General features: G+C 49.2%; 1 protein-coding gene across 1 annotated transcript; it reads right to left on the bottom strand.

The window, feature by feature from the left end:
* Positions 1-17,748: 17,748 nt before the first annotated feature.
* Positions 17,749-59,310, bottom strand: LOC135567659 (lysine-specific demethylase phf2-like; the record flags this gene model as incomplete). Its single annotated transcript, XM_065014961.1, has 5 exons — positions 17,749-17,816; positions 18,485-18,660; positions 18,732-18,850; positions 58,473-58,589; positions 58,945-59,310. Coding segments are annotated over 5 exons (846 nt in total), but the record flags the coding sequence as incomplete, so codon positions are not given.
* Positions 59,311-66,122: the final 6,812 nt, after the last annotated feature.

The raw sequence follows: 66,122 nt of genomic DNA, 5'->3' as shown, positions 1-66,122 counted from the left end.
CTGAATGGGACAGTAGAGAGGTGACAGGACTGAATGGGACAGTAGAGAGGTGACAGGACTGAATGGGACAGTAGAGAGGTGACAGGACTGAATGGGACAGTAGAGAGGTGACAGGACTGAATGGGACAGTAGAGAGGTGACAAGACTGAACAGGACAGTAGGAGGTGGGATAGGCTGATAAGACAGGCAGGAGGTCGCATCCGCGCATGCCGGTCTGCAGGTTGTATAACTTTTTCATTACATTTCATTATAGTACAACGGTCTGATTTGTCTAATCTTTAGCAATTTCTTCTTAGCTAGCTACATAGTCGCCGTTGTATCAAAGATAATTGCGTAATTATCGTATTTCGTCGTGCCTCCCATCTGCCCAACACGTTCACCGTCTACCGTAGCACTGTAGTAACTATCACACTCAACTGAACGACTTGATTAGTGTAGTGTTAGCTAGCTACATAGTTGTCTTTGCTGTCTTCGCATCCAAGATAATTGTGTAGTTAGAGTGTGTAGTCTTAGAGTGATTATCTTAATTTACCGAGGTTAGCTAGCCAGCTATTTTGTCGTCCTTAACGTAGGAGACACTCCTAGCTAGCCAATAGCCAGCCAACGTCTACTGAATAGAACTTTCGCATTCGTCGATTCCGCTTCGCTCCACAGGTAGTATCATATTTTCATTTCATTTCATTACAGTCCCAACGGTGTGATTTGTTTGATCGTAGCTAGCTACATAGCTAGCTACATAGCCTTCTTTGTTTCAAAGATAATTGTGTAGTCTAGAGCGATTTTCTAGGTTAGCTAGCCAGCTATTGTCGTTCTCCTAACGCAACGTAACGTAACCAACACTGCTAGCTAGCCAGCTTGCCCCCGGTGCCGATTGTAGAAACTTCACACTCAACGGAACGACTTGATTAGGTAGTGTCAACAACGCAGCTAGCCTACCTCAGCAGTACTGTATCATTTTAATCATTTTAGTCAATTAGATTCTTGCTACGTAAGTTTAACTTTCTGAACATTCGAGACGTGTAGTCCACTTGCCATTCCAATCTCCTCTGCATTAGCGTAGCCTCTTCTCTAGCCTGTCAACTATGTGTCTGTCTATCCCTGTTCTCTCCTCTCTGCACAGACCATACAAACGCTCCCACACCGCATGGCCGCTGCCACCCTAATCTGGTGGTCCCAGCGCACGACCCACGTGGAGTTCCAGGTCTCCGGTAGCCTCTGGAACTGCCGATCTGCAGCCAACAAGGCAGAGTTCATCTCAGCCTATGCCTCCCTCCAGTCCCTCGACTTCTTGGCTCTGACGGAAAACATGGATCACCACAGACAACACCGCCACTCCTACTGCTCTCTTCGTCTGCCCACGTGCTCTCGCACACCCGAGAGCTTCTGGTCAGCGGGTGGTGGCACCGGGATCCTCATCTCTCCCAAGTGGTCATTCTCTCTTTCTCCCTTACCCATCTGTCTATTGCCTCCTTTGAATTCCATGCTGTCACAGTTACCAGCCCTTTCAAGCTTAACATCCTTATCATTTATCGCCCTCCAGGTTCCTCGAGAGTTCATCAATGAGCTTGATGCCTTGATAAGCTCCTTTTTCCTGAGGACGGCTCACCTCTCACAGTTCTGGGCGACTTTAACCTCCCACGTCTACCTTTGACTCATTCCTCTCTGCCTCCTTTCTTTCCACTCCTCTCCTCTTTTGACCTCACCCTCTCACCTTCCCCCCCTACTCACAAGGCAGGCAATACGCTCGACCTCATCTTTACTAGATGCTGTTCCTCCACTAACCTCATTGCAACTCCCCTCCAAGTCTCCGACCACTACCTTACCTTGTATCCTTTTCCCTCTCGCTCTCATCCAACACTTCCCACACTGCCCCTACTCGGATGGTATCGCGCCGTCCCAACCTTCGCTCTCTCTCCCGCTACTCTCTCCTCTTCCATCCTATCATCTCTTCCCTCTGCTCAAACCTTCTCCAACCTATCTCCTGATTCTGCCTCCTCAACCCTCCTCTCCCCCTTTCTGCATCCTTTGACTCTCTATGTCCCCTATCCTCCAGGCCGGCTCGGTCCTCCCCTCCCGCCTCCGTGGCTCGACGACTCATTGCGAGCTCACAGAACAGGGCTCCGGGCAGCCGAGCGGAAATGGAGGAAAACTCGCCTCCCTGCGGACCTGGCATCCTTTCACTCCCTCCTCTCTACATTTTCCTCCTCTGTCTCTGCTGCTAAAGCCACTTTCTACCACTCTAAATTCCAAGCATCTGCCTCTAACCCTAGGGAAGCTCTTTGCCACCTTCTCCTCCCTCTTGAATCCTCCCCCTCCCCCCCTCCTCCCTCTCTGCAGATGACTTCGTCAACCATTTTGAAAAAGAAGGTCGACGGCATCCGATCCTCGTTTGCTAAGTCAAACGACACCGCTGGTTCTGCTCACACTGCCCTACCCTGTGCTCTGACCTCTTCTCCCTCTCTCTCCAGATGACATCTCGCGTCTTGTGACGGCCGGCCGCCCAACAACCTGCCCGCTTGACCCTATCCCCTCCTCCAGACCATCTCCGGTGACCTTCTCCTTACCTCACCTCGCTCATCAACTCATCCCTGACCGCTGGCTACGTCCCTCCCGTCTTCAAGAGAGCGAGAGTTGCACCCTTCTGAAAAAACCTACACTCCGATCCCTCCGATGTCAACAACTACAGACCAGTATCCCTTCTTTCTTTTTCTCTCCAAAACTCTTGAACGTGCCGTCCTTGGCCAGCTCTCCCGCTATCTCTCAGAATGACCTTCTTGATCCAAATCAGTCAGGTTTCAAGACTAGTCATTCAACTGAGACTGCTCTTCTCTGTATCACGGAGGCGCTCCGCACTGCTAAAGCTAACTCTCTCCTCTGCTCTCATCCTTCTAGACCTATCGGCTGCCTTCGATACTGTGAACCATCAGATCCTCCTCTCCACCCTCTCCGAGTTGGGCATCTCGGCGCGCCCACGCTTGATTGCGCCCTACCTGACAGGTCGCTCCTACCAGGTGGCGTGGCGAGAATCCGTCTCCTCACCACGTGCTCTCACCACTGGTGTCCCCAGGGCTCTGTTCTAGGCCCTCTCCTATTCTCGCTATACACCAAGTCACTTGGCTCTGTCATAACCTCACATGGTCTCTCCTATCATTGCTATGCAGACGACACACAATTAATCTTCTCCTTTCCCCCTTCTGACGACCAGGTGGCGAATCGCATCTCTGCATGTCTGGCAGACATATCAGTGTGGATGACGGATCATCACCTCAAGCTGAACCTCGGCAAGACGGAGCTGCTCTTCCTCCCGGGGAAGGACTGCCCGTTCCATGATCTCGCCATCACGGTTGACAACTCCATTGTGTCCTCGTCCCAGAGCGCTAAGAACCTTGGCGTGATCCTGGACAACACCCTGTCGTTCTCAAATAACATCAAGGCGGTGGCCCGTTCCTGTAGGTTCATGCTCTACAACATCCGCAGAGTACGACCCTGCCTCACACAGGAAGTGGCGCAGGTCCTAATCCAGGCACTTGTCATCTCCCGTCTGGATTACTGCAACTCGCTGTTGGCTGGGCTCCTGCCTGTGCCATTAAACCCCTACAACTCATCCAGAACGCCGCAGCCCGTCTGGTGTTCAACCTTCCCAAGTTCTCTCACGTCACCCCGCTCCTCCGCTCTCTCCACTGGCTTCCAGTTGAAGCTCGCATCCGCTACAAGTCCATGGTGCTTGCCACGGAGCTGTGAGGGGAACGTGCACCTCAGTACCTCCAGGCTCTGATCAGGCCCTACACCCAAACAAGGGCACTGCGTTCATCCACCTCTGGCCTGCTCGCCTCCCTACCACTGAGGAAGTACAGTTCCGCTCAGCCCAGTCAAAACTGTTCGCTGCTCTGGCCCCCAATGGTGGAACAAACTCCCTCACGACGCCAGGACAGCGGAGTCAATCACCACCTTCCGGAGACACCTGAAACCCCACCTCTTTAAGGAATACCTAGGATAGGATAAAGTAATCCTTCTCACCCCCTCCCCCTTAAAAGACCTAGATGCACTATTGTAAAGTGGCTGTTCCACTGGATGTCATAAGGTGAAAGCACCAATTTGTAAGTCGCTCTGGATAAGAGCGTCTGCTAAATGACTTAAATGTAATGTAAATGCAGTAGGGAGGTGACAGGACTGAATGGGACAGTAGAGAGGTGACAGGACTGAATGGGACAGTAGAGAGGTGACAGAACTGAATGGGACAGTAGGGAGGTGACAGGACTGAATGGGACAGTAGGGAGGTGACAGGACTGAATGGGACAGTAGGGAGGTGACAGGACTGAACAGTAGAGAGTAGACAGGACTGAATGGGACAGTAGGGAGGTGACAGGACTGAATGGGACAGTAGGGAGGTGACAGGACTGAATGGGACAGTAGGGAGGTGACAGGACTGAACAGTAGGGAGGTGACAGGACTGAACAGTAGGGAGGTGACAGGACTGAATGGGACAGTAGGGAGATGACAGGACTGAACAGTAGAGGTGACAGGACTGAATGGGACAGTAGAGAGGTGACAGGACTGAACAGTAGAGGTGACAGGACTGAATGGGACAGTAGAGAGGTGACAGGACTGAACGGGACAGTAGAGAGGTGACAGGACTGAACAGGACAGTAGGGAGGTGACAGGACTGAACAGGACAGTAGAGAGGTGACAGGACTGAATGGGACAGTAGAGAGGTGACAGGGCTGGACAGTAGGGAGGTGACAGGACTGAATGGGACAGTAGAGGTGACAGGACTGAATGGGACAGTAGAGGTGACAGCCCTACTGCCCTCTCCTAACAGGCCAAGGTCACTCCCTGCCCTCCCCTAACAGGCCAAGGTCACTCCCTGCCCTCTCCTAACAGGCCAAGGTCACCCCCTGCCCTCTCCTAACAGGCCAAGGTCACCCCCTGCCCTCTCCTAACAGGCCAAGGTCACCCCCTGCCCTCTCCTAACAGGCCAGGGTCACCCCTGCCCTCCCTAACCTCTCAGCTATACAAGAAACCATCTCTACATCTGACCAAGCTCTGCAGCTCTCTCCGCCTCTCTCTCTACCTCTCGCTGCCTGCCTGCCTCTCCTTTCTCTCTCTGCCTGCCTCTACCTTTCTCTCTGCCTGCCTCTACCTTTCTCTCTCTGCCTGCCTCTACCTTTCTCTCTCTGCCTGCCTCTCCTTTCTCTCTCTGCCTGCCCCTCCCTTTCTCTCTCTGCCTGCCCCTCCCTTTCTCTCTCTGCCTGCCCCTCCCTTTTCTCTCTCTGCCTGCCTCTCTCTCTCTCTCTCTGCCTGCCTCTCTCTCTCTCTGCCTGCCTCTCTCTCTCTCTGCCTGCCTCTCTCTCTCTCTCTCTGCCTGCCTCTCTCTCTCTCTCTCTCTCTCTGCCTGCCTCTCTCTCTCTCTCTCTGCCTGCCTCTCTCTCTCTCTCTCTGCCTGCCTCTCTCTCTCTGCCTGCCTCTCTCTCTCTCTGCCTGCCTCTCTCTCTCTCTCTGCCTCTCTCTCTCTCTCTCCTCTCTCTCTCTCTGCCTCTCTCTCTCTCTCTCTCTCTCTGCCTGCCTCTCTCTCTCTCTCTCTCTCTCTGCCTCTCTCTCTCTCTCTGCCTCTCTCTCTCTGCCTGCCTCTCTCTCTCTGCCTGCCTCTCTCTCTCTCTCTCTCTGCCTGCCTCTCTCTCTCTCTCTGCCTGCCTCTCTCTCTCTCTCTGCCTGCCTCTCTCTCTCTGCCTGCTCTCTCTCTCTGCCTGCTCTCTCTCTCTCTGCCTGCTCTCTCTGCCTGCCTCTCTCTCTCTCTCTCTCTCTGCCTGCCTCTCTGCCTGCCTCTCTCTCTCTCTCTCTCTGCCTGCCTCTCTCTCTCTGCCTGCCTCTCTCTCTCTCTCTGCCTGCCTCTCTCTCTCTCTCTGCCTGCCTCTCTCTCTCTCTCTGCCTGCTCTCTCTCTCTCTCTCTGCCTGCCTCTCTCTCTCTCTCTGCCTGCCTCTCTCTTTCTCTGCCTGCCTCTCTCTCTCTCTGCCTGCCTCTTTCTCTCTCTGCCTGCCCCTCCCTTTCTCTCTCTCTCTGCCTGCCCCTCCCTTTCTTTCTCTCTCTCTCTGCCTGCCTCTCCCTTTCTCTCTCTCTCTGCCTGCCTCTCCCTTTCTCTCTCTCTGCCTGCCTCTCCCTTTCTCTCTCTCTGCCTGCCTCTCCCTTTCTCTCTCTCTTCTCTGCCTGCCTCTCCCTTTCTCTCTCTTCTCTCTCTCTCTCTGCCTGCCTCTCCTTTCTCTCTCTCCCTCTACCTGCCTCTCCCTTTCTCTCTCTCTCTGCCTGCCTCTCCATTTCTCTCTCTCTCTCTGCCTGCCTCTCTCTCTCTGCCTGCCTCTCTCTCTCTGCCTGCCTCTCTCTCTCTCTCTGCCTGCCTCTCTCTCTCTCTGCCTGCCTCTCTCTCTCTCTCTGCCTGCCTCTCTCTCTCTCTCTGCCTGCCTCTCTCTCTCTCTCTCTCTGCCTGCCTCTTTCTCTCTCTGCCTGCCCCTCCATTTCTCTCTCTGCCTGCCCCTCCCTTTCTCTCTCTCTCTGCCTGCCCCTCCCTTTCTTTCTCTCTCTCTGCCTGCCTCTCCCTTTCTCTCTCTCTCTGCCTGCCTCTCCCTTTCTCTCTCTCTCTCTGCCTGCCTCTCCCTTTCTCTCTCTCTCTGCCTGCCTCTCCCTTTCTCTCTCTCTCTGCCTGCCTCTCCCTTTCTCTCTCTCTGCCTGCCTCTCCCTTTTCTCTCTCTCTCTTCTCTGCCTGCCCCTCCCTTTCTCTCTCTGCCTGCCTCTCTCTCTCTCTCTGCCTGCCTCTCTCTCTCTCTCTGCCTGCCTCTCTCTCTCTCTGCCTGCCTCTCTCTCTCTGCCTGCCTCTCTCTCTCTCTGCCTGCCTCTCTCTCTCTCTGCCTGCCTCTCTGCCTCTCTCTCTCTCTCTCTCTCTCTGCCTGCCTCTCTCTCTCTCTCTCTGCCTGCCTCTCTCTCTCTGCCTCTCTCTCTCTCTGCCTGCCTCTCTCCTCTCTCTGCCTCTCTCTCTCTCTGCCTGCCCTCTCTCTCTCTCTCTCTCTTCTCTGCCTGCCTGCCTCTCTCTTTCTCTGCCTGCCTCTCTCTCTCTCTGCCTGCCTCTTTCTCTCTCTGCCTGCCCCTCCCTTTCTCTCTCTGCCTGCCCCTCCCTTTCTCTCTCTCTCTGCCTGCCCCTCCCTTTCTTTCTCTCTCTCTCTGCCTGCCTCTCCCTTTCTCTCTCTCTCTGCCTGCCTCTCCCTTTCTCTCTCTCTCTGCCTGCCTCTCCCTTTCTCTCTCTCTGCCTGCCTCTCCCTTTCTCTCTCTCTCTCTTCTCTGCCTACCTCTCCCCTTTCTCTCTCTTTCTCTCTCTCTGCCTGCCTCTCCATTTCTCTCTCCTCTCTGCCTCTCCCTTTCTCTCTCTCTCTGCCTGCCCTCTCTTTCTCTCTCCCTCTGCCTGCCTCTCTCTTTCTCTCTCTCTCTGCCTGCCTCTCCATTTCTCTCTCTCCCTCTGCCTGCCTCTCCCTTTCTCTCTCTGCCTGCCTCTCCATTTCTCTCTCTCCCTCTACCTGCCTCTCCCTTTTCTCTCTCTGCCTGCCTCTCCCCTCTCTCTCCCTACCTGCCTCTCCCTTTTCTCTCTGCCTGCCTGTCTCTCCCTTTCTCTCTCTCTCTGCCTGCCTCTCCCTTTCTCTCTCCCTCTACCTGCCTCTCCCTTTCTCTCTCTCTCTGCCTGCCTCTCCCTTTCTCTCTCTCCCTCTACCTGCCTCTCCCTTTCTCTCTCTCTCTGCCTGTCTCTCCCTTTCTCTCTCTCTCTGCCTGCCTCTCCCTTTCTCTCTCTCTCTGCCTGCCCCTCCCTTTCTCTCTCTCTCTGCCTGCCCCTCCCTTTCTTTCTCTCTCTCTCTGCCTGCCTCTCCCTTTCTCTCTCTCTCTGCCTGCCTCTCCCTTTCTCTCTCTCTCTGCCTGCCTCTCCCTTTCTCTCTCTCTGCCTGCCTCTCCCTTTCTCTCTCTCTCTCTTCTCTGCCTGCCTCTCCCTTTCTCTCTCTTTCTCTCTCTCTCTGCCTGCCCCTCCCTTTCTCTCTCTCTCTGCCTGCCCCTCCCTTTCTTTCTCTCTCTCTCTGCCTGCCTCTCCCTTTCTCTCTCCCTCTGCCTGCCTCTCTCTTTCTCTCTCTCTCTGCCTGCCTCTCTCTTTCTCTGCCTGCCTCTCTCTCTCTCTGCCTGCCTCTTTCTCTCTCTGCCTGCCCCTCCCTTTCTCTCTCTGCCTGCCCCTCCCTTTCTTTCTCTCTCTCTCTGCCTGCCTCTCCTTTCTCTCTCTCTCTGCCTGCCTCTCCCTTTCTCTCTCTCTCTGCCTGCCTCTCCCTTTCTCTCTCTCTGCCTGCCTCTCCCTTTCTCTCTCTCTCTCTTCTCTGCCTACCTCTCCCTTTCTCTCTCTCTCTGCCTGCCTCTCCATTTCTCTCTCTCCCTCTACCTGCCTCTCCCTTTCTCTCTCTCTCTGCCTGCCTCTCTCTTTCTCTCTCCCTCTGCCTGCCTCTCTCTTTCTCTCTCTCTCTGCCTGCCTCTCCATTTCTCTCTCTCCCTCTACCTGCCTCTCCCTTTCTCTCTCTGCCTGCCTCTCCATTTCTCTCTCTCCCTCTACCTGCCTCTCCCTTTCTCTCTCTCTGCCTGCCTCTCCCTTTCTCTCTCTCCCTCTACCTGCCTCTCCCTTTCTCTCTCTCTCTGCCTGTCTCTCCCTTTCTCTCTCTCTCTGCCTGCCTCTCCCTTTCTCTCTCCCTCTACCTGCCTCTCCCTTTCTCTCTCTCTCTGCCTGCCTCTCCCTTTCTCTCTCTCCCTCTACCTGCCTCTCCCTTTCTCTCTCTCTCTGCCTGTCTCTCCCTTTCTCTCTCTCTCTGCCTGCCTCTCCCTTTCTCTCTCTCTCTGCCTGCCCCTCCCTTTCTCTCTCTCTCTGCCTGCCCCTCCCTTTCTTTCTCTCTCTCTCTGCCTGCCTGCCTCTCCCTTTCTCTCTCTCTCTGCCTGCCTCTCCCTTTCTCTCTCTCTCTGCCTGCCTCTCCTTTCTCTCTCTCTGCCTGCCTCTCCCTTTCTCCCTTTCTCTCTTCTCTGCCTGCCTCTCCCTTTCTCTCTTTCTCTCTCTCTACCTGCCCCTCCCTTTCTCTCTCTCTCTGCCTGCCCCTCCCTTTCTTTCTCTCTCTCTCTGCCTGCCTCTCCCTTTCTCTCTCCCTCTGCCTGCCTCTCTCTTTCTCTCTCTCTCTGCCTGCCTCTCCATTTCTCTCTCTCCCTCTACCTGCCTCTCCCTTTCTCTCTCTCTCTGCCTGCCTCTCCATTTCTCTCTCTCCCTCTACCTGCCTCTCCCTTTCTCTCTCTCTCTGCCTGCCTCTCCCTTTCTCTCTCTCCTCTACCTGCCTCTCCCTTTCTTCTCTCTCTGCCTGTCTCTCCCTTTCTCTCTCTCTGCCTGCCTCTCCCTTTCTCTCTCTCTCTGCCTGCCTCTCCCTTTCTCTCTCTCCCTCTACCTGCCTCTCCCTTTCTCTCTCTCTCTGCCTGCCTCTCCCTTTCTCTCTCTCTCTCTGCCTGCCTCTCCCTTTCTCTCTCTCTCTGCCTGCCTCTCCCAGAGCTAAGGATGATGTTAAAGAGTTTTAGTATAGCCAATTGGAATTTGTTGTCTATATATTTGATCATTTCATTAAGGATACCATCAACACCACAGTCCTTTTTGGGTTGGAGGGTTTTTATTATGTCCTGTAGTTCATTCAATGTAATTGGAGAATCCAGTGGGTTCTGGAATCTAGTGGGTTCTGGAATCCAGTGGGTTCTGGAATCCAGTGGGTTCTGGAATCCAGTGGGTTCTGGTCGTCTTTAATAGTTGATTCTAAGATCTGTATTTGATCATGTATATGTTTTTGCTCTTTATCCTTTGTTATAGAGCCAATCAGATTGGAGAAGTGGTTTACCCAGACATCTCCATTTTGGATAGATAACATGTTGTTTGTTATAGAGCCAATCAGATTGGAGAAGTGGTTTACCCAGACATCTCCATTTTGGATAGATAACATGTTGTTTGTTATAGAGCCAATCAGATTGGAGAAGTGGTTTACCCAGACATCTCCATTTTGGATAGATAACATGTTGTTTGTTTAGTGTTTCCCAGAAGTGGTTAGAGTCTATGGATTCTTCAATTACATTGAGCTGATTTCTAACGTGATTTCTAACGATTTGTCATTGTTGTTCATTTCCTTCGGTTTTCTATTTGAGATTTTTAGATTTGATAGGGAAGATTTTCTACTGCCAAGTTTACACGCGTTTTGTCCAGGAAGTTGTCTAAAAGGGATTAAATTTTGTTTGTTTTTTTAAATTGTTTTTTTTTGGTTTACACATTTTTCTCTGTTATTTATTAATATATTAATATAATTCAGTTCCTTTTTCCTTTTCCTTTTCCTTTTTCCTTTTCCTTTGATGCCTCGTGATTTGACTATTGCTCTGTTTAAGTAGACTGTGATTTTGCTGTGGTCTGATAGGGGTGTCTGTGGGCTGACTGTGAACGCTCTGAGAGACTCTGGGTTGAGGTCAGTGATAAAGTAGTCTACAGTACTACTGCAAAGAGATGAGCTATAGGTGTACCTACCATAGGAGTCCCCTCGAAGCCTACCATTGACTATGTACATACCCAGCGTGCGACAGAGCTTTGCTGACCAACTGGCAGTCTTCACTGACATTTTCAACATGTCCCTGATTGAGTCTGTAATGACAACATGTTTCAAGCAGACCACCATAGTCCCTGTGCCCAAGAACACTAAGGTGACCTGCCTAAATGACTAGCGACCCGTAGCACTCACGTCTGTAGCCAAGAAGTGCTTTGAAAGGTTGGTCATGGCTCACATCAACACCATCATCCCAGAAACCCTAGACTCACTCCAATTTGCATACCGCCCCAACAGATCCACAGATGATGCAGTCTCTATTGCACTCCACACTGCCCTTTCCCACCTGGACAAAAGAAACACCTGTGTGAGAATGCTTGAGAATGCTGTTCATAAACTACAGCTCAGCGTTCAACACCATAGTCCCCTCAAAGCTCATCAATAAGCTAAGGACCCTGGGACTAAACACCTCCCTCTGCAACTGGATCCTGGACTTCCTGACGGGCCGCCCCCAGGTGGTAAGGGTAGGTAACAACACATCCTCCACGCTGATCATAAACATGGGGGCCCCTCAGGGGTGCGTTCTCAGCCCCCTCCTGTACTCCCTGTTCACTCATGACTGCACGGCCAGGCACGACTCCAACACCATCATTAAGGTTGCCAATGACACAACAGTGGTAGGCCTGATCAACGACAATGATGAGACAGCCTATAGGGAGGAGGTCAGAGACCTGGCCAGGTGGTTCCAGGACAACAACCTCTCCCTCAACGTAGCCAAGACTAAGGAGATGTTTGTGGACTACAGGAAAAGGAGGACCGAGCACGTCCCCATTCTCATCGACGGGGCTTTAGTGGAGCAAGTTGAGAGCATCAAGTTCCTTGGTGTCCACATCAACAACAAACTAACATGGTCCAAACACACCAAGACAGTCGTGAAGAGGGCACGACAAAGCCTATTTCCCCCTCAGGAGACTAAAAATATTTGGTATGGGTCCTGAGATCCTCAAAAGGTTCTACAGCTGCAACATTGAGAGCATCCTGACTGGTTGTATCACTGCCTGGTATGACAATTGCTCGGCTTCTGACCACAAGGCACTACAGATGGTAGTGCGAACGGCCCAGTACATCACTGGGGCTAAGCTACCTGCCATCCAGGACCTCTACACCAGGCGGTGTCAGAGGAAGGACTTAAAAATGGTCAAAGACCCCAGCCACCCCAGTCATAGACTGTTCTCTCTACTACCGCATGGCAAGCGGTACCGGAGCGCCAAGTCTAGGACAAAAAGGATTCTAAACAGCTTCTACCCCCAAGCCATAACACTCCTGAACAGCCAATCAAATGACTACCCAGACTATTTGCATTGTGTGTAAAATATTGTGTGATATAGCTTGGAAAATAAATCAACGTGACTCTGGATGACAACATAATGATGTTTGTTTCCAACATTACGGCTGTTTTCCTAAAGACATGGGAGTCCACTTCATGTTCTGTTTCCTTGGCTTCCTTACTTCCTAATATGAAGACACTGGTATCACGGCAACACTACACACACACAGCCATATGTGATCTCTATTGCTACTTGACTGCTTTTTAAACCATCACATGGAATTCATTAACGACCTCATGGAAGGAAGGAGTGGATATTCCAGAATGTTCTACTCTTAGAACTCCTCATTAGGTTGTTCTCTCCACGGAATGTAGAAATGGAAATATCAGAGTGTAATTCAAGTATTTAGTTCTGGGATGTTAGCTGGCTAATAGGACAGCTGAGTTGGAACTATTAGCATTACTTCCCAAATGGAATCTTCTTCCTTATGCACTACCTTTAACTAGGGTGATATTTGGGACTTTGTCTTGGGAATGGGATCTAGACACTCCATGGACATAACTGTGATACCCACCTGACACAATTGCGCTGACCTGACCCCAACCATAATGAGCTCAGATATTTTCTAGCCACATGGTCCTTCGTATATTATTGGTGACTTAAGGAGAGGAGAAAACATACCCTGGGAAGAGAGGGGAGGTGGTAACATACCCTGGGAAGAGAGGGGAGGAGGTAACATACCCTGGGAAGAGAGGGGAGGAGGTAACATACCCTGGGAAGAGAGGGGAGGAGGTAACATACCCTGGGAAGAGAGGGGAGGAGGTAACATACCCTGGGAAGAGAGGGGAGGAGGTAACATACCCTGGGAAGAGGTAACATACCCTGGGAAGAGAGGGGAGGAGGTAACATACCCTGGGAAGAGGTAACATACCCTGGGAAGAGAGGGGAGGAGGTAACATACCCTGGGAAGAGAGGGGAGGAGGTAACATACCCTGGGAGGAGAGGGGAGGAGGTAACATACCCTGGGAAGAGAGGGGAGGAGGTAACATACCCTGGGAAGAGAGGGGAGGAGGTAACATACCCTGGGAAGAGAGGGGAGGAGGTAACATACCCTGGGAAGAGAGGGGGGAGGAGGTAACATACCCTGGGAAGAGAGGGGAGTAGGTAACATACCCTGGGAAGAGAGGGGAGGAGGTAACATACCCTGGGAAGAGAGGGGAAGAGGTAACACACCCTGGGAAGAGAGGGGAGGAGGTAACATACCCTGGGAAGAGAGGGGAGGAGGTAACATACCCTGGGAGGAGGGGGGAGGAGGTAACATACCCTGGGAAGAGAGGGGAGGAGGTAACATACCCTGGGAAGAGAGGGGAGGAGGTAACATACCCTGGGAAGAGGGGGGAGGAGGTAACATACCCTGGGAGGAGGTAACATACCCTGGGAAGAGGTAACATACCCTGGGAAGAGGTAACATACCCTGGGAGGAGGTAACATACCCTGGGAGGAGGTAACATACCCTGGGAGGAGGTAACATACCCTGGGAAGAGGTAACATACCCTGGGAGGAGGTAACATACCCTGGGAAGAGAGGGGAGGAGGTAACATACCCTGGGAAGAGAGGGGAGGAGGTAACATACCCTGGGAAGAGAGGGGAGGAGGTAACATACCCTGGGAAGAGAGGGGGGAGGAGGTAACATACCCTGGGAAGAGAGGGGAGTAGGTAACATACCCTGGGAAGAGAGGGGAGTAGGTAACATACCCTGGGAAGAGAGGGGAGGAGGTAACATACCCTGGGAAGAGAGGGGAAGAGGTAACATACCCTGGGAGGAGGGGAGAGGAGGTAACATACCCTGGGAAGAGAGGGGAGGAGGTAACATACCCTGGGAGGAGGTAACATACCCTGGGAAGAGGTAACATACCCTGGGAAGAGGTAACATACCCTGGGAGGAGGTAACATACCCTGGGAAGAGAGGGGAGGAGGTAACATACCCTGGGAAGAGAGGGGAAGAGGTAACATACCCTGGGAAGAGAGGGGAGGAGGTAACATACCCTGGGAGGAGGTAACATACCCTGGGAAGAGGTAACATACCCTGGGAAGAGGTAACATACCCTGGGAAGAGGTAACATACCCTGGGAGGAGGTAACATACCCTGGGAAGAGAGGGGAAGAGGTAACATACCCTGGGAAGAGAGGGGAGGAGGTAACATACCCTGGGAGGAGGTAACATACCCTGGGAAGAGAGGGGAGGAGGTAACATACCCTGGGAAGAGAGGGGAGGAGGTAACATACCCTGGGAAGAGAGGGGAGGTGGTAACATACCCTGGGAAGAGAGGGGAGGTGGTAACATACCCTGGGCAGAGAGGGGAGGAGGTAACATACCCTGGGAAGAGAGGGGAGGAGGTAACATACCCTGGGAAGAGAGGGGAGGAGGTAACATACCCTGGGAAGAGAGGGGAAGAGGTAACATACCCTGGGAAGAGGTAACATACCCTGGGAGGAGGTAACATACCCTGGGAAGAGAGGGGAGGAGGTAACATACCCTGGGAGGAGAGGGGAGGAGGTAACATACCCTGGGAGAGGTAACATACCCTGGGAGGAGGTAACATACCCTGGGAGGAGGTAACATACCCTGGGAAGAGAGGGGAGGAGGTAACATACCCTGGGAAGAGAGGGGAGGAGGTAACATACCCTGGGAAGAGAGGGGAGGAGGTAACATACCCTGGGAAGAGGTAACATACCCTGGGAAGAGAGGGGAGGAGGTAACATACCCTGGGAAGAGAGGGGAGGAGGTAACATACCCTGGGAAGAGAGGGGAGGTGGTAACATACCCTGGGGGGAGGTAACATACCCTGGGAAGAGAGGGGAGGAGGTAACATACCCTGGGAAGAGGTAACATACCCTGGGAAGAGAGGGGAGGAGGTAACATACCCTGGGAAGAGGTAACATACCCTGGGAAGAGAGGGGAGGAGGTAACATACCCTGGGAAGAGAGGGGAGGTGGTAACATACCCTGGGAAGAGAGGGGAGGAGGTAACATACCCTGGGAGGAGGTAACATACCCTGGGAGGAGGTAACATACCCTGGGAGGAGGTAACATACCCTGGGAAGAGAGGGGAGGAGGTAACATACCCTGGGAGGAGAGGGGAGGAGGTAACATACCCTGGGAAGAGAGGGGAGGAGGTAACATACCCTGGGAAGAGAGGGGGGAGGAGGTAACATACCCTGGGAAGAGAGGGGGGAGGAGGTAACATACCCTGGGAAGAGAGGGGAGGAGGTAACATACCCTGGGAAGAGAGCGGAGGAGGTAACATACCCTGGGAAGAGGTAACATACCCTGGGAAGAGGTAACATACCCTGGGAAGAGGTAACATACCCTGGGAGGAGGTAACATACCCTGGGAAGGGGTAACATACCCTGGGAAGAGGTAACATACCCTGGGAAGAGAGGGGAGGAGGTAACATACCCTGGGAAGAGAGGGGAGGAGGTAACATACCCTGGGAAGAGAGGGGAGGAGGTAACATACCCTGGGAAGAGAGGGGAGGAGGTAACATACCCTGGGAAGAGAGGGGAGGAGGTAACATACCATGGGAAGAGAGGGGAGGAGGTAACATACCCTGGGAAGAGAGGGGAGGAGGTAACATACCCTGGGAAGAGAGGGGAGGAGGTAACATACCCTGGGAGGAGGTAACATACCCTGGGAGGAGGTAACATACCCTGGGAGGAGGTAACATACCCTGGGAAGAGAGGGGAGGAGGTAACATACCCTGGGAAGAGAGGGGAGGTGGTAACATACCCTGGGAAGAGAGGGGAGGTGGTAACATACCCTGGGAGGAGGTAACATACCCTGGGAGGAGGTAACATACCCTGGGAAGAGAGGGGAGGAGATAACATACCCTGGGAGGAGAGGGGAGGAGGTAACATACCCTGGGAAGAGAGGGGAGGAGGTAACATACCCTGGGAAGAGAGGGGAGGAGGTAACATACCCTGGGAGGGGGGAGGTAACATACCCTGGGAAGAGAGGGGAGGAGGTAACATACCCTGGGAAGAGGTAACATACCCTGGGAAGAGGTAACATACCCTGGGAAGAGGTAACATACCCTGGGAAGAGAGGGGAGGAGGTAACATACCCTGGGAGGAGAGGGGAGGAGGTAACATACCCTGGGAAGAGAGGGGAGGAGGTAACATACCCTGGGAAGAGAGGGGAGGAGGTAACATACCCTGGGAGGAGGTAACATACCCTGGGAAGAGAGGGGAGGAGGTAACATACCCTGGGAGGAGAGGGGAGGAGGTAACATACCCTGGGAAGAGAGGGGAGGAGGTAACATACCCTGGGAAGAGAGGGGAGGAGGTAACATACCCTGGGAAGAGGTAACATACCCTGGGAAGAGGTAACATACCCTGGGAAGAGGTAACATACCCTGAGAAGAGGTAACATACCCTGGGAAGAGAGGGGAAGAGGTAACATACCCTGGGAAGAGGTAACATACCCTGGGAAGAGAGGGGAGGAGGTAACATAGCCTGGGAGGAGGGGGGAGGAGGTAACATACCCTGGGAAGAGAGGGGAGGAGGTAACATACCCTGGGAGGAGGGGGGAGGAGGTAACATACCCTGGGAGGAGGGGGAGGAGGTAACATACCCTGGGAGGAGGGGGGAGGAGGTAACATACCCTGGGAGGAGAGGGGAGGAGGTAACATACCCTGGGAGGAGGGGGGAGGAGGTAACATACCCTGGGAAGAGAGGGGAGGAGGTAACATACCCTGGGAAGAGAGGGGAGGAGGTAACATACCCTGGGAAGAGAGGGGAGGAGGTAACATACCCTGGGAAGAGAGGGGAGGAGGTAACATACCCTGGGAAGAGAGGGGAGGAGGTAACATACCCTGGGAAGAGGGGAGGAGGTAACATACCCTGGGAAGAGGGGAGGAGGTAACATACCCTGGGAAGAGAGGGGAGGAGGTAACATACCCTGGGAAGAGAGGGGAGGAGGTAACATACCCTGGGAAGAGAGGGGAGGAGGTAACATACCCTGGGAAGAGGTAACATACCCTGGGAAGAGGTAACATACCCTGGGAAGAGAGGGGAAGAGGTAACATACCCTGGGAAGAGGTAACATACCCTGGGAAGAGAGGGGAGGAGGTAACATACCCTGGGAGGAGGGGGGAGGAGGTAACATACCCTGGGAAGAGAGGGGAGGAGGTAACATACCCTGGGAGGAGGGGGAGGAGGTAACATACCCTGGGAGGAGGGGGAGGAGGTAACATACCCTGGGAGGAGAGGGGAGGAGGTAACATACCCTGGGAGAGGAGGTAACATACCCTGGGAAGAGAGGGGAGGAGGTAACATACCCTGGGAAGAGAGGGGAGGAGGTAACATACCCTGGGAAGAGAGGGGAGGAGGTAACATACCCTGGGAAGAGAGGGGAGGAGGTAACATACCCTGGGAAGAGAGGGGAGGAGGTAACATACCCTGGGAAGAGAGGGGAGGAGGTAACATACCCTGGGAAGAGAGGGAGGAGGTAACATACCCTGGGAAGAGAGGGGAGGAGGTAACATACCCTGGGAAGAGGTAACATACCCTGGGAAGAGAGGGGAGGAGGTAACATACCCTGGGAAGAGAGGGGAGGAGGTAACATACCCTGGGAAGAGAGGGGAGGAGGTAACATACCCTGGGAAGAGAGGGGAGGAGGTAACATACCCTGGGAAGAGAGGGGAGGAGGTAACATACCCTGGGAAGAGAGGGGAGGAGGTAACATACCCTGGGAAGAGAGGGGAGGAGGTAACATACCCTGGGAAGAGAGGGGAGGAGGTAACATACCTTGACAGCAGAGGGGAGGAGCTTTGGCTTCTTGGATGGGTGGATTGGGTCTTTGATGTTTGACAGGACTGGAACAGGAAGAGAAGAGACAGTCAATCAACAACTAGTAAATCAGAAGAGACAGTCAATACACAACTAGTAAATCAGAAGAGACAGTCAATACACAACTAGTAAATCAGAAGAGACAGTCAATACACAACTAGTAAATCAGTAGAATTAATTATTAAGTAAATACATCATTGTATACAGTATACTTTTTCCTATCTAGTCTCTGTCTCAGTGTCTCTGTCTCAGTGTCTCTGACCTCAGTGTCTCTGTCTCTCAGTGTCTCTGTCTCTCAGTGTCTCTGTCTCTCAGTGTCTCTGTCTCTCAGTCTCTCAGTCTCTCTGTCTCAGTGTCTCTGTCTCAGTGTCTCTGTCTCAGTGTCTCTGTCTCTCAGTGTCTCTGTCTCTCAGTGTCTCAGTCTCTCAGTGTCTCTGTCTCTCAGTGTCTCTGTCTCTCTGTCTCAGTGTCTCTGTCTCTCAGTGTCTCTGTCTCTCAGTGTCTCTGTCTCTCAGTGTCTCTGTCTCTCAGTGTCTCTGTCTCTCAGTGTCTCTGTCTCTCAGTGTCTCTGTCTCTCAGTGTCTCTGTCTCTCAGTGTCTCTGTCTCTCAGTGTCTCTGTCTCTGTCTCAGTAGTCACAGGACCATTTTCTCTCCAGTAGTAGTTTGTCATCTTTATGTGTCAGTAGTACTCACAGGATAAGTCCCTCTTGACGGCGTTCTTTTTCCTCCTGATGGGGAACTCATCAATCTTCAACTCTCCTTCGTCTGACACGTACTCGTACTCGTCTCTCACCGGCTTGGTCTTGTCCTCCTTTAGGTTTTGTAACGAGCTGAACACACTGGAGTTGGTCTGGGGCTTCAGCTTAGAACTGGGGGGGGGGACACAGGACAGTAAGGAACAGTCACAGACAGACACAACACATGTACACAGTATACATACCCTAGTAACTTCTTGTGTGTCAATGAGAATGAAAACTTGTCTTTGTTGCCTGATAGTGGCGTTCTCTCAAACTTGTGCTCTTCAGTTTCCATCTTCAGTAAGGAATCTGGTTTGCTGTTCTGTAACGGATATGAACAACAACGAGAACGTAATGTTACGTTTTAGAGGAAGAAGGACATACAACATGTTTATAACAAGGGAGAAAAGAAAAAGCCATATCTCAGACTGGCCAATAAAAATAAAAGATTAAGATGGACAACAGAACACAGACACTGGACAGAGGAACTCTGCCTAGAAGGCCAGCATCCCGGAGTCGCCTCTTCACTGTTGATGTTGGGACTGGACAGAGGAACTCTGCCTAGAAGGGCAGCATCCCGGAGTCACGTCTTTACTGTTGACGTTGTGACTGGACAGAGGAACTCTGCCTAGAAGGCCAGCATCCCGGAGTCGCCTCTTCACTGTTGACGTTGTGACTGGACAGAGGAACTCTGCCTAGAAGGCCAGCATCCCAGAGTCACCTCTTCACTGTTGATGTTGGGACTGGACAGAGGAACTCTGCCTAGAAGGGCAGCATCCCAGAGTCACCTCTTCACTGTTGACGTTGTGACTGGACAGAGGAACTCTGCCTAGAAGGCCAGCATCCCAGAGTCACCTCTTCACTGTTGACGTTGTGACTAGTGTTTTGTGGGTATTATTTAATGAAGCTGCCAGTTGAGGACTTGTGAGGCGTCTGTTTCTCAAACTAGACACACTAATGTACTTGTCCTCGTGCTCAGTTGTGCACCGCGGCCTCCCACTCCTCTTTCTATTCTGGTTGGAGACCGTTTGTGCTGTTCTGTGAAGGGAGTAGTACACAGCGTTGAACCAGATCTTCAGTTTCTTGCCAATTTCTCACATGGAATAGCCTTCGTTTCTCAGAACAAGAATAGACTGACGAGTTTCAGGAAAAAGTTATTTGTTTCGGGCCATTTTGAGCCTGTAATCGAACCAACAAATGCTGATGCTCCAGATACTCAACTAGTCTAAAGAAGGCCAGTTTTACTGCTTCTTTAATCAGGACAACAGTTAACAGCTGTGCTAACATAATTGCAAAATGGTTTTCTAATGATCAATTAGCCTTTTAAAATGATAAACTTGTATAAGTTAACACAACGTGCCATTGGAACACAGGAGTGATGGTTGTTGATAATGGGCCTCTGTACGCCTATGTAGATATTCCATTGGAACACAGGACTGATGGTTGCTGATAATGGGCCTCTGTACGCCTATGTAGATATTCCATTGGAACACAGGAGTGATGGTTGCTGATAATGGGCCTCTGTACGCCTATGTAGATATTCCATTCAAAATAAGCCGTTTCCAGCTACAATAGTCATTTACAACATTAACAATGTCTACACTGTATTTCTGGTCAATTCTGTTATTTTAAATGGACAAAAAATGTGCTTTTCTTTCAAAAACAAAGACATTTCTAAGTGACCCTAAACTTTTAAATGGTAGTATCTATCTACCAGGGTCTCCAGAAGAAGTGGTCTACCCTACTCTGATAAATATATATCTACCAGGGTCTCCAGAAGAAGTGGTCTACCCTACTCTGATAAATATATATCTACCAGGGTCTCCAGTCCATCAGAGAAACAGAGGTGGTCTGTGATTATCCATCTACCAGGTCCTATAGAAGATGTGGTCTGTGATTATCCATCTACCAGGTCCTATAGAAGATGTGGTCTGTGATTATCCATCTACCAGGTCCTATAGAAGATGTGGTCTGTGATTATCCATCTACCAGGTCCTATAGAAGATGTGGTCTGTGATTATCCATCTACCAGGTCCTATAGAAGATGTGGTCTGTGATTATCCATCTACCAGGTCCTATAGAAGATGTGGTCTGTGATTATCCATCTACCAGGTCCTATAGAAGATGTGGTCTGTGATTATCCATCTACCAGGTCCTATAGAAGATGTGGTCTGTGATTATCCATCTACCAGGTCCTATAGAAGATGTGGTCTGTGATTATCCATCTACCAGGTCCTATAGAAGATGTGGTCTGTGATTATCCATCTACCAGGTCCTATAGAAGATGTGGTCTGTGATTATCCATCTACCAGGTCCTATAGAAGATGTGGTCTGTGATTATCCATCTACCAGGTCCTATAGAAGATGTGGTCTGTGATTATCCATCTACCAGGTCCTATAGAAGATGTGGTCTGTGATTATCCATCTACCAGGTCCTATAGAAGATGTGGTCATGTGGTCTGTGATTATCCATCTACCAGGTCCTATAGAAGATGTGGTCTGTGATTATCCATCTACCAGGTCCTATAGAAGATGTGGTCTGTGATTATCCATCTACCAGGTCCTATAGAAGATGTGGTCTGTGATTATCCATCTACCAGGTCCTATAGAAGATGTGGTCTGTGATTATCCATCTACCAGGTCCTATAGAAGATGTGGTCTGTGATTATCCATCTACCAGGTCCTATAGAAGATGTGGTCTGTGATTATCCATCTACCAGGTCCTATAGAAGATGTGGTCTGTGATTATCCATCTACCAGGTCCTATAGAAGATGTGGTCTGTGATTATCCATCTACCAGGTCCTATAGAAGATGTGGTCTGTGATTATCCATCTACCAGGTCCTATAGAAGATGTGGTCTGTGATTATCCATCTACCAGGTCCTATAGAAGATGTGGTCTGTGATTATCCATCTACCAGGTCCTATAGAAGATGTGGTCTGTGATTATCCATCTACCAGGTCCTATAGAAGATGTGGTCTGATCTGCCCTTAGTAGCTCTGACCGGTCTGCATCTCCATCTACCAGTCCATGTGTTAGTGTTTGAGCTGCAGCTAGTCCCACTCTTTAGAGGGACCAGGACCCTTGGAATGACTACAGACATTACAACCGGAACACTTTGGCGTACAAGTTTCCACGAAACTAAAGCCGACTAATGTCTTCCGTTCGCTCCAACTAAGCTGTCCTCCAGAACCCACCCCCCATGTTATCCAGCTATAATGACACAACAGCCTCCTGAGAGCAGGACCGCATCCTACATGGAGCCCTATACGCTGTAGCCAACTACTTTGGACCAAGAGTCCTCTACACCTTATAGGGGAATAGGGTAGCATTTGGGAGCCCCTTCCACCAGCAGGACCCCGGGGCAGATGTGAATGCTTATGGGTGGAATGTTGTGGATATGACATAGTTGTGAGGACTGAGACGGTTGGCTGGGCCTGGGTTCTAGAAGCTTTGAACAGTTCCAGCACTCTAATTGTGAGTAAAAACCGCAGTGTTAGTTTAGCTGATTACTATGATCGATAGTGTGTTAATCACTTTACCATTATACCACGGTTTTCTGCTGGACTTCTCAGCTTCTCGAGCTTTAATAGAACAGAACCATTTGTATCTTCTTTGAAACAGCATCCAGCTTGAATTGGGTTCATTGTTCCGTTTACTTTGTTCCATGTGTTTTTAAAGCAGGCCAAGACAGCCTTGACTCAATCTATTCTGGGATGTTACCTTTCATTTTCAAATCAAACTATTATATATCTTAACTAAATTAACTACTCTATCTTACCTAAACTAACTTAACTACTCTGTATATAACTTAACTAACTACTCTGTATGTCACCTAACTTAACTAACTATATCTTACCTAACTTAACTAACTATATCTTACCTAACTTAATTATTCTATATCTTACCTAACTTAACTAACTATATCTTACCTAACTTAATTATTCTATATCTTACCTAACTTAACTAACTACTCTGTATCTAACTTAACTAACTACTCTGTATGTCACCTAACTTAACTAACTATATCTTACCTAACTTAACTAACTATATCTTACCTAACTTAACTATTCTATATCTTACCTAACTTAACTATTCTATATCTTACCTAACTTAACTAACTACTCTGTATCTAACTAACTACTCTGTATCTAACTTAACTAACTACTCTGTATCTACCTTAACTAACTACTCTATATCTAACTTAACTAACTACTCTATATCTAACTTAACTAACTATTCTATATATAACTTAACTAACTATTCTATATCTAACTTAACTAACTACTCTATATCTAACTTAACTAACTACTCTATATCTAACTTAACTAACTATTCTATATCTAACTTAACTAACTACTCTGTATCTAACTAACTACTCTATATCTAACTTAACTAACTACTCTATATCTAACTTAACTAACTACTCTATACCTAACTTAACTAACTACTCTGTATCTAACTTAACTAACTACTCTATACCTAACTTAACTAACTACTCTATATCTAACTTAACTAACTACTCTATATCTAACTTAACTAACTACTCTGTATCTAACTTAACTACTCTGTATCTAACTTAACTATTCTATATCTTACCTAACTTAACTAACTATTCTATATCTAACTTAACTAACTACTCTGTATCTAACTAACTACTCTGTACCTAACTTAACTAACTACTCTATATCTAACTTAACTAACTACTCTGTATCTAACTTAACTAACTACTCTATATCTAACTTAACTAACTACTCTATATCTAACTAACTACTCTGTATCTAACTAACTACTCTGTATCTAACTAACTACTCTGTATCTAACTTAACTAACTACTCTATATCTAACTTAACTAACTACTCTATATCTAACTAACTACTCTGTATCTAACTAACTACTCTGTATCTAACTTAACTAACTACTCTATATCTAACTTAACTACTCTGTATCTAACTTAACTATTCTATATCTTACCTAACTTAACTAACTACTCTGTATCTAACTAACTACTCTGTATCTAACTTAACTAACTACTCTATATCTAACTTAACTAACTATTCTATATCTTACCTAACTAACTATTCTATATCTTACCTAACTTAACTAACTACTCTGTATCTAACTAACTACTCTGTATCTAACTTAACTAACTACTCTATATCTAACTTAACTAACTATTCTATATCTTACCTAACTAACTATTCTATATCTTACCTAACTTAACTAACTACTCTGTATCTAACTAACTACTCTGTATCTAACTTAACTAACTACTCTATACCTAACTTAACTAACTATTCTATATCTTACCTAACTAACTATTCTATATCTTACCTAACTTAACTAACTACTCTGTATCTAACTAACTACTCTGTATCTAACTTAACTAACTACTCTATATCTAACTTAACTAACTACTCTATATCTAACTAACTACTCTGTATCTAACTAACTACTCTGTATCTAACTTAACTAACTACTCTATATCTAACTTAACTAACTACTCTATATCTAACTAACTACTCTGTATCTAACTAACTACTCTGTATCTAACTAACTACTCTGTATCTAACTTAACTAACTACTCTATATCTAACTTAACTAACTACTCTATATCTAACTAACTACTCTGTATCTAACTAACTACTCTGTATCTAACTAACTACTCTGTATCTTACCTAACTTAACTAACTACTCTATATCTAACTTAACTAACTACTCTGTATCTAACTTAACTAACTACTCTGTACCTAACTTAACTAACTACTCTATATCTAACTTAACTAACTACTCTGTATCTAACTTAACTAACTACTCTGTACCTAACTTAACTAACTACTCTATATCTAACTTAACTAACTACTCTGTATCTAACTTAACTACTCTGTATCTAACTTAACTATTCTATATCTTACCTAACTTAACTATTTTATATCTTACCTAACTTAACTAACTATTCTATATCTAACTTAACTAACTACTCTGTATCTAACTAACTACTCTGTATCTAACTTAACTTAACTAACTACTCTGTACCTAACTTAACTAACTACTCTATATCTAACTTAACTAACTACTCTGTATCTAACTTAACTAACTACTCTATATCTAACTTAACTAACTACTCTATATCTAACTTAACTAACTACTCTATATCTAACTAACTACTCTGTATCTAACTAACTACTCTGTATCTAACTAACTACTCTGTATCTAACTTAACTAACTACTCTATATCTAACTTAACTAACTACTCTATATCTAACTAACTACTCTGTATCTAACTAACTACTCTGTATCTAACTTAACTAACTACTCTATATCTAACTAACTACTCTGTATCTAACTAACTACTCTGTATCTAACTTAACTAACTACTCTATATCTAACTTAACTAACTACTCTATATCTAACTTAACTAACTACTCTATATCTAACTAACTACTCTATATCTAACTAACTACTCTGTATCTAACTAACTACTCTGTATCTAACTTAACTAACTACTCTATATCTAACTTAACTAACTACTCTATATCTAACTAACTACTCTGTATCTAACTAACTACTCTGTATCTAACTAACTACTCTGTATCTAACTAACTACTCTATATCTAACTTAACTAACTACTCTATATCTAACTTAACTAACTACTCTGTCTCTAACTAGTCTGTATTTTCCATAACTTTAACTACATTTTCTAACAACCTAATTTTGACCCAAATTAACCAGAGAGATTAGTGCTTAGGGTTGAATGTTTCCACGCTATACGGAGGGAGCTCTAGCCAACAGACAGCAGAGGGTTAAATGTTTCCACGCTATACGGAGGGAGCTCTAGCCAACAGACAGCAGAGGGGTAAATGTTTCCGCGCTATACGGAGGGAGCTCTAGCCAACAGACAGCAGAGGGTTAAATGTTTCTACGCTATACGGAGTGAGCTCTAGCCAACAGACAGCAGAGGGTTAAATGTTTCCGCGCTATACGGAGGGAGCTCTAGCCAACAGGCAGCAGAGGGTAAAATGTTTCCGCGCTATACGGAGGGAGCTCTAGCCAACAGAGACAGCAGAGGGTTAAATGTTTCCCGCTATACGGAGGGAGCTCTAGCCAACAGACAGCAGAGGGTTAAATGTTTCCGCGCTATACGGAGGGAGCTCTAGCCAACAGACAGCAGAGGGTAAAATGTTTCCGCGCTATACGGAGGGAGCTCTAGCCAACAGAGACAGCAGAGGGTTAAATGTTTCCGCGCTATACGGAGGGAGCTCTAGCCAACAGACAGCAGAGGGTTAAATGTTTCCGCGCTATACGGAGGGAGCTCTAGCCAACAGACAGCAGAGGGTTGAATGTTTCCGCGCTATACGGAGGGAGCTCTAGCCAACAGACAGCAGAGGGTTAAATGTTTCCGCGCTATACGGAGGGAGCTCTAGCCAACAGACAGCAGAGGGTTAAATGTTTCCACGCTATACGGAGGGAGCTCTAGCCAACAGACAGCAGAGGGTTAAATGTTTCCGCGCTATACGGAGGGAGCTCTAGGCAACAGACAGCAGAGGGTTAAATGTTTCCGCGCTATACGGAGGGAGCTCTAGCCAACAGACAGCAGAGGGTTAAATGTTTCGCTATACGGAGGGAGCTCTAGCCAACAGACAGCAGAGGGTTAAATGTTTCCGCTATACGGAGGGAGCTCTAGCCAACAGACAGCAGAGGGTTAAATGTTTCCACGCTATACGGAGGGAGCTCTAGCCAACAGACAGCAGAGGGTTAAATGTTTCCGCGCTATACGGAGGGAGCTCTACCCAACAGACAGCAGAGGGTTAAATGTTTCCACGCTATACGGAGGGAGCTCTAGCCAACAGACAGCAGAGGGTTAAATGTTTCCACGCTATACGGAGGGAGCTCTAGCCAACAGACAGCAGAGGGTTAAATGTTTCCGCGCTATACGGAGGGAGCTCTAGCCAACAGGCAGCAGAGGGTAAAATGTTTCCACGCTATACGGAGGGAGCTCTAGCCAACAGAGACAGCAGAGGGTTAAATGTTTCCGCGCTATACGGAGGGAGCTCTAGCCAACAGACAGCAGAGGGTTAAATGTTTCGCTATACGGAGGGAGCTCTAGCCAACAGACAGCAGAGGGTTAAATGTTTCCGCTATACGGAGGGAGCTCTAGCCAACAGACAGCAGAGGGTTAAATGTTTCCGCGCTATACGGAGGGAGCTCTAGCCAACAGAGACAGCAGAGGGTTAAATGTTTCCGCGCTATACGGAGGGAGCTCTAGCCAACAGAGACAGCAGAGGGTTAAATGTTTTCACGCTATACGGAGGGAGCTCTAGCCAACAGAGACAGCAGAGGGTTAAATGTTTCCACGCTATACGGAGGGAGCTCTAGCCAACAGACAGCAGAGGGTTAAATGTTTCCGCGCTATACGGAGGGAGCTCTAGCCAACAGAGACAGCAGAGGGTTAAATGTTTCCGCGCTATACGGAGGGAGCTCTAGCCAACAGAGACAGCAGAGGGTTAAATGTTTCCACGCTATACGGAGGGAGCTCTAGCCAACAGAGACAGCAGAGGGTTAAATGTTTCCGCTATACGGAGGGAGCTCTAGCCAACAGAGACAGCAGAGGGTTAAATGTTTCCACGCTATACGGAGGGAGCTCTAGCCAACAGAGACAGCAGAGGGTTAAATGTTTCCGCGCTATACGGAGGGAGCTCTAGCCAACAGAGACAGCAGAGGGTTAAATGTTTCCGCGCTATACGGAGGGAGCTCTAGCCAACAGAGATAGCAGAGGGTTAAATGTTTCCACGCTATACGGAGGGAGCTCTAGCCAACAGACAGCAGAGGGTTAAATGTTTCCGCGCTATACGGAGGGAGCTCTAGCCAACAGAGACAGCAGAGGGTTAAATGTTTCCACGCTATACGGAGGGAGCTCTAGCCAACAGACAGCAGAGGGTTAAATGTTTCCACGCTATACGGAGGGAGCTCTAGCCAACAGACAGCAGAGGGTTAAATGTTTCCGCGCTATACGGAGGGAGCTCTAGCCAACAGACAGCAGAGGGTTAAATGTTTCCGCGCTATACGGAGGGAGCTCTAGCCAACAGGCAGCAGAGGGTAAAATGTTTCCACGCTATACGGAGGGAGCTCTAGCCAACAGAGACAGCAGAGGGTTAAATGTTTCCGCGCTATACGGAGGGAGCTCTAGCCAACAGACAGCAGAGGGTTAAATGTTTCCACGCTATACGGAGGGAGCTCTAGCCAACAGACAGCAGAGGGTTAAATGTTTCCACGCTATACGGAGGGAGCTCTAGCCAACAGACAGCAGAGGGTTAAATGTTTCCGCGCTATACGGAGGGAGCTCTAGCCAACAGACAGCAGAGGGTTAAATGTTTCCGCGCTATACGGAGGGAGCTCTAGCCAACAGGCAGCAGAGGGTAAAATGTTTCCACGCTATACGGAGGGAGCTCTAGCCAACAGAGACAGCAGAGGGTTAAATGTTTCCGCGCTATACGGAGGGAGCTCTAGCCAACAGACAGCAGAGGGTTAAATGTTTCCGCGCTATACGGAGGGAGCTCTAGCCAACAGACAGCAGAGGGTTAAATGTTTCCGCGCTATACGGAGGGAGCTCTAGCCAACAGACAGCAGAGGGTTAAATGTTTCCGCGCTATACGGAGGGAGCTCTAGCCAACAGAGACAGCAGAGGGTTAAATGTTTCCGCGCTATACGGAGGGAGCTCTAGCCAACAGAGACAGCAGAGGGTTAAATGTTTCCACGCTATACGGAGGGAGCTCTAGCCAACAGAGACAGCAGAGGGTTAAATGTTTCCACGCTATACGGAGGGAGCTCTAGCCAACATACAGCAGAGGGTTAAATGTTTCCGCGCTATACGGAGGGAGCTCTAGGCAACAGACAGCAGAGGGTTAAATGTTTCCGCGTTATACGGAGGGAGCTCTAGCCAACAGAGACAGCAGAGGGTTAAATGTTTCCGCGCTATACGGAGGGAGCTCTAGCCAACAGAGACAGCAGAGGGTTAAATGTTTCCACGCTATACGGAGGGAGCTCTAGCCAACAGAGACAGCAGATGGTTAAATGTTTCCGCGCTATACGGAGGGAGCTCTAGCCAACAGACAGCAGAGGGTTAAATGTTTCCACGCTATACGGAGGGAGCTCTAGCCAACAGACAGCAGAGGGTTAAATGTTTCCACGCTATACGGAGGGAGCTCTAGCCAACAGACAGCAGAGGGTTAAATGTTTCCGCGCTATACGGAGGGGAGCTCTAGCCAACAGAGACAGCAGAGGGTTAAATGTTTCCGCTATACGGAGGGAGCTCTAGCCAACAGAGACAGCAGAGGGTTAAATGTTTCCACGCTATACGGAGGGAGCTCTAGCCAACAGAGACAGCAGATGGTTAAATGTTTCCACGCTATACGGAGGGAGCTCTAGCCAACAGAGACAGCAGATGGTTAAATGTTTCCGCGCTATACGGAGGGAGCTCTAGCCAACAGACAGCAGAGGGTTAAATGTTTCCACGCTATACGGAGGGAGCTCTAGCCAACAGACAGCAGAGGGTTAAATGTTTCCGCGCTATACGGAGGGAGCTCTAGCCAACAGAGACAGCAGAGGGTTAAATGTTTCCGCGCTATACGGAGGGAGCTCTAGCCAACAGAGACAGCAGAGGGTTAAATGTTTCCGCGCTATACGGAGGGAACTCTAGCCAACAGAGACAGCAGAGGGTTAAATGTTTCCACGCTATACGGAGGGAGCTCTAGCCAACAGAGACAGCAGAGGGTTAAATGTTTCCGCGCTATACGGAGGGAGCTCTAGCCAACAGAGACAGCAGAGGGTTAAATGTTTCCACGCTATACGGAGGGAGCTCTAGCCAACAGAGACAGCAGATGGTTAAATGTTTCCGCGCTATACGGAGGGAGCTCTAGCCAACAGACAGCAGAGGGTTAAATGTTTCCACGCTATACGGAGGGAGCTCTAGCCAACAGACAGCAGAGGGTTAAATGTTTCCACGCTATACGGAGGGAGCTCTAGCCAACAGACAGCAGAGGGTTAAATGTTTCCGCGCTATACGGAGGGAGCTCTAGCCAACAGAGACAGCAGAGGGTTAAATGTTTCCACGCTATACGGAGGGAGCTCTAGCCAACAGAGACAGCAGAGGGTTAAATGTTTCCGCGCTATACGGAGGGAGCTCTAGCCAACAGAGACAGCAGAGGGTTAAATGTTTCGCTATACGGAGGGAGCTCTAGCCAACAGAGACAGCAGAGGGTTAAATGTTTCCACGCTATACGGAGGGAGCTCTAGCCAACAGACAGCAGAGGGTTAAATGTTTCCGCGCTATACGGAGGGAGCTCTAGCCAACAGAGACAGCAGAGGGTTAAATGTTTCCACGCTATACGGAGGGAGCTCTAGCCAACAGACAGCAGAGGGTTAAATGTTTCCACGCTATACGGAGGGAGCTCTAGCCAACAGACAGCAGAGGGTTAAATGTTTCCGCTATACGGAGGGAGCTCTAGCCAACAGAGACAGCAGAGGGTTAAATGTTTCCGCTATACGGAGGGAGCTCTAGCCAACAGAGACAGCAGAGGGTTAAATGTTTCCGCGCTATACGGAGGGAGCTCTAGCCAACAGAGACAGCAGAGGGTTAAATGTTTCCACGCTATACGGAGGGAGCTCTAGCCAACAGAGACAGCAGAGGGTTAAATGTTTCGCTATACGGAGGGAGCTCTAGCCAACAGAGACAGCAGAGGGTTAAATGTTTCCGCGCTATACGGAGGGAGCTCTAGCCAACAGAGACAGCAGAGGGTTAAATGTTTCCGCTATACGGAGGGAGCTCTAGCCAACAGAGACAGCAGAGGGTTAAATGTTTCCACGCTATACGGAGGGAGCTCTAGCCAACAGAGACAGCAGAGGGTTAAATGTTTCCGCGCTATACGGAGGGAGCTCTAGCCAACAGAGACAGCAGAGGGTTAAATGTTTCCGCGCTATACGGAGGGAGCTCTAGCCAACAGAGACAGCAGAGGGTTAAATGTTTCCACGCTATACGGAGGGAGCTCTAGCCAACAGACAGCAGAGGGTTAAATGTTTCCGCGCTATACGGAGGGAGCTCTAGCCAACAGAGACAGCAGAGGGTTAAATGTTTCCACGCTATACGGAGGGAGCTCTAGCCAACAGACAGCAGAGGGTTAAATGTTTCCACGCTATACGGAGGGAGCTCTAGCCAACAGACAGCAGAGGGTTAAATGTTTCCGCGCTATACGGAGGGAGCTCTAGCCAACAGACAGCAGAGGTTTAAATGTTTCCACGCTATACGGAGGGAGCTCTAGCCAACAGACAGCAGAGGGTTAAATGTTTCCACGCTATACGGAGGGAGCTCTAGCCAACAGACAGCAGAGGGTTAAATGTTTCCACGCTATACGGAGGGAGCTCTAGCCAACAGACAGCAGAGGGTTAAATGTTTCCACGCTATACGGAGGGAGCTCTAGTCAACAGACAGCAGAGGTTTAAATGTTTCCACGCTATACGGAGGGAGCTCTAGTCAACAGACAGCAGAGGGTTAAATGTTTCCGCGCTATACGGAGGGAGCTCTAGCCAACAGAGACAGCAGAGGGTTAAATGTTTCCGCACTATACGGAGGGAGCTCTAGCCAACAGACAGCAGAGGGTTAAATGTTTCCGCGCTATACGGAGGGAGCTCTAGCCAACAGACAGCAGAGGGTTAAATGTTTCCGCGCTATACGGAGGGAGCTCTAGCCAACAGACAGCAGAGGGTTAAATGTTTCCACGCTATACGGAGGGAGCTCTAGCCAACAGAGACAGCAGAGGGTTAAATGTTTCCGCGCTATACGGAGGGAGCTCTAGCCAACAGACAGCAGAGGGTTAAATGTTTCTGCGCTATACGGAGGGAGCTCTAGCCAACAGAGACAGCAGAGGGTTAAATGTTTCCGCGCTATACGGAGGGAGCTCTAGCCAACAGACAGCAGAGGGTTAAATGTTTCCGCGCTATACGGAGGGAGCTCTAGCCAACAGAGACAGCAGAGGGTTAAATGTTTCCGCGCTATACGGAGGGAGCTCTAGCCAACAGACAGCAGAGGGTTAAATGTTTCCGCGCTATACGGAGGGAGCTCTAGCCAACAGACAGCAGAGGGTTAAATGTTTCCACGCTATACGGAGGGAGCTCTAGCCAACAGAGACAGCAGAGGGTTAAATGTTTCCGCGCTATACGGAGGGAGCTCTAGCCAACAGACAGCAGACGGTTAAATGTTTCCGCGCTATACGGAGGGAGCTCTAGCCAACAGAGACAGCAGAGGGTTAAATGTTTCCGCGCTATACGGAGGGAGCTCTAGCCAACAGAGACAGCAGATGGTTAAATGTTTCCGCGCTATACGGAGGGAGCTCTAGCCAACAGACAGCAGAGGGTTAAATGTTTCCACGCTATACGGAGGGAGCTCTAGCCAACAGACAGCAGAGGGTTAAATGTTTCCGCGCTATACGGAGGGAGCTCTAGCCAACAGAGACAGCAGAGGGTTAAATGTTTCCGCGCTATACGGAGGGAGCTCTAGCCAACAGAGACAGCACAGGGTTAAATGTGTTCGCGCTATACGGAGGGAGCTCTAGCCAACAGAGACAGCAGAGGGTTAAATGTTTCCACGCTATACGGAGGGAGCTCTAGCCAACAGAGACAGCAGAGGGTTAAATGTTTCCGCGCTATACGGAGGGAGCTCTAGCCAACAGAGACAGCAGAGGGTTAAATGTTTCCGCGCTATACGGAGGGAGCTCTAGCCAACAGAGACAGCAGAGGGTTAAATGTTTCCGCTATACGGAGGGAGCTCTAGCCAACAGAGACAGCAGAGGGTTAAATGTTTCCACGCTATACGGAGGGAGCTCTAGCCAACAGAGACAGCAGAGGGTTAAATGTTTCCGCACTATACGGAGGGAGCTCTAGCCAACAGACAGCAGAGGGTTAAATGTTTCCGCGCTATACGGAGGGAGCTCTAGCCAACAGACAGCAGAGGGTTAAATGTTTCCGCGCTATACGGAGGGAGCTCTAGCCAACAGACAGCAGAGGGTTAAATGTTTCCACGCTATACGGAGGGAGCTCTAGCCAACAGAGACAGCAGAGGGTTAAATGTTTCCGCGCTATACGGAGGGAGCTCTAGCCAACAGACAGCAGAGGGTTAAATGTTTCTGCGCTATACGGAGGGAGCTCTAGCCAACAGAGACAGCAGAGGGTTAAATGTTTCCGCGCTATACGGAGGGAGCTCTAGCCAACAGAGACAGCAGAGGGTTAAATGTTTCCACGCTATACGGAGGGAGCTCTAGCCAACAGAGACAGCAGAGGGTTAAATGTTTCCGCACTATACGGAGGGAGCTCTAGCCAACAGACAGCAGAGGGTTAAATGTTTCCGCGCTATACGGAGGGAGCTCTAGCCAACAGACAGCAGAGGGTTAAATGTTTCCGCGCTATACGGAGGGAGCTCTAGCCAACAGACAGCAGAGGGTTAAATGTTTCCACGCTATACGGAGGGAGCTCTAGCCAACAGAGACAGCAGAGGGTTAAATGTTTCCGCGCTATACGGAGGGAGCTCTAGCCAACAGACAGCAGAGGGTTAAATGTTTCTGCGCTATACGGAGGGAGCTCTAGCCAACAGAGACAGCAGAGGGTTAAATGTTTGTATACGGAGGGAGCTCTAGCCAACAGACAGCACGCTATACGGAGGGAGCTCTAGCCAACAGAGACAGCAGAGGGTTAAATGTTTCCGCGCTATACGGAGGGAGCTCTAGCCAACAGACAGCAGAGGGTTAAATGTTTCCCGCTATACGGAGGGAGCTCTAGCCAACAGACAGCAGAGGGTTAAATGTTTCCACGCTATACGGAGGGAGCTCTAGCCAACAGAGACAGCAGAGGGTTAAATGTTTCCGCGCTATACGGAGGGAGCTCTAGCCAACAGACAGCAGACGGTTAAATGTTTCCCGCTATACGGAGGGAGCTCTAGCCAACAGAGACAGCAGAGGGTTAAATGTTTCCGCGCTATACGGAGGGAGCTCTAGCCAACAGAGACAGCAGATGGTTAAATGTTTCCGCGCTATACGGAGGGAGCTCTAGCCAACAGACAGCAGAGGGTTAAATGTTTCCACGCTATACGGAGGGAGCTCTAGCCAACAGACAGCAGAGGGTTAAATGTTTCCGCGCTATACGGAGGGAGCTCTAGCCAACAGAGACAGCAGAGGGTTAAATGTTTCCGCTATACGGAGGGAGCTCTAGCCAACAGAGACAGCAGAGGGTTAAATGTTTCCGCGCTATACGGAGGGAGCTCTAGCCAACAGAGACAGCAGAGGGTTAAATGTTTCACGCTATACGGAGGGAGCTCTAGCCAACAGAGACAGCAGAGGGTTAAATGTTTCCGCGCTATACGGAGGGAGCTCTAGCCAACAGAGACAGCAGAGGGTTAAATGTTTCCCGCTATACGGAGGGAGCTCTAGCCAACAGAGACAGCAGAGGGTTAAATGTTTCCGCGCTATACGGAGGGAGCTCTAGCCAACAGAGACAGCAGAGGGTTAAATGTTTCCACGCTATACGGAGGGAGCTCTAGCCAACAGAGACAGCAGAGGGTTAAATGTTTCCGCGCTATACGGAGGGAGCTCTAGCCAACAGAGACAGCAGAGGGTTAAATGTTTCCGCGCTATACGGAGGGAGCTCTAGCCAACAGAGACAGCAGAGGGTTAAATGTTTCCACGCTATACGGAGGGAGCTCTAGCCAACAGACAGCAGAGGGTTAAATGTTTCCGCGCTATACGGAGGGAGCTCTAGCCAACAGAGACAGCAGAGGGTTAAATGTTTCCACGCTATACGGAGGGAGCTCTAGCCAACAGACAGCAGAGGGTTAAATGTTTCCGCGCTATACGGAGGGAGCTCTAGCCAACAGAGACAGCAGAGGGTTAAATGTTTCCGCGCTATACGGAGGGAGCTCTAGCCAACAGACAGCAGAGGGTTAAATGTTTCCGCGCTATACGGAGGGAGCTCTAGCCAACAGAGACAGCAGAGGGTTAAATGTTTCCGCGCTATACGGAGGGAGCTCTAGCCAACAGACAGCAGAGGGTTAAATGTTTCCACGCTATACGGAGGGAGCTCTAGCCAACAGACAGCAGAGGGTTAAATGTTTCCACGCTATACGGAGGGAGCTCTAGCCAACAGAGACAGCAGAGGGTTAAATGTTTCCGCGCTATACGGAGGGAGCTCTAGCCAACAGACAGCAGAGGGTTAAATGTTTCGCGCTATACGGAGGGAGCTCTAGCCAACAGAGACAGCAGAGGGTTAAATGTTTCCGCGCTATACGGAGGGAGCTCTAGCCAACAGACAGCAGAGGGTTAAATGTTTCCGCGCTATACGGAGGGAGCTCTAGCCAACAGACAGCAGAGGGTTAAATGTTTCCACGCTATACGGAGGGAGCTCTAGCCAACAGAGACAGCAGAGGGTTAAATGTTTCCGCGCTATACGGAGGGAGCTCTAGCCAACAGACAGCAGACGGTTAAATGTTTCCGCGCTATACGGAGGGAGCTCTAGCCAACAGAGACAGCAGAGGGTTAAATGTTTCCGCGCTATACGGAGGGAGCTCTAGCCAACAGAGACAGCAGATGGTTAAATGTTTCCGCGCTATACGGAGGGAGCTCTAGCCAACAGACAGCAGAGGGTTAAATGTTTCCACGCTATACGGAGGGAGCTCTAGCCAACAGACAGCAGAGGGTTAAATGTTTCCGCGCTATACGGAGGGAGCTCTAGCCAACAGAGACAGCAGAGGGTTAAATGTTTCCGCGCTATACGGAGGGAGCTCTAGCCAACAGAGACAGCAGAGGGTTAAATGTTTCCGCGCTATACGGAGGGAGCTCTAGCCAACAGAGACAGCAGAGGGTTAAATGTTTCCACGCTATACGGAGGGAGCTCTAGCCAACAGAGACAGCAGAGGGTTAAATGTTTCCGCTATACGGAGGGAGCTCTAGCCAACAGAGACAGCAGAGGGTTAAATGTTTCGCGCTATACGGAGGGAGCTCTAGCCAACAGAGACAGCAGAGGGTTAAATGTTTCCGCGCTATACGGAGGGAGCTCTAGCCAACAGAGACAGCAGAGGGTTAAATGTTTCCGCGCTATACGGAGGGAGCTCTAGCCAACAGACAGCAGAGGGTTAAATGTTTCCGCGCTATACGGAGGGAGCTCTAGCCAACAGACAGCAGAGGGTTAAATGTTTCCACGCTATACGGAGGGAGCTCTAGCCAACAGACAGCAGAGGGTTAAATGTTTCCACGCTATACGGAGGGAGCTCTAGCCAACAGAGACAGCAGAGGGTTAAATGTTTCCACGCTATACGGAGGGAGCTCTAGCCAACAGAGACAGCAGAGGGTTAAATGTTTCCGCGCTATACGGAGGGAGCTCTAGCCAACAGACAGCAGAGGGTTAAATGTTTCCGCGCTATACGGAGGGAGCTCTAGCCAACAGAGACAGCAGAGGGTTAAATGTTTCCGCGCTATACGGAGGGAGCTCTAGCCAACAGACAGCAGAGGGTTAAATGTTTCCGCGCTATACGGAGGGAGCTCTAGCCAACAGACAGCAGAGGGTTAAATGTTTCCACGCTATACGGAGGGAGCTCTAGCCAACAGAGACAGCAGAGGGTTAAATGTTTCCGCGCTATACGGAGGGAGCTCTAGCCAACAGACAGCAGACGGTTAAATGTTTCCGCGCTATACGGAGGGAGCTCTAGCCAACAGACAGCAGAGGGTTAAATGTTTCCACGCTATACGGAGGGAGCTCTAGCCAACAGACAGCAGAGGGTTAAATGTTTCCGCGCTATACGGAGGGAGCTCTAGCCAACAGAGACAGCAGAGGGTTAAATGTTTCCGCGCTATACGGAGGGAGCTCTAGCCAACAGAGACAGCAGAGGGTTAAATGTTTCCGCGCTATACGGAGGGAGCTCTAGCCAACAGAGACAGCAGAGGGTTAAATGTTTCCACGCTATACGGAGGGAGCTCTAGCCAACAGAGACAGCAGAGGGTTAAATGTTTCCGCGCTATACGGAGGGAGCTCTAGCCAACAGAGACAGCAGAGGGTTAAATGTTTCGCGCTATACGGAGGGAGCTCTAGCCAACAGAGACAGCAGAGGGTTAAATGTTTCCGCGCTATACGGAGGGAGCTCTAGCCAACAGAGACAGCAGAGGGTTAAATGTTTCCACGCTATACGGAGGGAGCTCTAGCCAACAGAGACAGCAGAGGGTTAAATGTTTCCGCGCTATACGGAGGGAGCTCTAGCCAACAGAGACAGCAGAGGGTTAAATGTTTCCGCGCTATACGGAGGGAGCTCTAGCCAACAGAGACAGCAGAGGGTTAAATGTTTCCACGCTATACGGAGGGAGCTCTAGCCAACAGACAGCAGAGGGTTAAATGTTTCCGCGCTATACGGAGGGAGCTCTAGCCAACAGAGACAGCAGAGGGTTAAATGTTTCCACGCTATACGGAGGGAGCTCTAGCCAACAGACAGCAGAGGGTTAAATGTTTCCGCGCTATACGGAGGGAGCTCTAGCCAACAGAGACAGCAGAGGGTTAAATGTTTCCGCTATACGGAGGGAGCTCTAGCCAACAGACAGCAGAGGGTTAAATGTTTCCGCGCTATACGGAGGGAGCTCTAGCCAACAGAGACAGCAGAGGGTTAAATGTTTCCGCTATACGGAGGGAGCTCTAGCCAACAGACAGCAGAGGGTTAAATGTTTCCGCGCTATACGGAGGGAGCTCTAGCCAACAGACAGCAGAGGGTTAAATGTTTCCACGCTATACGGAGGGAGCTAGCCAACAGAGACAGCAGAGGGTTAAATGTTTCCGCTATACGGAGGGAGCTCTAGCCAACAGACAGCAGAGGGTTAAATGTTTCCAGCTATACGGAGGGAGCTCTAGCCAACAGAGACAGCAGAGGGTTAAATGTTTCCGCGCTATACGGAGGGAGCTCTAGCCAACAGACAGCAGAGGGTTAAATGTTTCCGCGCTATACGGAGGGAGCTCTAGCCAACAGACAGCAGAGGGTTAAATGTTTCCACGCTATACGGAGGGAGCTCTAGCCAACAGAGACAGCAGAGGGTTAAATGTTTCGCGCTATACGGAGGGAGCTCTAGCCAACAGACAGCAGACGGTTAAATGTTTCGCGCTATACGGAGGGAGCTCTAGCCAACAGAGACAGCAGAGGGTTAAATGTTTCCGCGCTATACGGAGGGAGCTCTAGCCAACAGAGACAGCAGATGGTTAAATGTTTCCCGCTATACGGAGGGAGCTCTAGCCAACAGACAGCAGAGGGTTAAATGTTTCCACGCTATATGGAGGGAGCTCTAGCCAACAGACAGCAGAGGGTTAAATGTTTCCGCGCTATACGGAGGAGCTCTAGCCAACAGAGACAGCAGAGGGTTAAATGTTTCCGCGCTATACGGAGGGAGCTCTAGCCAACAGAGACAGCAGAGGGTTAAATGTTTCCGCGCTATACGGAGGGAGCTCTAGCCAACAGAGACAGCAGAGGGTTAAATGTTTCCACGCTATACGGAGGGAGCTCTAGCCAACAGAGACAGCAGAGGGTTAAATGTTTCGCGCTATACGGAGGGAGCTCTAGCCAACAGAGACAGCAGAGGGTTAAATGTTTCCCGCTATACGGAGGGAGCTCTAGCCAACAGAGACAGCAGAGGGTTAAATGTTTCGCGCTATACGGAGGGAGCTCTAGCCAACAGAGACAGCAGAGGGTTAAATGTTTCCGCTATACGGAGGGAGCTCTAGCCAACAGACAGCAGAGGTTAAATGTTTCCGCGCTATACGGAGGGAGCTCTAGCCAACAGACAGCAGAGGGTTAAATGTTTCCACGCTATACGGAGGGAGCTCTAGCCAACAGACAGCAGAGGGTTAAATGTTTCCACGCTATACGGAGGGAGCTCTAGCCAACAGAGACAGCAGAGGGTTAAATGTTTCCACGCTATACGGAGGGAGCTCTAGCCAACAGAGACAGCAGAGGGTTAAATGTTTCCGCGCTATACGGAGGGAGCTCTAGCCAACAGACAGCAGAGGGTTAAATGTTTCGCTATACGGAGGGAGCTCTAGCCAACAGAGACAGCAGAGGGTTAAATGTTTCCGCGCTATACGGAGGGAGCTCTAGCCAACAGACAGCAGAGGGTTAAATGTTTCGCGCTATACGGAGGGAGCTCTAGCCAACAGACAGCAGAGGGTTAAATGTTTCCACGCTATACGGAGGGAGCTCTAGCCAACAGACAGCAGCAGGGTTAAATGTTTCAGCGCTATACGGAGGGAGCTCTAGCCAACAGACAGCAGAGGGTTGAATGTTTCCGCGCTATACGGAGGGAGCTCTAGCCAACAGACAGCAGAGGGTTAAATGTTTCCACGCTATACGGAGGGAGCTCTAGCCAACAGAGACAGCAGAGGGTTAAATGTTTCCGCGCTATACGGAGGGAGCTCTAGCCAACAGAGACAGCAGAGGGTTAAATGTTTCCGCGCTATACGGAGGGAGCTCTAGCCAACAGAGACAGCAGAGGGTTAAATGTTTCGCTATACGGAGGGAGCTCTAGCCAACAGAGACAGCAGAGGGTTAAATGTTTCCACGCTATACGGAGGGAGCTCTAGCCAACAGAGACAGCAGAGGGTTAAATGTTTCCACGCTATACGGACGGGGAGCTCTAGCCAACAGAGACAGCAGAGGGTTAAATGTTTCGCGCTATACGGAGGGAGCTCTAGCCAACAGAGACAGCAGAGGGTTAAATGTTTCCGCGCTATACGGAGGGAGCTCTAGCCAACAGAGACAGCAGAGGGTTAAATGTTTCCACGCTATACGGAGGGAGCTCTAGCCAACAGACAGCAGAGGGTTAAATGTTTCCGCGCTATACGGAGGGAGCTCTAGCCAACAGAGACAGCAGAGGGTTAAATGTTTCCGCGCTATACGGAGGGAGCTCTAGCCAACAGAGACAGCAGAGGGTTAAATGTTTCCACGCTATACGGAGGGAGCTCTAGCCAACAGACAGCAGAGGGTTAAATGTTTCGCGCTATACGGAGGGAGCTCTAGCCAACAGAGACAGCAGAGGGTTAAATGTTTCCGCTATACGGAGGAGCTCTAGCCAACAGACAGCAGAGGGTTAAATGTTTCCGCGCTATACGGAGGGAGCTCTAGCCAACAGAGACAGCAGAGGGTTAAATGTTTCCGCGCTATACGGAGGGAGCTCTAGCCAACAGACAGCAGAGGGTTAAATGTTTCGCGCTATACGGAGGGAGCTCTAGCCAACAGAGACAGCAGAGGGTTAAATGTTTCGCGCTATACGGAGGGAGCTCTAGCCAACAGACAGCAGAGGGTTAAATGTTTCCGCGCTATACGGAGGGAGCTCTAGCCAACAGACAGCAGAGGGTTAAATGTTTCCACGCTATACGGAGGGAGCTCTAGCCAACAGAGACAGCAGAGGGTTAAATGTTTCCGCGCTATACGGAGGGAGCTCTAGCCAACAGACAGCAGAGGGTTAAATGTTTCCGCGCTATACGGAGGGAGCTCTAGCCAACAGAGACAGCAGAGGGTTAAATGTTTCCACGCTATACGGAGGGAGCTCTAGCCAACAGAGACAGCAGAGGGTTAAATGTTTCCGCGCTATACGGAGGGAGCTCTAGCCAACAGACAGCAGAGGGTTAAATGTTTCCACGCTATACGGAGGGAGCTCTAGCCAACAGAGACAGCAGAGGGTTAAATGTTTCCACGCTATACGGAGGGAGCTCTAGCCAACAGAGACAGCAGAGGGTTAAATGTTTCCGCGCTATACGGAGGGAGCTCTAGCCAACAGAGACAGCAGAGGGTTAAATGTTTCCACGCTATACGGAGGGAGCTCTAGCCAACAGAGACAGCAGAGGGTTAAATGTTTCCACGCTATACGGAGGGAGCTCTAGCCAACAGAGACAGCAGAGGGTTAAATGTTTCGCGCTATACGGAGGGAGCTCTAGCCAACAGACAGCAGAGGGTTAAATGTTTCCGCGCTATACGGAGGGAGCAGCAGAGGGTTAAATGCCAACAGAGACAGCAGAGGGTTAAATGTTTCCGCGCTATACGGAGGGAGCTCTAGCCAACAGAGACAGCAGAGGGTTAAATGTTTCCACGCTATACGGAGGAGCTCTAGCCAACAGAGACAGCAGAGGGTTAAATGTTTCCACGCTATACGGAGGGAGCTCTAGCCAACAGAGACAGCAGAGGGTTAAATGTTTCCGCGCTATACGGAGGGAGCTCTAGCCAACAGACAGCAGAGGGTTAAATGTTTCCACGCTATACGGAGGGAGCTCTAGCCAACAGAGACAGCAGAGGGTTAAATGTTTCCGCGCTATACGGAGGAGCTCTAGCCAACAGACAGCAGAGGTTAAACGGAGGGAGCTCTAGCCAACAGAGACAGCAGAGGGTTAAATGTTTCCGCGCTATACGGAGGGAGCTCTAGCCAACAGAGACAGCAGAGGGTTAAATGTTTCCACGCTATACGGAGGGAGCTCTAGCCAACAGACAGCAGAGGGTTAAATGTTTCCGCGCTATACGGAGGGAGCTCTAGCCAACAGAGACAGCAGAGGGTTAAATGTTTCCGCGCTATACGGAGGGAGCTCTAGCCAACAGAGACAGCAGAGGGTTAAATGTTTCCGCGCTATACGGAGGGAGCTCTAGCCAACAGAGACAGCAGAGGGTTAAATGTTTCCACGCTATACGGAGGGAGCTCTAGCCAACAGAGACAGCAGAGGGTTAAATGTTTCCGCGCTATACGGAGGGAGCTCTAGCCAACAGAGACAGCAGAGGGTTAAATGTTTCCGCGCTATACGGAGGGAGCTCTAGCCAACAGAGACAGCAGAGGGTTAAATGTTTCCGCGCTATACGGAGGGAGCTCTAGCCAACAGAGACAGCAGAGGGTTAAATGTTTCCACGCTATACGGAGGGAGCTCTAGCCAACAGAGACAGCAGAGGGTTAAATGTTTCCGCGCTATACGGAGGGAGCTCTAGCCAACAGAGACAGCAGAGGGTTAAATGTTTCCGCGCTATACGGAGGGAGCTCTAGCCAACAGAGACAGCAGAGGGTTAAATGTTTCCACGCTATACGGAGGGAGCTCTAGCCAACAGACAGCAGAGGGTTAAATGTTTCCACGCTATACGGAGGGAGCTCTAGCCAACAGAGACAGCAGAGGGTTAAATGTTTCCACGCTATACGGAGGGAGCTCTAGCCAACAGACAGCAGAGGGTTAAATGTTTCCACGCTATACGGAGGGAGCTCTAGCCAACAGACAGCAGAGGGTTAAATGTTTCCGCGCTATACGGAGGGAGCTCTAGCCAACAGACAGCAGAGGGTTAAATGTTTCCACGCTATACGGAGGGAGCTCTAGCCAACAGACAGCAGAGGGTTAAATGTTTCCACGCTATACGGAGGGAGCTCTAGCCAACAGAGACAGCAGAGGGTTAAATGTTTCCGCGCTATACGGAGGAGCTCTAGCCAACAGAGACAGCAGAGGGTTAAATGTTTCGCGCTATACGGAGGGAGCTCTAGCCAACAGAGACAGCAGAGGGTTAAATGTTTCCACGCTATACGGAGGAGCTCTAGCCAACAGAGACAGCAGAGGGTTAAATGTTTCCGCGCTATACGGAGGGAGCTCTAGCCAACAGAGACAGCAGAGGGTTAAATGTTTCCGCGCTATACGGAGGGAGCTCTAGCCAACAGAGACAGCAGAGGGTTAAATGTTTCCGCGCTATACGGAGGGAGCTCTAGCCAACAGAGACAGCAGAGGGTTAAATGTTTCCACGCTATACGGAGGGAGCTCTAGCCAACAGAGACAGCAGAGGGTTAAATGTTTCCGCGCTATACGGAGGGAGCTCTAGCCAACAGACAGCAGAGGGTTAAATGTTTCCCGTTTATACGGAGGGAGCTCTAGCCAACAGACAGCAGAGGGTTAAATGTTTCCACGCTATACGGAGGGAGCTCTAGCCAACAGAGACAGCAGAGGGTTAAATGTTTCCGCGCTATACGGAGGGAGCTCTAGCCAACAGACAGCAGAGGGTTAAATGTTTCCGCGCTATACGGAGGGAGCTCTAGCCAACAGAGACAGCAGAGGGTTAAATGTTTCCGCGCTATACGGAGGGAGCTCTAGCCAACAGACAGCAGAGGGTTAAATGTTTCCGCGCTATACGGAGGGAGCTCTAGCCAACAGACAGCAGAGGGTTAAATGTTTCCACGCTATACGGAGGGAGCTCTAGCCAACAGAGACAGCAGAGGGTTAAATGTTTCCGCGCTATACGGAGGGAGCTCTAGCCAACAGAGACAGCAGAGGGTTAAATGTTTCCGCTATACGGAGGGAGCTCTAGCCAACAGAGACAGCAGAGGGTTAAATGTTTCCGCGCTATACGGAGGGAGCTCTAGCCAACAGAGACAGCAGAGGGTTAAATGTTTCCACGCTATACGGAGGGAGCTCTAGCCAACAGAGACAGCAGAGGGTTAAATGTTTCCGCGCTATACGGAGAGGGAGCTCTAGCCAACAGACAGCAGAGGGTTAAATGTTTCCGCGCTATACGGAGGGAGCTCTAGCCAACAGAGACAGCAGAGGGTTAAATGTTTCCACGCTATACGGAGGGAGCTCTAGCCAACAGAGACAGCAGAGGGTTAAATGTTTCCGCGCTATACGGAGGGAGCTCTAGCCAACAGACAGCAGAGGGTTAAATGTTTCCACGCTATACGGAGGGAGCTCTAGCCAACAGAGACAGCAGAGGGTTAAATGTTTCCGCGCTATACGGAGGGAGCTCTAGCCAACAGACAGCAGAGGGTTAAATGTTTCCGCGCTATACGGAGGGAGCTCTAGCCAACAGAGACAGCAGAGGGTTAAATGTTTCCACGCTATACGGAGGGAGCTCTAGCCAACAGAGACAGCAGAGGGTTAAATGTTTCCGCGCTATACGGAGGGAGCTCTAGCCAACAGACAGCAGAGGGTTAAATGTTTCCACGCTATACGGAGGGAGCTCTAGCCAACAGACAGCAGAGGGTTAAATGTTTCCCGCTATACGGAGGGAGCTCTAGCCAACAGAGACAGCAGAGGGTTAAATGTTTCACGCTATACGGAGGGAGCTCTAGCCAACAGAGACAGCAGAGGGTTAAATGTTTCCGCTATACGGAGGGAGCTCTAGCCAACAGAGACAGCAGAGGGTTAAATGTTTCCACGCTATACGGAGGGAGCTCTAGCCAACAGAGACAGCAGAGGGTTAAATGTTTCCCGCTATACGGAGGGAGCTCTAGCCAACAGAGACAGCAGAGGGTTAAATGTTTCCACGCTATACGGAGGGAGCTCTAGCCAACAGAGACAGCAGAGGGTTAAATGTTTCCGCGCTATACGGAGGGAGCTCTAGCCAACAGAGACAGCAGAGGGTTAAATGTTTCCACGCTATACGGAGGGAGCTCTAGCCAACAGAGACAGCAGAGGGTTAAATGTTTCCGCTATACGGAGGGAGCTCTAGCCAACAGAGACAGCAGAGGGTTAAATGTTTCCACGCTATACGGAGGGAGCTCTAGCCAACAGAGACAGCAGAGGGTTAAATGTTTCCACGCTATACGGAGGGAGCTCTAGCCAACAGACAGCAGAGGGTTAAATGTTTCCGCGCTATACGGAGGGAGCTCTAGCCAACAGAGACAGCAGAGGGTTAAATGTTTCCACGCTATACGGAGGGAGCTCTAGCCAACAGACAGCAGAGGGTTAAATGTTTCCACGCTATACGGAGGAGCTCTAGCCAACAGACAGCAGAGGGTTAAATGTTTCCACGCTATACGGAGGGAGCTCTAGCCAACAGACAGCAGAGGGTTAAATGTTTCCACGCTATACGGAGGGAGCTCTAGCCAACAGACAGCAGAGGGTTAAATGTTTCCACGCTATACGGAGGGAGCTCTAGCCAACAGACAGCAGAGGTTAAATGTTTCCACGCTATACGGAGGGAGCTCTAGCCAACAGACAGCAGAGGGTTAAATGTTTCCACGCTATACGGAGGAGCTCTAGTCAACAGACAGCAGAGGGTTAAATGTTTCCACGCTATACGGAGGGAGCTCTAGCCAACAGACAGCAGAGGGTTAAATGTTTCCACGCTATACGGAGGGAGCTCTAGCCAACAGACAGCAGAGGGTTAAATGTTTCCACGCTCTATAAACGGAGGGAGCTCTAGCCAACAGACAGCAGAGGTTAAATGTTTCCACGCTATACGGAGGGAGCTCTAGCCAACAGACAGCAGAGGGTTAAATGTTTCCACGCTATACGGAGGGAGCTCTAGTCAACAGACAGCAGAGGGTTAAATGTTTCACGCTATACGGAGGGAGCTCTAGTCAACAGACAGCAGAGGGTTAAATGTTTCCACGCTATACGGAGGGAGCTCTAGTCAACAGAGACAGCAGAGGGTTAAATGTTTCCGCGCTATACGGAGGGAGCTCTAGCCAACAGAGACAGCAGAGGGTTAAATGTTTCCGCGCTATACGGAGGGAGCTCTAGCCAACAGACAGCAGAGGGTTAAATGTTTCCACGCTATACGGAGGGAGCTCTAGCCAACAGACAGCAGAGGGTTAAATGTTTCCACGCTATACGGAGGGAGCTCTAGCCAACAGAGACAGCAGAGGGTTAAATGTTTCCGCGCTATACGGAGGGAGCTCTAGCCAACAGACAGCAGAGGGTTAAATGTTTCCCGCTATACGGAGGGAGCTCTAGCCAACAGAGACAGCAGAGGGTTAAATGTTTCCGCGCTATACGGAGGGAGCTCTAGCCAACAGACAGCAGAGGGTTAAATGTTTCCCGCGCTCTAGGGTTAAACGGAGGGAGCTCTAGCCAACAGAGACAGCAGAGGGTTAAATGTTTCCGCGCTATACGGAGGGAGCTCTAGCCAACAGACAGCAGAGGGTTAAATGTTTCCGCGCTATACGGAGGGAGCTCTAGCCAACAGACAGCAGAGGGTTAAATGTTTCCACACTATACGGAGGGAGCTCTAGCCAACAGAGACAGCAGAGGGTTAAATGTTTCCGCGCTATACGGAGGGAGCTCTAGCCAACAGACAGCAGAGGGTTAAATGTTTCCGCGCTATACGGAGGGAGCTCTAGCCAACAGAGACAGCAGAGGGTTAAATGTTTCCACGCTATACGGAGGGAGCTCTAGCCAACAGACAGCAGAGGGTTAAATGTTTCCACGCTATACGGAGGGAGCTCTAGCCAACAGAGACAGCAGAGGGTTAAATGTTTCCGCGCTATACAGAGGGAGCTCTAGCCAACAGAGACAGCAGAGGGTTAAATGTTTCCACGCTATACGGAGGGAGCTCTAGCCAACAGACAGCAGAGGGTTAAATGTTTCCGCGCTATACGGAGGGAGCTCTAGCCAACAGACAGCAGAGGGTTAAATGTTTCCGCGCTATACGGAGGGAGCTCTAGCCAACAGACAGCAGAGGGTTAAATGTTTCCGCGCTATACAGAGGGAGCTCTAGCCAACAGAGACAGCAGAGACCTGAGGACACCGTCCAACCTGGAGCTGAGTGAGGAGTGTTTGGTCTGATGCTATTTCGAAAGAAGAAAAAGCTAAAAATAAAGTACATTACAGTGATATATTTGACTTTATGGGGACTAAATGCTGACCAGATGCAAAGGAAAAGGCCTTTGGGCCTCAGAACCCCCCTCCTGCTGTTCACTGGCACTGATTCCACCTGACGATCTGTTCACCGTCTGCCTTGGTCAGTCTCCCCCCTGTCTGGTACCTCCACCACACTCCCCCCTCTCCCCCTGTCTGGTACAGGTACCTCCACCACACTCCCCCCTCTCTCCCTGTCTGGTACAGGTACCTCCACCACACTCCCCCCTCTCTCCCTGTCTGGTACAGGTACCTCCACCACACTCCCCCCTCTCTCCCTGTCTGGTACAGGTACCTCCACCACACTCCCCTCTCTCCCTGTCTGGTACAGGTACCTCCACCACACTCCCCCTCTCTCCCTGTCTGGTACAGGTACCTCCACCACACTCCCCCCTCTCCCTGTCTGGTACAGGTACCTCCACCACACTCCCCCTCTCCCCCGTCTGGTACAGGTACCTCCACCACACTCCCCCTGTCTGGTACAGGTACCTCCACCACACTCCCCCTGTCTGGTACAGGTACCTCCACCACACTCCCCTCTCCCCCTGTCTGGTACAGGTACCTCCACCACACTCCCCCTGTCTGGTACAGGTACCTCCACCACACTCCCCCTCTCTCCCTGTCTGGTACAGGTACCTCCACCACACTCCCCCTCTCCCCTGTCTGGTACAGGTACCTCCACCACACTCCCCCTCTCTCCCTCTCTGGTACAGGTACCTCCACCACACTCCCCCTCTCTCCCTGTCTGGTACAGGTACCTCCACCACACTCCCCCTCTCTCCCTGTCTGGTACAGGTACCTCCACCACACTCCCCCTCTCTCCTGTCTGGTACAGGTACCTCCACCACACTCCCCCTCTCTCCCTGTCTGGTACAGGTACCTCCACCACACTCCCCCTGTCTGGTACAGGTACCTCCACCACACTCCCCCTCTCCCCCTGTCTGGTACCTCCACCACACTCCCCCTCTCTCCCTGTCTGGTACAGGTACCTCCACCACACTCCCCCTGTCTGGTACAGGTACCTCCACCACACTCCCCCTCTCCCCCTTTCTGGTACCTCCACCACACTCCCCCTCTCTCCCTGTCTGGTACAGGTACCTCCACCACACTCCCCCTCTCTCCCTGTCTGGTACAGGTACCTCCACCACACCCCTCTCTCCCTGTCTGGTACAGGTACCTCCACCACACTCCCCCTCTCTCCCTGTCTGGTACAGGTACCTCCACCACACTCCCCTCTCTCCCTGTCTGGTACAGGTACCTCCACCACACTCCCCCTCTCTCCCTGTCTGGTACAGGTACCTCCACCACACTCCCCCTCTCTCCCTGTCTGGTACAGGTACCTCCACCACACTCCCCCTCTCTCCCTGTCTGGTACAGGTACCTCCACCACACTCCCCCTCTCTCCTTGTCTGGTACAGGTACCTCCACCACACTCCCCCTCTCCCCCTGTCTGGTACAGGTACCTCCACCACACTCCCCCCTCTCTCCCTGTCTGGTACAGGTACCTCCACCACACTCCCCCTCTCCCCTGTCTGGTACAGGTACCTCCACCACACTCCCCCTGTCTGGTACAGGTACCTCCACCACACTCCCCCTCTCCCCCTGTCTGGTACAGGTACCTCCACCACACTCCCCCTCTCCCCCTGTCTGGTACAGGTACCTCCACCACACTCCCCCTCTCCCCCTGTCTGGTACAGGTACCTCCACCACACTCACCCCTGTCTGGTACAGGTACCTCCACCACACTCCCCCCTGTCTGGTACAGGTACCTCCACCACACTCCCCCTCTCTGGTACAGGTACCTCCACCACACTCCCCCTGTCTGGTACAGGTACCTCCACCACACTCCCCCTGTCTGGTACAGGTACCTCCACCACACTCCCCCTCTCTCCCTGTCTGGTACAGGTACCTCCACCACACTCCCCCTCTCCCCTGTCTGGTACAGGTACCTCCACCACACCCCCTCTCTCCCTGTCTGGTACAGGTACCTCCACCACACTCCCCCTCTCCCCCTGTCTGGTACAGGTACCTCCACCACACTCCCCCTGTCTGGTACAGGTACCTCCACCACACTCCCCCTCTCCGGTACCTCCACCACACTCCCCCTCTCTCCCTGTCTGGTACAGGTACCTCCACCACACTCCCCCTCTCCCCTGTCTGGTACAGGTACCTCCACCACACTCCCCCTGTCTGGTACAGGTACCTCCACCACACTCCCCCTCTCCCCCTGTCTGGTACAGGTACCTCCACCACACTCCCCTGTCTGGTACAGGTACCTCCACCACACTCCCCCTCTCCCCCTGTCTGGTACCTCCACCACACTCCCCCTCTCTCCCTGTCTGGTACAGGTACCTCCACCACACTCCCCCTCTCCCCTGTCTGGTACAGGTACCTCCACCACACTCCCCCTCTCCCCTGTCTGGTACAGGTACCTCCACCACACTCCCCTCTCCCCTGTCTGGTACAGGTACCTCCACCACACTCCCCCTCTCTCCCTGTCTGGTACAGGTACCTCCACCACACTCACACATCTCTGTTCACCGCCTGTCTTGGTCTGTCTCCCCCTGTCTCCCCCTCTCTGTTCACTGTCTGTCTCCCCCTGTCTCCCCTGTCTGTCTTGGCCTGTCTCCCCCTGCCTGTCTCCCCCTGCCTGTCTCTCCCTGTCTGTCTTGGCCTGTCTCCCCCTGTCTGTCTTGGCCTGTCTCCCCTGTCTGTCTTGGCCTGTCTCCCCTGTCTGTCTTGGCCCGTCTCCCCCTGTCTGTCTTGGCCCGTCTCCCCCTGTCTGTCTTGGCCCGTCTCCCCCTGTCTGTCTTGGCCCGTCTCCCCCTGTCTGTCTTGGCCCGTCTCCCCCTGTCTGTCTTGGCGTGTCTCCCCCTCTCTGTTCACTGTCTGTCTTGGCCTGTCTCCCCCTGTCTGTCTTGGCCTGTCTCCCCTCTCTGTTCACTGTCTGTCTTGGCCTGTCTCCCCCTGTCTGTCTTGGCCTGTCCCCCCTGTCTGTCTTGGCCTGTCTCCCCTCTCTGTTCACTGTCTGTCTTGGCCTGTCTCCCCTGTCTCCCCTCTCTGTTCACTGTCTGTCTTGGCCTGTCTCTCCCTGTCTGTCTTGGCCTGACTCCCCCTGTCAGTCTTGGCCTGACTCCCCTGTCAGTCTTGGCCTGTCTCCCCCTGTCTGTCTTGGCCTGTCTCCCCCTGTCTGTCTTGGCCCGTCTCCCCCTGTCTGTCTTGGCCTGTCTCCCCTGTCTGTCTTGGCCTGTCTCCCCTGTCTGTCTTGGCCTGTCTCCCCCTCTCTGTTCACTGTCTGTCTTGGCCTGTCTCTCCCTGTCTGTCTTGGCCTGTCTCCCCCTGTCTGTCTTGGCCTGTCCCCCCTGTCTGTCTTGGCCTGTCCCCCCTGTCTGTCTTGGCCTGTCTCCCCCTCTCTGTTCACTGTCTGTCTTGGCCTGTCTCCCCTCTCTGTTCACTGTCTGTCTTGGCCTGTCTCTCCCTGTCTGTCTTGGCCTGACTCCCCCTGTCAGTCTTGGCCTGTCTCCCCCTGTCTGTCTTGGCCTGTCTCCCCCTCTCTGTTCACTGTCTGTCTTGGCCTGTCTCCCCCTCTCTGTTCACTGTCTGTCTCCCCCTGTCTCCCCCTCTCTGTTCACTGTCTGTCTTGGCCTGTCTCTCCCTGTCTGTCTTGGCCTGACTCCCCCTGTCTGTCTTGGTCTGTCTCCCCCTGTCTGTCTTGGTCTGTCTCCCCCTGTCCGTCTTGGCCTGTCTGTCTTGGCCTGTCTCCCCCTGTCTGTTCACCATCTGTCTTGGCCCGTCTCCCCCTGTCTGTCTTGGCCTGTCTCCCCCTGTCTGTCTTGGCCTGTCTCCCCCTGTCTGTCTTGGCCTGTCCCCCTGTCTGTCTTGGCCTGTCTCCCCTGTCTGTCTTGGCCTGTCTCCCCCTGTCTCCCCGTGTCTGTCTTGGCCTGTCTCCCCCTGTCTGTCTTGGCCTGTCTCCCCCTGTCTCCCCGTGTCTGTCTTGGCCTGTCTCCCCCTGTCTGTCTTGGCCTGTCTCCCCCTGTCTGTCTCGGCCTGTCTCCCCATGTCTGTCTTGGTCTGTCTCCCCCTGTCTGTCTTGGTCTGTCTCCCCCTCTCTGTTCACCATCTGTCTTGGCCTGTCTCCCCTGTCTGTCTTGGCCTGTCTCCCCTGTCTGTCTTGGTCTGTCTCCCCCTCTCTGTTCACCATCTGTCTTGGCCTGTCTCCCCCTGTCTGTCTTGGCCTGTCTCCCCTCTCTGTTCACCATCTGTCTTGGTCTGTCTCCCCCTGTCTGTCTTGGCCTGTCTCCCCCTGTCTGTCTTGGCCTGTCTCCCCCTCTCTGTTCACCATCTGTCTTGGCCTGTCTCCCCTGTCTGTCTTGGCCTGTCTCCCCTCTCTGTTCACCATCTGTCTTGGCCTGTCTCCCCCTGTCTGTCTTGGCCTGTCTCCCCCTCTCTGTTCACCATCTGTCTTGGCCTGTCTCCCCCTGTCTGTCTTGGCCTGTCTCCCCCTCTCTGTTCACCATCTGTCTTGGTCTGTCTCCCCCTGTCTGTCTTGGCCTGTCTCCCCCTGTCTGTTCACCATCTGTCTTGGCCTGTCTCCCCCTGTCTGTCTTGGCCTGTCTCCCCCTCTCTGTTCACCATCTGTCTTGGCCTGTCTCCCCTGTCTGTCTTGGCCTGTCTCCCCTCTCTGTTCACCATCTGTCTTGGCCTGTCTCCCCCTGTCTGTCTTGGCCTGTCTCCCCCTCTCTGTTCACCATCTGTCTTGGCCTGTCTCCCCCTGTCTGTCTTGGCCTGTCTCCCCCTCTCTGTTCACCATCTGTCTTGGTCTGTCTCCCCCTGTCTGTCTTGGCCTGTCTCCCCCTGTCTGTCTTGGCCTGTCTCCCCCTGTCTGTTCACCATCTGTCTTGGCCTGTCTCCCCCTGTCTGTCTTGGCCTGTCTCCCCCTCTCTGTTCACCATCTGTCTTGGCCTGTCTCCCCCTGTCTGTCTTGGCCTGTCTCCCCCTCTCTGTTCACCATCTGTCTTGGCCTGTCTCCCCCCTGTCTGTCTTGGCCTGTCTCCCCCTCTCTGTTCACCATCTGTCTTGGTCTGTCCCTTTTCTGTATCTGACCTAACTCAACCTGTTCTGTATCTGACCTAACTCAACCTGTATCTGACCTAACTCAACCTGTATCTGACCTAACTCAACCTGTATCTGACCTAACTCAACCTGTATCTGACCTAACTCAACCTGTATCTGACCTAACTCAACCTGTATCTGACCTAACTCAACCTGTTGTGTATCTGACCTAACTCAACCTGTTGTGTATCTGACCTAACTCAACCTGTATCTGACCTAACTCAACCTGTATCTGACCTAACTCAACCTGTATCTGACCTAACTCAACCTGTATCTGACCTAACTCAACCTGTATCTGACCTAACTCAACCTGTATCTGACCTAACTCAACCTGTATCTGACCTAACTCAACCTGTATCTGACCTAACTCAACCTGTATCTGACCTAACTCAACCTGTTGTGTATCTGACCTAACTCAACCTGTATCTGACCTAACTCAACCTGTTGTGTATCTGACCTAACTCAACCTGTTGTGTATCTGACCTAACTCAACCTGTATCTGACCTAACTCAACCTGTATCTGACCTAACTCAACCTGTATCTGACCTAACTCAACCTGTATTTGACCTAACTCAACCTGTTGTGTATCTGACCTAACTCAACCTGTATCTGACCTAACTCAACCTGTATCTGACCTAACTCAACCTGTATCTGACCTAACTCAACCTGTATCTGACCTAACTCAACCTGTATCTGACCTAACTCAACCTGTATCTGACCTAACTCAACCTGTATCTGACCTAACTCAACCTGTTCTGTATCTGACCTAACTCAACCTGTATCTGACCTAACTCAACCTGTATCTGACCTAACTCAACCTGTTCTGTATCTGACCTAACTCAACCTGTATCTGACCTAACTCAACCTGTATCTGACCTAACTCAACCTGTATCTGACCTAACTCAACCTGTTCTGTATCTGACCTAACTCAACCTGTATCTGACCTAACTCAACCTGTATCTGACCTAACTCAACCTGTTGTGTATCTGACCTAACTCAACCTGTTGTGTATCTGACCTAACTCAACCTGTTGTGTATCTGACCTAACTCAACCTGTTGTGTATCTGACCTAACTCAACCTGTATCTGACCTAACTCAACCTGTATCTGACCTAACTCAACCTGTATCTGACCTAACTCAACCTGTATCTGACCTAACTCAACCTGTTGTGTATCTGACCTAACTCAACCTGTTGTGTATCTGACCTAACTCAACCTGTTCTGTATCTGACCTAACTCAACCTGTTCTGTATCTGACCTAACTCAACCTGTTCTGTATCTGACCTAACTCAACCTGTATCTGACCTAACTCAACCTGTATCTGACCTAACTCAACCTGTCCTGTATCTGACCTAACTCAACCTGTATCTGACCTAACTCAACCTGTATCTGACCTAACTCAACCTGTTCTGTATCTGACCTAACTCAACCTGTATCTGACCTAACTCAACCTGTATCTGACCTAACTCAACCTGTATCTGACCTAACTCAACCTGTATCTGACCTAACTCAACCTGTATCTGACCTAACTCAACCTGTATCTGACCTAACTCAACCTGTATCTGACCTAACTCAACCTGTATCTGACCTAACTCAACCTGTATCTGACCTAACTCAACCTGTATCTGACCTAACTCAACCTGTATCTGACCTAACTCAACCTGTATCTGACCTAACTCAACCTGTATCTGACCTAACTCAACCTGTTGTGTATCTGACCTAACTCAACCTGTTGTGTATCTGACCTAACTCAACCTGTATCTGACCTAACTCAACCTGTATTTGACCTAACTCAACCTGTATCTGACCTAACTCAACCTGTTCTGTATCTGACCTAACTCAACCTGTATCTGACCTAACTCAACCTGTATCTGACCTAACTCAACCTGTTGTGTATCTGACCTAACTCAACCTGTTGTGTATCTGACCTAACTCAACCTGTTGTGTATCTGACCTAACTCAACCTGTTGTGTATCTGACCTAACTCAACCTGTATCTGACCTAACTCAACCTGTATCTGACCTAACTCAACCTGTATCTGACCTAACTCAACCTGTATCTGACCTAACTCAACCTGTTGTGTATCTGACCTAACTCAACCTGTTGTGTATCTGACCTAACTCAACCTGTTCTGTATCTGACCTAACTCAACCTGTTCTGTATCTGACCTAACTCAACCTGTTCTGTATCTGACCTAACTCAACCTGTATCTGACCTAACTCAACCTGTATCTGACCTAACTCAACCTGTCCTGTATCTGACCTAACTCAACCTGTATCTGACCTAACTCAACCTGTATCTGACCTAACTCAACCTGTTCTGTATCTGACCTAACTCAACCTGTATCTGACCTAACTCAACCTGTATCTGACCTAACTCAACCTGTATCTGACCTAACTCAACCTGTATCTGACCTAACTCAACCTGTATCTGACCTAACTCAACCTGTATCTGACCTAACTCAACCTGTATCTGACCTAACTCAACCTGTATCTGACCTAACTCAACCTGTATCTGACCTAACTCAACCTGTATCTGACCTAACTCAACCTGTATCTGACCTAACTCAACCTGTATCTGACCTAACTCAACCTGTATCTGACCTAACTCAACCTGTTGTGTATCTGACCTAACTCAACCTGTTGTGTATCTGACCTAACTCAACCTGTATCTGACCTAACTCAACCTGTATTTGACCTAACTCAACCTGTATCTGACCTAACTCAACCTGTATCTGACCTAACTCAACCTGTATCTGACCTAACTCAACCTGTATCTGACCTAACTCAACCTGTATCTGACCTAACTCAACCTGTTCTGTATCTGACCTAACTCAACCTGTTCTGTATCTGACCTAACTCAACCTGTTCTGTATCTGACCTAACTCAACCTGTATCTGACCTAACTCAACCTGTATCTGACCTACCTCAACCTGTATCTGACCTAACTCAACCTGTTCTGTATCTGACCTAACTCAACCTGTTCTGTATCTGACCTAACTCAACCTGTATCTGACCTAACTCAACCTGTATCTGACCTAACTCAACCTGTTGTGTATCTGACCTAACTCAACCTGTTGTGTATCTGACCTAACTCAACCTGTATCTGACCTAACTCAACCTGTTGTGTATCTGACCTAACTCAACCTGTTGTGTATCTGACCTAACTCAACCTGTTGTGTATCTGACCTAACTCAACCTGTATCTGACCTAACTCAACCTGTATCTGACCTAACTCAACCTGTATCTGACCTAACTCAACCTGTATCTGACCTAACTCAACCTGTATCTGACCTAACTCAACCTGTATCTGACCTAACTCAACCTGTATCTGACCTAACTCAATCTGTTGTGTATCTGACCTAACTCAACCTGTATCTGACCTAACTCAACCTGTATCTGACCTAACTCAACCTGTATTTGACCTAACTCAACCTGTATTTGACCTAACTCAACCTGTATCTGACCTAACTCAACCTGTATCTGACCTAACTCAACCTGTATCTGACCTAACTCAACCTGTTGTGTATCTGACCTAACTCAACCTGTATCTGACCTAACTCAACCTGTATTTGACCTAACTCAACCTGTATCTGACCTAACTCAACCTGTATCTGACCTAACTCAACCTGTATCTGACCTAACTCAACCTGTATCTGACCTAACTCAACCTGTTGTGTATCTGACCTAACTCAACCTGTATCTGACCTAACTCAACCTGTATTTGACCTAACTCAACCTGTATTTGACCTAACTCAACCTGTATCTGACCTAACTCAACCTGTATCTGACCTAACTCAACCTGTATCTGACCTAACTCAACCTGTATCTGACCTAACTCAACCTGTATCTGACCTAACTCAACCTGTATCTGACCTAACTCAACCTGTATCTGACCTAACTCAACCTGTTCTGTATCTGACCTAACTCAACCTGTTCTGTATCTGACCTAACTCAACCTGTTCTGTATCTGACCTAACTCAACCTGTATCTGACCTAACTCAACCTGTTCTGTATCTGACCTAACTCAACCTGTTCTGTATCTGACCTAACTCAACCTGTATCTGACCTAACTCAACCTGTATCTGACCTAACTCAACCTGTATCTGACCTAACTCAACCTGTTGTGTATCTGACCTAACTCAACCTGTATCTGACCTAACTCAACCTGTATCTGACCTAACTCAACCTGTTGTGTATCTGACCTAACTCAACCTGTATCTGACCTAACTCAACCTGTATCTGACCTAACTCAACCTGTATCTGACCTAACTCAACCTGTATCTGACCTAACTCAACCTGTATCTGACCTAACTCAACCTGTTGTGTATCTGACCTAACTCAACCTGTATCTGACCTAACTCAACCTGTTCTGTATCTGACCTAACTCAACCTGTTCTGTATCTGACCTAACTCAACCTGTTCTGTATCTGACCTAACTCAACCTGTATCTGACCTAACTCAACCTGTCCTGTATCTGACCTAACTCAACCTGTCCTGTATCTGACCTAACTCAACCTGTATCTGACCTAACTCAACCTGTTCTGTATCTGACCTAACTCAACCTGTTCTGTATCTGACCTAACTCAACCTGTTCTGTATCTGACCTAACTCAACCTGTATCTGACCTAACTCAACCTGTATCTGACCTAACTCAACCTGTATCTGACCTAACTCAACCTGTATCTGACCTAACTCAACCTGTTGTGTATCTGACCTAACTCAACCTGTTGTGTATCTGACCTAACTCAACCTGTTGTGTATCTGACCTAACTCAACCTGTTGTGTATCTGACCTAACTCAACCTGTTGTGTATCTGACCTAACTCAACCTGTATCTGACCTAACTCAACCTGTATCTGACCTAACTCAACCTGTATCTGACCTAACTCAACCTGTATCTGACCTAACTCAACCTGTATCTGACCTAACTCAACCTGTATTTGACCTAACTCAACCTGTATCTGACCTAACTCAACCTGTATCTGACCTAACTCAACCTGTATCTGACCTAACTCAACCTGTTCTGTATCTGACCTAACTCAACCTGTTCTGTATCTGACCTAACTCAACCTGTATCTGACCTAACTCAACCTGTATCTGACCTAACTCAACCTGTATCTGACCTAACTCAACCTGTTCTGTATCTGACCTAACTCAACCTGTTCTGTATCTGACCTAACTCAACCTGTATCTGACCTAACTCAACCTGTATCTGACCTAACTCAACCTGTATCTGACCTAACTCAACCTGTATCTGACCTAACTCAACCTGTATCTGACCTAACTCAACCTGTATCTGACCTAACTCAACCTGTTGTGTATCTGACCTAACTCAACCTGTTGTGTATCTGACCTAACTCAACCTGTTGTGTATCTGACCTAACTCAACCTGTTGTGTATCTGACCTAACTCAACCTGTTGTGTATCTGACCTAACTCAACCTGTATCTGACCTAACTCAACCTGTATCTGACCTAACTCAACCTGTATCTGACCTAACTCAACCTGTATCTGACCTAACTCAACCTGTATCTGACCTAACTCAACCTGTATCTGACCTAACTCAACCTGTTGTGTATCTGACCTAACTCAACCTGTTGTGTATCTGACCTAACTCAACCTGTATCTGACCTAACTCAACCTGTTCTGTATCTGACCTAACTCAACCTGTTGTGTATCTGACCTAACTCAACCTGTATCTGACCTAACTCAACCTGTATCTGACCTAACTCAACCTGTATCTGACCTAACTCAACCTGTATCTGACCTAACTCAACCTGTTGTGTATCTGACCTAACTCAACCTGTTGTGTATCTGACCTAACTCAACCTGTATCTGACCTAACTCAACCTGTATCTGACCTAACTCAACCTGTTCTGTATCTGACCTAACTCAACCTGTATCTGACCTAACTCAACCTGTATTGTATCTGACCTAACTCAACCTGTATCTGACCTAACTCAACCTGTTCTGTATCTGACCTAACTCAACCTGTTCTGTATCTGACCTAACTCAACCTGTTCTGTATCTGACCTAACTCAACCTGTATCTGACCTAACTCAACCTGTATCTGACCTAACTCAACCTGTATCTGACCTAACTCAACCTGTATCTGACCTAACTCAACCTGTATCTGACCTAACTCAACCTGTATCTGACCTAACTCAACCTGTATCTGACCTAACTCAACCTGTATCTGACCCTAACTCAACCTGTATCTGACCCTAACTCAACCTGTATCTGACCTAACTCAACCTGTATCTGACCTAACTCAACCTGTATCTGACCTAACTCAACCTGTATCTGACCTAACTCAACCTGTATCTGACCTAACTCAACCTGTATCTGACCTAACTCAACCTGTATCTGACCTAACTCAACCTGTATCTGACCTAACTCAACCTGTATCTGACCTAACTCAACCTGTATCTGACCTAACTCAACCTGTATCTGACCTAACTCAACCTGTATCTGACCTAACTCAACCTGTATCTGACCTAACTCAACCTGTATTTGACCCAACTCAACCTGTTCTGTATCTGACCTAACTCAACCTGTATCTGACCCAACTCAACCTGTTCTGTATCTGACCTAACTCAACCTGTATCTGACCTAACTCAACCTGTATCTGACCTAACTCAACCTGTATCTGACCTAACTCAACCTGTATCTGACCTAACTCAACCTGTATCTGACCTAACTCAACCTGTATCTGACCTAACTCAACCTGTCCTGTATCTGACCTAACTCAACCTGTCCTGTATCTGACCTAACTCAACCTGTCCTGTATCTGACCTAACTCAACCTGTCCTGTATCTGACCTAACTCAACCTGTCCTGTATCTGACCTAACTCAACCTGTCCTGTATCTGACCTAACTCAACCTGTATTTGACCTAACTCAACCTGTATCTGACCTAACTCAACCTGTATCTGACCTAACTCAACCTGTATCTGACCTAACTCAACCTGTATCTGACCTAACTCAACCTGTATCTGACCCAACTCAACCTGTTCTGTATCTGACCTAACTCAACCTGTATCTGACCTAACTCAACCTGTATCTGACCTAACTCAACCTGTTCTGTATCTGACCTAACTCAACCTGTATCTGACCTAACTCAACCTGTTCTGTATCTGACCTAACTCAACCTGTATCTGACCTAACTCAAACTGTCCTGTAGCGTACCTTATATTTCCACTTGGCTTCCGTCTGTTTCTTGTTCTGTTCTCGGATCTCAAACTTCTCCAGGTCGTTCTGCTTACAGGTGTCCTTTTCCGACATGCTCAGGACATTCTTAGTCGCCTGGGAAGCAGGTAACACAGACATGACATCATATAGGTGATAAGTAACTGCTGCTAACCGTGTGTATGTGACCAATACAATTTGATTTGATATGAGGTAGAGTAGGACAGGTCAGCTTGCATGGTCTCACCTTGCCGCCCCCCCCACCTTACCCTTCTTGGGTTGGTCCATCTAGGCCTATAGGGGTGTGTTTGTTACAGGCCCAGTCAGGTTAAACAGGTTAAACAGGTTAATAGCTCACCTTGCCCCCCCCCCCCCCACCTTACCCTTCTTGGGCTGGTCCATCTAGGCCTATAGGGGTGTGTTTGTTACAGGCCCAGTCAGGTTAAACAGGTTAAACAGGTTAATAGCTCACCTTGCCCCCCATCTTTCCTTTCTTGGGCTGGTCCATCTTGCTGAGGATGTCCTTGGCGTGAGACTCCAGAGCTGCCAGGCTGGAGGGCTTCGACGGAGGGGGGGGAGGAGGAGCAGGGACTTCCTTCTCTTTCTTTCCTTTCTTCTTCCCTCCCTCCTTCGCTTTGGGGACCTTGGGAGGTTTGGGGACCTTTGGAGGTTTTGGTGGCTTGGAGGCCTTCTTCCTGGCTGGTTTCTCCCGAGGAGGAGGGGACGGGGAGGGGTGGCTGGAGGGGGAAGTAGGGTCCTCAGGCTCTAATGGGGCAGCAGGGGGTTCCTCCACAGGAGCCTTGCTACTCGAATCACTCTTAATGGCTTTAGCCGCATTCTGGACAACAACAAAACGGTCAGTTACCAAGATGTCTTTATCCGAGGACACTCACTTCACAATTTCCTCTCCTTATATTTTACACTGAACCATGACAACAGTCTGAGCTGTACGTTCATAGACCCTTTAGTAACCCAGTTCACTACAACACCCATAATGCAGCTGGGAGGTCATTTCTGTACTGTAACTATAAAGGGCTCTGCAAACAGAGCGTCGTATACGGTCCCAGAAATTATGCTGCACAATGTATATAGTATCACACAGAGAGCGACGCAAACAGAAAACACTCAGAGCGTAGAGTGTGTAGTGTGTAGACTGTAGTGTGTAGACTGTAGTGTTCAGAGCGTAGAGTGTGTAGTGTGTAGACTGTAGTGTGTAGACTGTAGTGTGTAGACTGTGTAGTGTGTAGACTGTGTAGTGTGTAGACTGTGTAGTGTGTAGACTGTGTAGTGTGTAGACTGTGTAGTGTGTAGACTGTAGTGTGTAGACTGTGTAGTGTGTAGTGTGTAGACTGTGTAGTGTGTAGACTGTGTAGTGTGTAGACTGTAGACTGTAGTGTGTAGACTGTGTAGTGTGTAGACTGTACTGTGTAGACTGTGTAGTGTGTAGACTGTGTAGTGTGTAGACTGTGTAGTGTGTAGACTGTAGACTGTAGTGTGTAGAGTGTAGACTGTACTGTGTAGACTGTGTAGTGTGTAGACTGTGTAGTGTGTAGACTGTGTAGTGTGTAGACTGTGTAGTGTGTAGACTGTGTAGTGTGTAGACTGTGTAGTGTGTAGACTGTGTAGTGTGTAGAGTGTAGACTGTAGTGTGTAGACTGTGTAGTGTGTAGACTGTGTAGTGTGTAGACTGTGTAGTGTGTAGTGTGTAGAGTGTACTGTGTAGACTGTGTAGTGTGTAGACTGTGTAGTGTGTAGTGTGTGTAGAGCGTAGAGTGTGTAGAGTGTAGACTGTGTAGTGTGTAGACTGTGTAGTGTGTAGAGTGTAGACTGTAGTGTGTAGACTGTGTAGTGTGTAGAGTGTACTGTGTAGACTGTGTAGTGTGTAGACTGTGTAGTGTGTAGACTGTACTGTGTAGACTGTGTAGTGTGTAGACTGTGTAGTGTGTAGACTGTGTAGTGTGTAGAGTGTAGACTGTAGACTGTAGTGTGTAGACTGTGTAGTGTGTAGACTGTGTAGTGTGTAGACTGTAGACTGTAGTGTGTAGACTGTAGACTGTAGTGTGTAGACTGTGTAGTGTGTAGTGTGTAGACTGTACTGTGTAGACTGTGTAGTGTGTAGACTGTGTAGTGTGTAGAGTGTGTAGTGTGTAGAGTGTAGACTGTAGTGTGTAGACTGTAGTGTGTAGACTGTGTAGTGTGTAGACTGTACTGTGTAGACTGTGTAGTGTGTAGACTGTGTAGTGTGTAGAGTGTAGACTGTAGTGTGTAGACTGTGTAGTGTGTAGTGTGTAGACTGTGTAGTGTGTAGACTGTAGTGTGTAGACTGTGTAGTGTGTAGAGTGTAGACTGTAGTGTGTAGACTGTGTAGACTGTGTAGTGTGTAGAGTGTAGACTGTAGTGTGTAGACTGTGTAGTGTGTAGTGTGTAGACTGTAGTGTGTAGACTGTGTAGTGTGTAGAGTGTAGACTGTAGTGTGTAGACTGTGTAGTGTGTAGACTGTAGTGTGTAGACTGTGTAGTGTGTAGACTGTAGTGTGTAGACTGTGTAGTGTGTAGACTGTGTAGTGTGTAGAGTGTAGACTGTAGTGTGTAGACTGTGTAGACTGTGTAGTGTGTAGTGTGTAGACTGTGTAGTGTGTAGAGTGTAGACTGTAGTGTGTAGACTGTGTAGTGTGTAGACTGTAGTGTGTAGACTGTGTAGTGTGTAGTGTGTAGACTGTAGTGTGTAGACTGTGTAGTGTGTAGAGTGTGTAGTGTGTAGACTGTGTAGTGTGTAGTGTGTAGACTGTAGTGTGTAGACTGTGTAGTGTGTAGTGTGTAGACTGTAGTGTGTAGACTGTGTAGTGTGTAGACTGTAGTGTGTAGACTGTGTAGTGTGTAGACTGTAGTGTGTAGACTGTGTAGTGTGTAGACTGTGTAGTGTGTAGACTGTAGTGTGTAGACTGTAGTGTGTAGACTGTAGTGTGTAGACTGTAGTGTGTAGACTGTGTAGTGTGTAGACTGTGTAGTGTGTAGACTGTAGTGTGTAGACTGTGTAGTGTGTAGACTGTGCAGTGTGTAGAGTGTAGACTGTAGTGTGTAGACTGTGTAGTGTGTAGACTGTAGTGTGTAGACTGTGTAGTGTGTAGTGTGTAGAGTGTAGACTGTAGTGTGTAGACTGTGTAGTGTGTAGACTGTAGTGTGTAGACTGTGTAGTGTGTAGACTGTGTAGTGTGTAGAGTGTAGACTGTAGTGTGTAGACTGTGTAGTGTGTAGACTGACTGTAGTGTGTAGACTGTAGTGTGTAGACTGTGTAGTGTGTAGAGTGTAGACTGTAGTGTGTAGACTGTGTAGTGTGTAGACTGTAGTGTGTAGACTGTGTAGTGTGTAGACTGTGTAGTGTGTAGAGTGTAGACTGTAGTGTGTAGACTGTGTAGTGTGTAGACTGTAGTGTGTAGACTGTGTAGTGTGTAGTGTGTAGAGTGTAGACTGTGTAGTGTGTAGACTGTGTAGTGTGTAGACTGTGTAGTGTGTAGAGTGTAGACTGTAGTGTGTAGACTGTGTAGTGTGTAGACTGTAGTGTGTAGAGTGTAGACTGTAGTGTGTAGACTGTGTAGTGTGTAGACTGTGTAGTGTGTAGTGTGTAGAGTGTAGACTGTAGTGTGTAGACTGTGTAGTGTGTAGTGTGTAGACTGTGTAGTGTGTAGACTGTGTAGTGTGTAGACTGTGTAGACTGTGTAGTGTGTAGACTGTGTAGTGTGTAGACTGTGTAGTGTGTAGAGTGTAGACTGTAGTGTGTAGACTGTGTAGTGTGTAGTGTGTAGACTGTGTAGTGTGTAGACTGTGTAGTGTGTAGACTGTGTAGACTGTGTAGTGTGTAGACTGTGTAGTGTGTAGACTGTGTAGTGTGTAGACTGTGTAGTGTGTAGACTGTGTAGTGTGTAGACTGTGTAGTGTGTAGACTAATTTTGCACGCCCAATTTTTCAGTTTTTGATTTGTTAAAAAAGTTTGAAATATCCAATAAATGTCGTTCCACTTCATGATTGTGTCCCACTTGTTGTTGATTCTTCACAAAAAAATACAGTTTTATATCTTTATGTTTGAAACCTGAAATGTGGCAAAAGGTCGCAAAGTTCAAGGGGGCCGAATACTTTCGCAAGGCACTGTATATATACTGATTGTTTAAAGCAAAATGACCAAAACTTTTTTCAGATGGGGACCCTGACCAATCAAATTCCATCTAATATTAGACCTGATCAAAAGTTGTTTTATTTCACCTTTATTTAACCAGGTAGGCCAGTTGAGAACAAGTTCTCATTTACAATTGCGACCTGGCCAAGATAAAGCAAAGCAGTTCGACACATACAACAGAGTTACACATGGAGTAAAACAAACATACAGTCAATAATACAGTATAAGAATAAGTCTATATACGATGTGAGCAAATGAAGTGAGAAGGGAGGTAAAGGCAAAAAAAAAAGGCCATGGTGGCGAAGTAAATACAATATAGCAAGTAAAAACACTGGAACGGTAGATTTAATTCTAGATTTAATTTTGGATTGGAGATGCTTAATGTGAGTCTGGAAGGAGAGTTGAAAGTCTAACCAGACACATAGAATATGTGAACAACTACAAATCAGAACCGTCCAGAGTAGTGTGGGCAGTGATCGGTTGAAGCCAGATGAATTCCATCTAATATTAGACCTGATCAGCAGTTATATAATCAGAGCTTAGACAATTCTCAGGCTGACTCTTTTCTCTGTATATATCAATTATGTTGCTCTTGCTGCGGGCGATTCCCTGATCCACCTCTACGCAGACGACACCATTCTATATACTTCCGGCCCGTCATTGGACACTGTGCTATCTAACCTCCAATCGAGCTTCAATGCCGTACAACACTCCTTCCGTGGCCTCCAACTGCTCTTAAACGCTAGTAAAACCAAATGTATGCTTTTCAACCGTTCGCTGCCTGCACCCGCACGCCCGACTAGCATCACCACCCTGGATGGTTCCGACCTTGAATATGTGGACATCTATAAGTACCTAGGTGTCTGGCTAGACTGTAAACTCTCCTTCCAGACTCATATCAAACATCTCCAATCGGAAATCAAATCTATAGTCGCCTTTCTATTCCGCAACAAAGCCTCCTTCACTCACGCCGCCAAACTTACCCTAGTAAAACTGACTATCCTACCGATCCTCGACTTCGGCGATGTCATCTACAAAATTGCTTCCAACACTCTACTCAGCAAACTGGATGCAGTTTATCACAGTGCCATCCGTTTTGTCACCAAAGCACCTTATACTACCCACCACTGCGACTTGTATGCTCTAGTCGGCTGGCCCTCGCTACATATTCGTCGCCAGACCAACTGGCTCCAGGTCATCTACAAGGCCATGCTAGGTAAAGCTCCGCCTTATCTCAGTTCACTGGTCACGATGGCAACACCCATCCGTAGCACGCGCTCCAGCAGGTGTATCTCACTGATCATCCCTAAAGCCAACACCTCATTCGGCCGCCTTTCGTTCCAGTTCTCTGCTGCCTGTGACTGGAACAAATTGCAAAAATCGCTGAAGTTGGAGACTTTTATCTCCCTCACCAACTTCAAACATCAGCTATCTGAGCAGCTAACCGATCGCTGCAGCTGTACATAGTCTATCGGTAAACAGCCCACCCAATTTACCTACCTCATCCCCATACTGTTTTTATTTATTTACTTTTCTGCTCTTTTGCACACCAATATCTCTACCTGTACATGACCATCTGATCATTTATCACTCCAGTGTTAATCTGCTAAATTGTAATTATTCGCCTACCTCCTCATGCCTTTTGCACATTGTATATAGACTCTCTTTCTTTTTTCTACTGTGTTATTGACTCCATGTGTAACTCTGTGTTGTTTGTGTCACACTGCTATGCTTTATCTTGGCCAGGTCGCAGTTATAAATGAGAACTTGTTCTCAACTAGCCTACCTGGTTAAATAAAGGTGTTCTCAACTAGCCTACCTGGTTAAATAAAAGGTGTTCTCAACTAGCCTACCTGGTTAAATAAAGGTGTTCTCAACTGGCCTACCTGGTTAAATAAAGGTGTTCTCAACTAGCCTACCTGGTTAAATAAAGGTGTTCTCAACTAGTCTACCTGGTTAAATAAAGGTGTTCTCAACTGGCCTGCCTGGTTAAATAAAGGTGTTCTCAACTAGCTACCTGGTTAAATAAAGGTGTTCTCAACTGGCCTACCTGGTTAAATAAAGGTGTTCTCAACTAGCCTACCTGGTTAAATAAAGGTGTTCTCAACTAGCCTACCTGGTTAAATAAGGTGTTCTCAACTGGCCTACCTGGTTAAATAAAGGTGTTCTCAACTAGTCTACCTGGTTAAATAAAGGTGTTCTCAACTGGCCTACCTGGTTAAATAAAGGTGTTCTCAACTAGCCTACCTGGTTAAATAAAGGTGTTCTCAACTAGCCTACCTGGTTAAATAAAGGTGTTCTCAACTAGCCTACCTGGTTAAATAAAGGTGTTCTCAACTAGCCTACCTGGTTAAATAAAGGTGTTCTCAACTAGCCTACCTGGTTAAATAAAGGTGTTCTCAACTAGTCTACCTGGTTAAATAAAGGTGTTCTCAACTAGCCTACCTGGTTAAATAAAGGTGTTCTCAACTAGCCTACCTGGTTAAATAAAGGTGTTCTCAACTAGCCTACCTGGTTAAATAAAGGTGTTCTCAACTAGCCTACCTGGTTAAATAAAGGTGTTCTCAACTAGCCTACCTGGTTAAATAAAGGTGTTCTCAACTAGCCTACCTGGTTAAATAAAGGTGTTCTCAACTGAGCCTATCTGGTTAAATAAAGGTGTTCTCAACTAGCCTACCTGGTTAAATAAAGGTGTTCTCAACTAGCCTACCTGGTTAAATAAAGGTGTTCTCAACTAGCCTACCTGGTTAAATAAAGGTGTTCTCAACTAGCCTACCTGGTTAAATAAAGGTGTTCTCAACTAGCCTACCTGGTTAAATAAAGGTGTTCTCCAACTAGCCTACCTGGTTAAATAAAGGTGTTCTCAACTGGCCTACCTGGTTAAATAAAGGTGTTCTCAACTAGCCTACCTGGTTAAATAAAGGTGTTCTCAACTAGCCTACCTGGTTAAATAAAGGTGTTCTCAACTAGCCTACCTGGTTAAATAAAGGTGTTCTCAACTAGCCTACCTGGTTAAATAAAGGTGTTCTCAACTAGCCTACCTGGTTAAATAAAGGTGTTCTCAACTAGCCTACCTGGTTAAATAAAGGTGTTCTCAACTAGCCTACCTGGTTAAATAAAGGTGTTCTCAACTAGCCTACCTGGTTAAATAAAGGTGTTCTCAACTAGCCTACCTGGTTAAATAAAGGTGTTCTCAACTAGCCTACCTGGTTAAATAAAGGTGTTCTCAACTAGCCTACCTGGTTAAATAAAGGTGTTCTCAACTAGCCTACCTGGTTAAATAAAGGTGTTCTCAACTAGCCTACCTGGTTAAATAAAGGTGTTCTCAACTAGCCTACCTGGTTAAATAAAGGTGTTCTCAACTAGCCTACCTGGTTAAATAAAGGTGTTCTCAACTGGCCTACCTGGTTAAATAAAGGTGTTCTCAACTAGCCTACCTGGTTAAATAAAGGTGTTCTCAACTAGCCTACCTGGTTAAAT

The sequence above is a fragment of the Oncorhynchus nerka genome, unplaced genomic scaffold, assembly GCF_034236695.1.
Source record: "Oncorhynchus nerka isolate Pitt River unplaced genomic scaffold, Oner_Uvic_2.0 unplaced_scaffold_1869, whole genome shotgun sequence".
In the NCBI taxonomy this organism is placed as follows: domain Eukaryota; kingdom Metazoa; phylum Chordata; class Actinopteri; order Salmoniformes; family Salmonidae; genus Oncorhynchus; species Oncorhynchus nerka.
The sequence above is the reverse complement of the archived record's forward strand: the minus strand, read 5'-3'. Positions and strand labels throughout refer to the sequence as shown.